Source organism: Quercus robur, chromosome 2 (genome assembly GCF_932294415.1).
Source record: "Quercus robur chromosome 2, dhQueRobu3.1, whole genome shotgun sequence".
NCBI classification, from domain to species: domain Eukaryota; kingdom Viridiplantae; phylum Streptophyta; class Magnoliopsida; order Fagales; family Fagaceae; genus Quercus; species Quercus robur.
In genome coordinates this window covers 74,226,633-74,298,721 of record NC_065535.1, presented here as the reverse complement: position 1 = coordinate 74,298,721, position 72,089 = coordinate 74,226,633, and the positions used below count along the sequence as shown (strand labels likewise).

The window sequence follows — 72,089 nt, the reverse complement described above, 5'->3', positions numbered from 1 at the left end:
TTGAGCTAAAAACCCATCACAAAACCACACTCAAAAGTGAATAATCCAGAGGGAAAACCATGACAGCAAGTAAAGTAGAGTGCAAGACAGAAAACCATACCTGTTAGTCGACGATTTTTAGCTGAGAAGAAGCAAACAATGGAGATTGACAATGGAGGCACGGTGTGAATGGGAAAGTGCAGATGAAAAAGACAATGAACAGTCACAAAAAGATCGAGGGAAAAACAAAAAATTTAAAAACTGCACCTGTATGTCCAAAACACACGATTTTCGCGACTGAAACAAGTCGCCACACAGTCGCCAGATCAAGCCGCCAAATTACTCACGAACAAAAATTTGAAAAAATTTTCTAAGTGTTTTTCGCGACTGGAGGGTCTACCCGCGAGTGAGTCGCGAGCTGAGTCGCGAAAATCTCTGAGTGAACCTCGCGACTGGACCTTCCACTCGCGAACAAGTCGCCAAAAATGACCAGCGAAGATGCGACTGAGGCTCGCGACTTGACACACCCGCGACTGAGCCGCCAAAACAGGGCAAAAACAGGATTTTTGAAATTTTCAGATTTTTCAAACAAAATACTCTCCAAAAACACCTAAAACACTCAAAAATCTTTTTGTGCTGGAATTAACAAAGATTGAGCATGTGAAAAACACATTTCATCAAGTACAATCACACAAATGAATATGGCATTTATTGAACATAAACTTGTGTGTAGTGTGTGGATATCAACAATGAGATAGTCCTTCGTCTAATGTGAAGTTTCAATGATCAATTCAACCAAGGCATACACAATTAGCACTAGATCATGTGACCCATCTCAATTATAGAAATATGTATATATGACCTCCCACACAACTTGATAGCATAACTTGGAGCCTATCATTTTACTCCACTTTCAAACATAACATTTGATCTTTTTGCTCTTTTGAGGCAATCATCTCTCATTGTGAGAGTGATATTTGACATTTCACTTTAATGAACAAGCCTTTGGCTTTTTGAATAAACATTCACTTTCACATAAGGTCGCTTACCCTTTTTCCTAGTCAAATACTAGAATGTGCGACAGGCTTTTGCAGCTCAATATCTCTTTTCATTTGGAGATTTACATTTGGTGAGCTCTTTTTATATAAACAAAAAATAAAGAGTGGGAAGATATATAGACACAAGTCTATGCATATCTCAAGATCAACATAACCATTCACTAATCATTCATGACAAGTTTGAAGATTTATTTACAACAATCACATAGATTTCAAGATTTTTCCCACAGAGATGTAGGTGCATGAAAAACAAGCAATGCTCGAAAATGCACAAAGCCATTAGCACAAAGGTACAAGGCAAAACAAGTTTTGAGACAAAACTCAACAAAGTCAACCAAGCTTTTTGATTTTCTAATTTTTATGTGATTTTTGGATTTTTGACACAAAAGAAAATGATTGAACAAACATAAAAAGAAGCAACATTATACACACATGTACAAACCAACAAGAAACATGTTGCACAAAAAGCTAATCAGAAAGGTGTGTGCCCCAACACAGACAAATTTATCATATTATAAATAAGTGAAGCACATAACACACAAGAGAGTCAAGGAATTGTACCAACACCAATGGTCTTACGGAGTGATTCAAACCGTGGACCATCGAGAGGCTTGGTGAAGATATCCGCCTTTTGATTGTCGGTGTGTATGAACTCAAGACACACAACTCTTTCCTCTACCAAATCCCGAATGAAATGGTAACGTATCTCTATGTGTTTGGATTTTGAATGCTGGACAGGATTCTTGGAAAGATTGATGGCACTGGTGTTGTCACAGAAGACACACATCGTTTCTTGAGGAATTCCATAGTCATGAAGTAATTTCTTCATCCAAAGAAGCTGAGTGCAGCAACTTCCAGCAGCGATGTATTCTGCTTCTGCAGTAGATAGAGACACTGAATTCTGCTTCTTGCTCATCCACAAAACAAGATTGTTACCAAGATAAAAACAGCCGCCTGAAGTGCTTTTCCGATCGTCTACACTGCCAGCCCAGTCAGCATCTGAATACCCAGCAAGACAAGCATTTGAGTCTTTTGAATACCACAGACCATAGTTTGCAGTACCATTCACATATCGAATGATTCGCTTAGCAACAGTCAGATGAGATTCCTTCGGATTAGCTTGGTACCTGGCACAAACGCCCACACTGAAAGCAATGTCCGGTCTACTGGCTGTAAGGTAGAGCAAACTTCCTATAATGCTCCTATACAATGTGGGACTTACTTCAACTCCCGACGAATCCACATTCAGTTTAGTGGAAGAGCTCATGGGAGTGGAGGCATGTTTTTTGGAGTCTAGTCCAAACTTCTTGACAATGTTTCTGGCATACTTCTCTTGAGATACAAATATACCCTCCTTCTGTTGTTTGACTTGAAGACCCAAGAAGAATGTGAGCTCCCCCACCATGCTCATCTCAAACTCCTTCTTCATCTCCTCAGAAAATTCAGTAGCACGATCTTCGATAGTTGCCCAAAACACTATGTCATCAACATAGACTTGTGCCACAAGGAGATAATCTTCATCATTTTTGACAAACAGAGTTCGGTCGGCGTACCCTCTCTTGAAACCTCTATCTAGAAGATAATGTGTAAGACGATCGTACCAGGCTCTAGGCGCTTGTTTTAAACCATAAAGTGCTTTCTTCAATCTTAATACATGTTCCGGGAAATGAGGATCCTCAAATCCTTTTGGTTGCTCAACAAATACTTCTTCATTTAAATACCCATTCAGAAAAGCGCACTTAACATCCATTTGATAAAGCTTGAAATTCAAAGTACACGCAATGGACATGAGGATTCGAATGGATTCGAGTCTTGCCACTGGAGCAAATGATTCATCAAAATCCACTCCTTCTACTTGTGTGTATCCTTGAGCCACTAACCGAGACTTGTTTCGAATTATCTCTCCATCTTCATCAGTTTTGTTTTTAAAAATCCACTTTGTGCCTATAACATGAACGTTCTCAGGCCGTGGAGCAAGTTCCCACACATCATTCCTCACAAACTGATTCAGCTCTTCATGCATTGACTCAACCCAATTCTCATCTTGAAGAGCCTCTTCAACCCTTTTTGGTTCAAACTGTGCAAGATAACAGTGATATGTTACATGATTGGCTAGCAGAATATTTCCTTTCCTGAGGCGAAGACCGTCATCAAGTGATCCTATGATATTACTTTCCGGATGATTCTTGACAACTCTTGAAGATGGCCTTTTTGAAGTGGAAACTTCATCACTACGAGAGATAGGAGGATGAACTTCTGGAGGAGTAAGAGGACTTGAAGTTCTAGACATCGATCTCGTTTCCATTCTTGGGTTGATGGGAGTCGATTCTACTTCTGGTATAGGTTCTTCACCTTCTATATTCAAAGCTTCTACCTCGACATCAGGCTCTTCGGTGCTCGGCCCTTCTACATCATCAATCATTTCCACCTTAGGTAAGGCATCATCAATCTTGACATTTATGGATTCCATCACAGCCTTTGTTCTCTTGTTAAACACTCTATACGCTCGACTTGTAGTAGAGTAGCCAAGAAAAATACCCTCATCACTTCTTGCATCAAACTTCCCAAGATTTTCTCGATCATTTAAGATATAGCATTTACTTCCAAAAACCCGGAAATACTTCACTTTAGGCTTCTTCCCATTCCATATCTCATATGCAATCTTCTTTGTACCAACTCTAAAGAAAATCCTATTTCCAATGTGACACGAGGTGTTGACAGCTTCTCCCCAAAATTTTTGAGGTATTTGCTTGTTAAGCAACATGATTCTCGCCATCTCCTAAATAACACGATTTTTTCTCTCTACCACTCCATTTTGTTGTGGAGTTTTGGGAGCTGAAAACTCTCTTTTAATTCCATTCTTCTCACAGAAGGACTCGAATCTTGCATTCTCAAATTCCCTTCCATGATCACTTCTAACTTTGGCTATCGGTATCCCCTTTTCGTTTTGTAGTTTCTTGCACAGAATCTCCAACCTCTCACAAGCTTCTGATTTTTCTCTAAGGAATTCAACCCAAGTGTATCTTGAGTAGTCATCCACAATGACCATAATGTATTTCTTCCCCCCTAGGCTTTCAGTTCTGGTGGGCCCCATCAAATCAACATGAAGTAACTCTAAGCACCGAGAGGTGGCTATCACATTTACCTTGTGATGACTTGCCTTAGTTTGCTTCCCCATTTGACATGCACCACAAACGGTCTTCTTCACTCTTCCAAACTTAGGAAGTCCCTCGACTGCTTCAAGTTTGGAGACTTATGCTACTTGTTTGAAGTTGGCATGCCCAAATATGTGATGCCACAGCTCCAACATATCCACCCGAGCACTTCTACACAATATTGGTGCCGTGGGAACTATTCCATAACAATTATCTGTAGTCCGATTTCCTTCCAAAACCTGAATCCCCTCTTCATTGATGATCAAACATCCTTTCTTAGAGAATTGTACCAGGAAATCGTCATCACAAATTTGAGTGATGCTCAGCAAATTCGCCTTCAGCCCTTTTATGAACAGCACATCTTTCAACAGAGGCAAACCGAGTATCTCAATGTTTCCTTTGCCTAGGACTTGAGCATGGCTTCCATCCCCAAAGGTCACATAGTCACCAACCTTTTCTTTGAGTGACTTAAACAGTGACTTATCCCCCGTCATATGGCGAGAACACCCACTGTCAAGATACCACAAACATGCATTAAACACCTTTAATGAGGTATGCACAAATAGGTTCACATGTGACAGACATTCTTGACCTTCAAACACAAACTCATCATCAGGTTTCATGCTTCTTTTAGATTGATTTTTCATTTTCAGATTCTCAATCATCTCACACAACATTCTATTCTTTCTTTTATATTTCTTAATCAATGATTTAGATTCAGATATGTTACTGTGTAAGACAAGATTCTGATTTTCAAGATATTCCAGCATGTGAACAAAAACTCTAGCATGTTTCTTAGTTTTTAATAACTCTACAAGATCATCAGTAAGACACCTTTCAGACATATGCATAGAGTCATTTTCACAAACACTTAAGCTACAATTCAGCATGGTATAAACGAAAACAACAACCACAACTCAGGGGTCTAGGATCACACTTAGGTAATAAAACCACAACAAGTGTACCCGCTCTGATACCAATTGAAAGTTCAAAAACGTGTACAAAACACCTTTGAACGTTTAGACCCCCAAAATACAACTTAACCAAATCAAGCAATATGTCAAACAACAAGTGTGCGGAAACTTAACACATGCTATAATATGAAATTGGTTAAACAACTATCTAAGCTGATGAGTCCATAAAAACTATTAAGGTCGTCCATCTTAATGGATGGTCATTGCGTCATTAGTAGGCCATCAAAGATTTATGAGTAACCGTCCAACACATTCAGTACCGATCATCAAAGGCTTTAAACCCTCTCATCAAGACAAAAAACGTTACAATTAGGGTAATAATCATCCTCATTTATATCCAACAGCTACCTAAGTCACCTATAAAGGGGACAATTTGTCCATTTGCTAAGGTACATCAAAAACTACTACAAAACACTATCTATATATGAAATATATGGGTTGGTACTAATTGAGGCATCGGAGGCTCCCCCACCGGGCACAACCCGATGGTCTTTTCGATCTATCTCTCCTTTATCTTGCAGGTTCTATAAGGTCATCTAATGTTCCGGATTGAACGAGGGACCCAACTGACGATTTTGGCATCATCAGTTTGGCGCCGCCTGTGGGAAAAGACAAGTCATTGTTCTCTTCCCATGACAAAGGGTCACTTAGTTCATTCGAAAGATATGAACACCATGATACCGTAGTCAGTCTCGATCAGCTAGATGGAAGGTGGTGTAAAGATCCTCTGATAGAAGCAGATCTACCCATGACAAAGCAGTCTTGCAGTCTTCCAACCCAAAGGGTCGAGCGCACAAAATTTGGAGGCCAAATCAAATCCCTTCAATGTGATTTTGCAAAAAATGTCATCGTGTTACTGTGGGTCGATGATCCTAGGCACAAACGAGATGGTTCACGTCAAGAACCCAAGGTAACTCTTATGCCTTTATTCAAAAAAAGAAAAAGAAAAGAAAAGCAAGAGCAAAGATAAAATTGCCCCAGAGATACATAGCCTACCCCACTAAGCCATTCAATGAGTATCATTGCTCAGGTATGTCTATGGGTTTATTTTTCCGAAAGTTATTTTTCTACATGATACTGTTACGTTTTGCATAAGATCTTAAATTCCTAGATTACTCAAAATAAGTCAACCATAATAATGGTAGTCCCAAATGCAGCTTTGTCCTTCTATATTTATTTTAGATCTCAATTTAATCATACCGAATTTGCTATATATGGTGATATATAAATGGAAGGAATGGGAATCATAGCTTCGGCTAAAGGCTTTATAAAATAACAATAAAAAAAAAAAAAAAAGGTGGTATATAATTTAACATCTACGTGAGATTTGGAAATACAATGAATATGCATTTGTGAAATTCCTAATCTAGTGTTAAAAAAATATGGGAAGTAATTGGTCAACTATATACTTGCAATTTCCATTACAGTTTGCTATGTGGTTTAATGGAAAATTTTAAACCTTTTGTAATGTCCGAATTTCCCATTAAAAACTTTTGTTTTAATGTCAGTAGTTTCTTACCAATTTCAGTTCGTAGTGTTGGCTAAATTTGGAATTTTCTTTAATGCCTAGTATTTGGTTGAATATAAACATAAGATTAATGGAATCTTAAAAAATATTAATCAATTGCTGCATTATGATGCTTGCTGTAAAAAAATGTTTTACTTACTGACTCTTATTGACAAATGTGTTGATATACATGTATAAATAGTTATATGTTTCTAGTTTCTACAACTATGTCTTGAATTCCATGTGAAATTTGGAATAATCGAAAATGCTCATGTTTCATACAAGAAAAAAATTTGATGGGATTTATGAGTATTTAAAAAAAATATATCATGAATTTTTATGAACCCCATAAATTATGGTGTTTCTATTTTGAAGAACCTTATATTGAGAAGAGTCCATGTGCTTTTAAATAATTGAGAATTTTATGTGCCATGTTTTTCGTTTGAATTTTGTCAAATAGTGGGGGTATTGAAATTGAGGAACAAGAAAAAAAAATTAAGCTACAATTGATGAGACTTATTGTGCATATATATATATATATATATGAATATATACATCAATACATGCTTTTTAAGACAAATACAGTCAACCCAATGTGTAGCAAATCTCATTTTGATCATTTACAATTTCACATGTACTGTTCAGTTGCATTTTTGATGTTAGACATACTTGTTTGGCACATAATTCACCAATGTTGGTATTGGCACGTATGGTACCACTTACGAGTTTATCACCCCTTTTCTTTCCTAAATGTATCTAGCTTAAATAGGAAAGATGGAGTAAACATGTTATTGCCATGCACTAGGTAATAAAACTCAATGCTTGAATATTAGAAAATATTTATTATCTTACCAAAATTATAATTTTGGACATTAAATGGCAAGGTCAAATTTTATTGTCATTTCCAATTATAAAAATAAAAACCCATTTCAAGCATTAAAACCGGAATTCATTCTATTGTCTTTTTAGAATTTAGAATTATTTTTAAGGACTTCAAAGATGTTTTTAAAAAAATAAAAGACAATAAGTATGTACATCTTTTTACACCTCTAGTTTCTCAAGGGAAATTAATGATGGACCATGTTTAAAGCAGTCAGTACTCAAACGTATGACTTGAAAGGTATACACTTATTAAAGTCATTATTTGAGAGCAATCAAGATTATTAATTTGTTAATATTTTTTGGAGCAAAATGAAGCTAGTAAAGCCCCCCCAAAAAAAAAAAAAAAAAGGCTTGACATGAAATAAATCATCCAGCAGAAAAAGGTCATGGACATGGACTTGCAATAATTGTTGAGAATATTGCAGATGTTTTCCTAGCAGATAATTTCTATGTTAAGGGCCAAATACAAGAGGAGGCAAAAGAGATCAACTTTCGTGGTTATATCTGTTTAAGCTGGAGAGCCCTTATTTCAGGGAAGGTAACTAAGAAACAATTTGTTTTCTATGAAAGATGGGAATTTTCTATTCGAAGATCAAACCAACATGATGCCTGGTATGTTATCTGATAATTTCAACTCAATATATTGTTTATGATTAACAAGTCTAGGCCATCCATCTGCTAGAAGATAAGGAACCCTGAAGTCATGAGGCTAGATGGGTAATAATATGGGATAGGTGTAAACCACCTTTTATTCAGCTTAACTGTCTACCCACGAGGCCAAGCCTTTTGTTATCCACTAGCAGCATGTGTCGTCATGTGCCTTTCATGTTTATCATATTCACCAATTTCATGTTATTGTTTCTTATGTCATTTGAAATGAATCATTAAACAAGCCTTTGAATAACTAATTATAGGCTGAAACCAAACAAAGAAATAATTAGGGGATATTATTTCGGTTATGAATTAAAACCCCTGGATTATCTTCCTTACACGGTGAATACGTTTATGGTGCTTAAGTTTTGCAATTAAGGACCACTTAAGGTAAAGGCTCTACCAAGTTTAAGTAAACTAATTTTGAATATTAAAGAAAAATGAAGCCAAAAATATACCATCTTACCAAAATTATATATCGTAATTTTAGACATTAAATATGTGAAGTCAAACCTTAATGTCTTTCAAGATTTAGAAAGCATTAAAACCAGAAGTTATCGGGTTGCCATTTTAGAATTTTGAAATTAAGTTTAAGAATTTCAAAGAATTTTTGGATAAAGAAAGTTAGTTTCTACTTTCTACAATTACTTTCCTAATGAAAGTTAATTCTATAAATGTTCCTTAGAGCAATCAGTCAACTATGTTAGTTATTCTCAAGAGTACTACAGTAGATATCAGACAAAGTCAACACCTTCATATTGGGTAGTAAAGAAAAATACAGAGATGCTCTATCACCGCTCTTCTTTCCTAATATGTCATGCTAAAATAGGAAAGGTGAAACCTAGTATTACTGCCTTGCCAAAGTGTTTTTGTCTTTCCAAAATTATATCATGATTTTAGAGTTTAGACACTAAAGAGATCAGTAGAATTATACATTTATGTAAAAAAGCAAAATTTACATCACGATGTATTAGAAACAAAAAATTGTGATATTTGGGCAATATCAAATCTGAATCTTAATAGGAAATTGCGATTTCTCTTTTTCTAAGAGATATTTTTACTGCTTAGATGACTCCATTTGAAAAGTCATAATGCCTCTAGGCTCAAGCCACAACAAATTTTATGCATATGTCTTAATGTTATTTATGATTTCTTGCTTGGCAATGTTGCTCCAAGCCTAATGTTTTACGCAGCAAGAATATAGATAGTACAACCACCAAGCTAGTCTAACTAGACTATCTCGACTGTACATATACTCTCAAGTCCACTGGATCAAGAATGAGAATCTATCAAGAAGAGCCTGCTAAGAAGGAGATCAAAGGTATGTGACATGATAGCATCATATCACCCCTTATCTCTGTCTATATATAATTGATTGACACTGCTATAAGGTAATTTTGTACCAAGGCCAAAAATCATGGAAAAGCCTAGAGTCTTTCCATAGCATCATGAATATTTCTTTCTTTAAAAAAAAAAAAAAAAAATGCTATATCAGTACACTATATGTCTAATACATAATGGCTCACACAATGATATGTAAGAGACATGGTGTTAAAACCTTAGCTTGAATATATATCGAATGTGAAAGTATGATGATAGGTCATGTATCAAGTATAAGTACTCTTTTTTTTGTATTATATGCGTAACCAATTAGGCATGTGTTCGGAAGAATCTTATCCTATGCACATGCCAATCTTGACCTTAATGGGATCACTCCTTAAAACAAACTGGAACAAAGGCTAAACGTCCTATAAAATCTTACCAGTATTCATATAACATGTGTTTAATGAAACACTTTGCAAGTACATGTATAAATTGCAGAATGACAGGACTTTAGAAAATCGATCATAATAGTCAAGTGAATAGCCCAAGAAGAATTTGGCCAACTAGGCCACTGTCTCAACAAAGAGACAAAAAGCAAAGGGTCATTTCATTGGTCGTGATCAAACGATAAATGAAGTAATAATAGAAGCCCGTGGGATTGTTTTCGTCCCTAAAGGAAGGAAATATAACCTTGAATGGTCAACATGCCCTAGTCCATGCACCTTCAAAAGAATGAAGCAAAAGAGATCTAAGCCTTAAACATGGAATATCATGTTAAGCTTAACAAAAGAGATCTTAAAGGCAGGGGAACTTGTCAAGAAGAATACAACTGTGATTTAGGGTCTCTTGTTAAGGTAACTCATTTATTTATTTTTTTCTAATTAACCATGCTAGATATGATCTTGTTAGAACTAAGTGCATATCAAGCTTGCATGATTATTACAAATGTGTATGTGGAACATGTTGAAAATATTGCTATGAAATTGTTACAATTATCACAATTAGTATGACTATATTATTTGTAGCATATGCTTCATCGTCACGAATCTGAGAAGATCTATTAAGTCTCCTAGACTTAAAATGATAAGATGATCGTTTTCACAATATAGTCATGAGTTTAAGTCTCAATAAATTTCCAATATCTTCATCAACTCACCAAAATCTTTTTAAATTGCTTTTAAAATTATTTACTGTGCAAGCACCTAACAAGGATCAGTTTAAAGAAGCATATAGTCAAGAAGCTTTATTTTTTATATATCATAGAATGCTTCTCTATGATTCATATAGAATGCACTTCATCAAATGACATCCATAATTGTATAGCATGTAGTTGCATATTTGTACATTGTCATTCCTAACAAAATGCAGCTAGCACTATTGAAGTGACTTAAGCGTACAACTAAAGAAGAAGGAAGAGGGAATTGCTATTACGAATAGCAATGACCATAGTCGTCAAAGCATGCCAAAAAAAAAAAAAATCTAATCATGATAGAGCATTCCTCTAGTCGTCAATAAATGAGAATTACATTCTTCATGTTTGAATGGAGGCAACAACATGCCTAGTTTTTACGCCTTCGAAAAAGAGATCTAGGCCTTAGACATGAAGTATCACGTTAAGCTTAAAAAATCTTGAAAAGAGAGGAGCTCGTCATCTTAAAAAGAGAAGAGTTTGTCAAGAAGATCCCAACAATAAAAAGATCGAGGTATGTGACAAAATAATTGCGTCATTTAAGGTAACACATTTATTTCTGTCTCTTTTATATTCGTCTATAAAAATTTACACCTAGTAAGGTTTCACGCAAAAGTGTATGCATTACTAGATAGATCACAAAATAGGTAAAATGCTAGGATTACAAGGAAATAAGAAAAAGGTCCACCTAGGCTATTGGTAACTTATTATTTATATATGAATTGTTCTAAAATTCTTGTCCAACCAAGTCTTGGCAAGTGCATGTGCAACTTAATGCAGATATCAACATGGCCTCAAGAAGGTCCAAAACAACATAGTGTCAAGGAATCTTTCTAGCAACAAATGACAAGATTCCTTAAATGGATGTAAGTCACCAAAAAATGGCTAAGTGATAAGATTCCGCCAAGACGGATGTAAATCACTGATGAAGCCTAAGTGACAAGATTCCTTAAATGGATGTAAGTCACCAAAAATGGCTAAGTGATAAGATTCCGCCAAGACGGATGTAAATCACTGACGAAGCCTAAGTGACAAGATTCCTTAAATGGATGTAAGTCACCAAAAAAAGGGTTAAGTGATAAGATTCTGCCAAGACGGATGTAAATCACTGACGAAGCCTAAGTGACAAGATTCCTTAAATGGACATAAGTCACCCAAAAATGGCTAAGTGATAAGATTCCGCCAAGACGGATGTAAATCACTAACAAAGCCTAAGTGATAAGATTCCTTAAATGGATGTAAGTCACCCAAAAAAAAAAAAATATATATATATATATATAAGGACAAGATTCTGCTAGACTGATGTAAATCACTGACGAAGTCTAAATGACGAAGCTCTATAACTGGATATAAGTCACCTAAAAGTGGCTAAGTGACTAAATACCCTTAGACGAGTGTAAGCAGACAAGGATTCTCACACAAACAAAAGTCACACAAATCAAGAATATCAAACATGACAACCAGAAAATGAAGGAAAGAAGAAGTATCGAAGTGATAAAAAATGGTCGTCCAAAGAAATCATCTCGCTCCTCAGTAGTGATAAAAAATGGTCGTCCAAAGAAATTACCTTACTCTTCAGCAGATATAAAAAATGATCGTCCAAAGAAATTAGCTCATTTTCAAGATCAAGCTATGATCCCTTGAACACCAAAAAAGACTTTCAAAAGGCAGATACTAAGAAGTCTTCACAAAAATACTACCATTCTTGAAGAAAAAAGTAGTTGAAGATAAAGAAGTTTGAATCTAAACAAGTCAAGAATATTCCCAAAGCCTGATTAGCACAAAGCAAAATCAGACCTGGGAATAGGGGGCAACTGATGAGTCCATAAAAACTATTAAGGTCGTCCATCTTAATGGATGGTCATTGCGTCATTAGTAGGCCATCAAAGATTTATGAGTAACCGTCCAACACATTCAGTACCGATCATCAAAGGCTTTAAACCCTCTCATCAAGACAAAAAACGTTACAATTAGGGTAATAATCATCCTCATTTATATCCAACAGCTACCTAAGTCACCTATAAAGGGGACAATTTGTCCATTTGCTAAGGTACATCAAAAACTACTACAAAACACTATCTATATATGAAATATATGGGTTGGTACTAATTGAGGCATCGGAGGCTCCCCCACCGGGCACAACCCGATGGTCTTTTCGATCTATCTCTCCTTTATCTTGCAGGTTCTATAAGGTCATCTAATGTTCCGGATTGAACGAGGGACCCAACTGACAATTTTGGCATCATCATAAGCCATAACAAAATAAAACCACAGCAGATAAAATAAAGGCAAAGATAGAGAGGAAGGAAGATGCAAACACAAAGATAACACCCGATGTGTTATCGAAGAGGAAACCGAAGACCTCGGCGAAAAACCTCTCCGCCGCCCTCCAAGCGGTAATCAATCCACTAGAAAATAGAGTTGGGATACAAGGACAGCAATAGACCCTCCAAGCCTAATCTACCCAGTGCACCTAAGCCCTCCAAGCTTCTTGCTCCAACGAGGTTGCGCCGAACCTTTTTCTTTTCTAGTTTCCCGGATTCCGCTACTAGACCGTAGCATCAACCAATGAAGATTGGCTCCTTCCTAACTGCTTCCCAGAACTCCAAACAACTGTCTCACAGAGATGATAATGGTGAGAACCAGGTTTGGTATAATGCCTCTCAAGGTTTTAACAATGGAGAGGAAGAGAGTAAGGGAATTTGAAGAGACTCTAAGGTATAGATTGTGGATGAAGCAATCTGGTTTTTCTTTAGGGTTTCTCTCTCAAAATTCTCTCTGGAAGCTCTCTTTCAATCGTGGGTTAAAGGGGTATTTATACTGGAGTGGGAGAGGAATGTGAAACGTCAGGTTTTAGCAAAACAGGGGTGGCTCGCGGCTTAACCTCGCGGCTTGACCAAGTCGCGAGATCCAGTCACGAGTTAACCGTATGGCCAGTTGTCTTGTTTTGTCCTGTAGTGCTCCAGCTAGCATGACTGTTCATCTTCCAGCATGCTTGGCACGTGTGCTGCTTCTGGCGGCTTGCAGCCGCGAGTCCACCCACGAGTCCCAGCCGCGAGTCTCTGTTTTCTTGCACACTCTTAAGCAAACTTCACTCTATCTCACTCACTACCCTTACAACAAACCCACCTAAGTACAGGGTTACTAAATGCTGAATTACAAGCAAATTTGGCACGGAATAAAGCCAATTAGATGGTTGAATAAATTCAACCTTGCAGGTTTATACAAAGAAAATTATTTCTGAAAATAGAATCAATAATTTTCAAATGCTTTTCATTGGTTGAATAATATATCTAGCTTTACCAAAAAAAAAAAAAAAAAAAAGAATAATATATCTAGCCTTTGTATCATGGTCTAAGGTTAGGGCAAGTAGTGCATTCTTAAGAATAAAAGATAAATTTGTTTATTTAGCCTTCCACCTCACTAAAAATTTGAATTTATGTCAAAGTATTAATTGATTACTGTAGAGACTAGAATTGCGGCTTAAGCCCACCTAGAACAGTATGACCCAGCCCAATAAGCCCAAAACAATAGATTTATAAGAGAGTGAATCTTATGAGCAAACTACAAAGTTAAGTAAATTCAAACTTAAGAATGACTAGGCTTAGGTTATAAGAGTAAGAGACACAAATTCAACATAAAATCCTTCCACGGGCAAGTCCGACTGTCTGAGGATGAGTTGTTCATATAATTGATCATGAATATTCTCTTTACAATGAGTTTGTGTATTTTCTTTTCTCTCTCTCTCTCTCTCTTTTCCCTTTAGGTTCGCATCCCCATTTTTGTAGAGGTCTTTTCCTTATATAGTCCCTTCCATTACATCTCAGCCATCCATCTGTACAATTTTAGGAAACCCTTTGGATGCTTGTCCCATCAAGACCATTCTAGAGATGGTAGAAGGGGTTGTGAACCGTGAAAACATTATTCAAGTGTCATTTCTTCATAAATACGGCTAATTCAGTTGATGCAGTGCATTAAATATGGAGGTGGCAGTCACCTTCCCAAATATTTCTTCTTTCTATTGCTTACACGGCTTTGTTGCCTTCCCACAATTACCATGTGTTAATGGAATAGATACATTTATTCCACGTATTAATTATCTATAGATTATGCATTAAGTATTTATAGAAAAGAATAAATTTAGGTGGTTATTTTATAAAACTTATATAAGAACTACCTTATTTGGATAGTTATTACTGTGGGGCCCAATAAATCCGTGGGCCAGGCCCATTTATTTGTTGGGATCCAAAGGCCCAAGCCGAGGAAGGTGATGGCCCAGGCTCGGCAATACAAATACGAAATAGCCTTGGGACGCAGCCGAGGACGATTCAGTCCTCGGCATGTCCGAGATCTCACAAGAAGAAATGGCAAAAATGGTATAGAAACAACTTTGGAAAAAATCTAAAATATCGGTGCCAATAGAAAGGGGTATGCTGGAAAGTGTAATGATCAGGGAAAGCTGCCCTTACTGCCATTCAATACTCTGCACCTGACAAAGCCATATTCTCCAGCTTTTACAACCACCCCCAACCACTCTGAGTATGGGCTGATGGGACAAGTATTAGTCTTGGAATGACGATCCTACACGTGGACGAAGGATAAAAAATAGAGGCTAGTATAAAAGGAAAAGTAAGCAATTCATAGCAGGGGCTGGGAAAAATGGCCAAAAACCAGAGCCTCCCAGCCCGCCTCCAGGAGAAAGACTCCAGGGGCGAAGACAACTTAACCATGTATGGATAACACGAAAAACCCACCACCTGGTGACCAAGGCCTAGCCTTTCAAATCCACGCTCTACAAATGATATTGTTTGAGCCTTTTTACAAGCGAGCCCAACACTGTTATGGTTCGTTACGAATCGTGTCCTTACAATCGGCGCCGTCTGTGGGAAAGGCTTGTGTGTTGGCATAGGCGGTAGGTCGAGAGAGTTTCCTTATCATTTCTAACAGCTGGTTATAGAGTTCTAGTGTAAAGTTCCGCTAGGGGCTATGATTCTTGACTAGGGGCTAAGCTTGGTAGCGTCAATCGCATAAATGGTTCTAGGGGCTTGGCCGAGGGGCTAATTCCCCTAGAGCCAAGGTCCCACGCCAAAAACTGAGTTTTGGACAGAACCAAGGTATCGTATGGTCCTCAGACTCAAACCTATGGGGAAACCAACTACTTAGATGAGAAAACTAAGTTTTGGATAGAACCAAGGTATCGTATGGTCCTCGGACTCAAACCTATGGGGAAACCAACTACTTAGATGAGAAAACTGAGTTTTGGACAGAACCAAGGTATCGTATGGTCCTTGGACTCAAACCTATGGGGAAACCAACTACTTAGATGAGAAAACTGAGTTTTGGACAGAACCTTGAGAAAACTAAGTTTTGGACAGAACCAAGGTATCGTATGGTCCTCGGACTCAAACCTATGGGGAAACCAACTACTTAGGTGAGAAAACTGAGTTTTGGACAGAACTAAGGTATTGTATGGGGAAACCAACTACTTAGGTGAGAAAACTGAGTTTTGGACAGAACTAAGGTATTGTATGGTCCTCGGACTCAAACCTATGGGAAAACCAACTACTTAGATGAGAAAACTAAGTTTTGGACAGAACCAAGGTATTGTATGGTCCTCGGACTCAAACCTATGGGGAAACCAACTACTTAGATGAGAAAACTGAGTTTTGGACAAAACCAAGGTATTGTATGGTCCTCGGACTCAAACCTATGGGGAAACCAACTACTTAGATGAGAAAACTGAGTTATGGACAGAACCAAGGTATTGTATGGTCCTCGGACTCAAACCTATGGGGAAACCAACTACTTAGATGAGAAAACTGAGTTTTGGACAGAACCAAAGTATTGTATGGTCCTCGGACTCAAACCTATGGGAAAACCAACTACTTAGATGAGAAAACTGAGTTTTGGACAGAACCAAAGTATTGTATGGTCCTCGGACTCAAACCTGTGGGGAAACCAACTACTTAGATGAGAAAACTGAGTTTTGGACAGAACCAAGGTATCGTATGGTCCTCGGACTCAAACCTGTGGGGAAACCAACTACTTAGATGAGAAAACTGAGTTTTGGACAGAACCAAAGTATTGTATGGTCCTCGGACTCAAACCTGTGGGGAAACCAACTACTTAGATGAGAAAACTGAGTTTTGGACAGAACCAAGGTATCGTATGGTCCTCGGACTCAAACCTGTGGGGAAACCAACTACTTAGATGAGAAAACTGAGTTTTGGATAGAACCAAGGTATCGTATGGTCCTCGGACTCAAACCTATGGGGAAACCAACTACTTAGATGAGAAAACTGAGTTTTGGACAGAACCAAGGTATTGTATGGTCCTCGGACTCAAATCTATGGGGAAACCAACTACTTAGATGAGAAAACTGAATTTTGGACAGAACCAAGGTATTGTATGGTCCTCGGACTCAAACCTATGGGGAAACCAACTACTTAGATGAGAAAACTGAGTTTTGGACAGAACCAAAGTATTGTATGGTCCTCGGACTCAAACCTGTGGGGAAACCAACTACTTAGATGAGAAAACTGAGTTTTGGACAGAACCAAGGTATTGTATGGTCCTCGGACTCAAACCTGTGGGGAAACCAACTACTTAGATGAGAAAACTGAGTTTTGGACAGAACCAAGGTATCGTATGGTCCTCGGACTCAAACCTGTGGGGAAACAAACTACTTAGATGAGAAAACTGAGTTTTGGACAGAACCAAGGTATCGTATGGTCCTCGAACTCAAATCTATCGGGAAACCAACTACTTAGATGAGGAAACTGAGTTTTGGACAGAACCAAGGTATCGTATGGTCCTCGGACTCAAACCTATGGGGAAACCAACTACTTAGATGAGAAAACTGAGTTTTGGACAGAACGAAGGTATTGTATGGTCCTCGGACTCAAACCTATGGGAAAACCAACTACTTAGATGAGAAAACTGAGTTTTGGACAGAACCAAGGTATTGTATGGTCCTCGGACTCAAACCTATGGGGAAACCAACTACTTAGATGAGAAAACTGAGTTTTGGACAGAACCAAGGTATTGTATGGCCCTCGGACTCAAACTTAGATGAGAAAACTGAGTTTTGGACAGAACCAAGGTATGGTATGGTCCTCAGACTCAAACTTTGGGGAAACCAACTACTTAGATGAGAAAACTGAGTTTTGGACAGAACCAAGGTATCGTATGGTCCTCGGACTCAAACCTATGAGGAAACCAACTACTTAGATGAGAAAATTGAGTTTTGGACAGAACCAAGGTATTGTATGGTCCTCGGACTCAAACCTATGGGGGAAACCAACTACTTAGATGAGAAAACTGAGTTTTGGACAGAATCAAGGTATTGTATGGTCCTCGGACTCAAACCTATGGGGAAACCAACTACTTAGATGAGAAAACTAAGTTTTGGACAGAACCAAGGTATCGTATGGTCCTCGGACTCAAACCTATGGGGAAACCAACTACTTAGATGAGAAAACTGAGTTTTGGACAGAACCAAGGTATTGTATGGTCCTCGGACTCAAACCTATAGGGAAACCAACTACTTAGATGAGAAAACTGAGTTTTGGACAGAACCAAGTTATCGTATGGTCCTCGAACTCAAACCTATGGGGAAAACCGAGTTTTGGAAGAAAAACTGAGTTTCGTAAGGTCGGCTACTTGATAAAAATTCTAAGTTACTCAATCCTCGGCTTAAATACCATAAAAGGTTAAAGCTATTAAAAGTGTTAAGAAGATGGTGAAATGCCCTACTACTCAACAACCTGGAGGGGCTGTTCATTTTGCGGGTTGTATATCTTCGGATAGTTACTTCCTACACTGCATCGAGCATTCAATTGTCATCTCGGCTATTTTTGGGGTAAGTGTTGTTGTTGCAGGTCGGCATTGTTGTGCCAAACAACTCTATTAAAATCATGATAATATCTTTTCCTTAGCAAGAATTTTGACCCTAAGTGTCATTAGCTCAAGTCTGTATTATTGTGCCGAACAACACTCGTAAGTTCATAATAGCGTCTTTTTCTTTGATAAGGGATTTCGGCCCTAAGTATTGTGCTCTAAGGTCGGCGGTATTGTGCCAGGCCACCTCAATAAGCTCATCATAATGTTCCTTTCTTTTTCTTCTTAATAGGGGTTTCAACCCTAAGTATCACTTATTCGATTCAGTAGTATTAAGTCGAATAATGTCTATAAACACAGAGTAAGATCTTTTTATTAACTAGGATTTTGGTCTTAGACATCGGTCATAGTGTAAAAGTAAAAAGAATTCACAAAATAGTATGTCTATTCACGACGTAACCATTTCGGAAATGAAGAGATTGAATGTATGAAATAAAATAGTAACAACTTTTATTAATATAAAGAGGTATTACAATGTACAAAGAAGGGCTTAAACAAGCCTATACAGAAGGTGGATTACAAAAATAATAAAAGAAAAACAACAACAATATAACAAATAAACAGTCCGATGTCTTTTTAAAACTCGTCTTCGAAGTCTTTCCAAACTCTGCCCCGATAGCGCCCATATTGAGAGGAGGACCTTCTTCAGAAGAAAAGGGAGGAGATGAAGGGAAAGAAGGAGGAGAAGAAGAGGAAGAAGGAAAAGCGCCAGGATGGATCTGGCGGTGGAAAGATAAAGAAAGAGAGGAAAAAGGAGGCACCAGTGAACGAAGAGAGGAAGAAGCAGGGGCACTTAGTCTCTGCGTCAGTCCTGACTCCTAACACACTGGTGCCCTGTTAGCTATGCTCGTAAGAGAGCAGCTGGTACTGATAATGGGTGACCCCAGCTCAGTCGCGCCAAAAGTCTGACGCGACGAGTCCCTACTTCGGATTTTGGCTGAAGGGAGGGTGAGAAGTATCTTGAGTCTCTGCCATCCTTGCCCCGACTGAGCCATCTTTAGCTTCATAAGAACATGGAATTTCAGAGAGGGGAATGGCTCCTTCATTACTTGCTCCTGTTTTGAACGAATTACAGCTTAAAGTATAACCAGCGGGTAAAAGTAAACTCTGGAAAGAGTCTAAGGGTTTCAGATTTCAGGGGGATTAAAAGGGTTCATGTACGGGAGAAAATAATCTCTCTCTTTTTCTTTTTATATGAGGGGCGAAGTGGAAGGTATTTAATATGATCAGATCTCCAAGAAAATCTGCAAACGAGAATATGCCCGCTCCACTTCCCCACACCATCAATAACCATTAAATTTGAATGGTCTCGTAAAGGGAAACTATTAAAGGCACGTTTTGGATAGCCAAACGGCATGAACGCGTCGTGAATAAATTCAGAGGAATGTCTAGTAGACCGGTACATTTCCTGGGCAGATGAAGAGGCGCCAACATTAATAAAGGGCTGAGTTGAACGAGCTATAATAAAGGCTTGGTATTATCAAAACCCTCCTCTCCAACCAAGAGGTTGGACAGCAGGGTTTTGAGGGGCTATTGTGAGGCCTAATAAATCCGTGGGCCAGGCCCATTTATTTGTTGGGGTCCAAAGGCCCAAACCGAGGAAGGTGATGGCCCAGGCTCGGCAACACAAATACGAAATAGCCTTGGGACGCAGCCGAGGACGATTCAATCCTCGGCATGTCCGAGATCTCACAAGAAGAAAGGACAAAAATGATATAGAAAAAACTTTGGAAAAAATCTAAAATATCGGTGCCAATAGAAAGGGGTATACTGGAAAGTGTAATGACCAGGGAAAGCTGCCCTTACTGCCATTCAATACTCTGCACCTGACAGAGCCATACTCTCCAGCTTTTACAACCACTCCCAACCACTCTAAGTATGGGCTGATGGGACAAGTATTAGTCTTGGAATGTCGATCCTACACTTGGACGAAGGATAAAAAATAGAGGCTAGTATAAAAGGAAAAGTAAGCAATTCATAGCAGGGGCTGGGAAAAATGGCCAAAAACCAGAGCCTCCCAGCCCGCCTCCAGGAGAAAGACTCCAGGGGCGAAGACGACTTAACCATGTATGGATAACACGAAAAACCCACCGCCTGGTGACCAAGGCCTAGCCTTTCAAACCCACGCTTTACAAATGATATTGTTTGGGCCTTTTTACGAGCGAGCCCAACACTGTTATGGTTCGTTACGAATCGTGTCCTTACAATTACTATATAAAAAAAATGATTTGGAATATGAAATTCTTTTTTGTATTTAGTTGTTTTAGCAAAAATTGAAACAAAAATCATTACAAGACAAAATCGATTTTAATAACACATGCAGATGCAATCAAGAATATAAAAAATATATATGAGTGTACAAGTTAGTCCAAATAATTAAATATTTTTAATTAAATTAATCTTACCAATTTACATTTTCTAACTTAGTTTTTTAATAGATATTATAATTGTTGAAATCTATAGTGTTCATTTCTTGATGATTGCTCCTTACAATTAAACCAAAGCACTAATAAGATTTTTCATTTTTAGTAGTCAGAATTCAAACGCAAGTCTCTTATGTGACAACAAAAGGCTTAACCAATTGAGCTAAGTGATACTTATTTCATAACTCCTTTCAAATGGCATTTAATAACTTATTTTGTGCTATATAACTAAGAAGAGTATTAATAGCGGTAAATGTAGTTATTTTTATGTATTCATTATTTATTTATATATGATTTTTTTTATTAAAAAAAAGAGCTATTTAAAAATTTTGCACAATTTATGTAAAAGAAATTGTTATCGCGTAATTTAAAAAAAAAATTACATAAGAAAATATTCATTCAAAATATGGAATTGGAGCTCAAAATTTAGTTGTTTCAATAACAATTGAAATAGAGTCCAACACAAAATAAAAAGCAAAGTTAATAACACAATTAAAAATATGAAAATAAAAAATTCTACACTAAAGTAAAGAAAATAATTAAATAGCGTTAATTCAATCAAGCAATAGATTCACATTTTTAATTACATGCATTAATTTTAACAATTCGCTTTTCTTTATTCCTTTCTAGTGATCGAGGTGATAATTGAAATTATTTTCCCCAAACATTATAACTTACAATAAGTATTATATTTTGGTTGTAAAATATTTCTTACGAATATTTCAAAATACACCATGCCTTCTGCGCAGCTAGTATTGCATGCATATAGGAAGGAGTAGTTCTAGAGAAAAGAGTAATGCTAGAGGTACTATAATATACATTGATTCTAGACATGGTAAAATTGGTAAGAATTTTCTGACCCGAAAAATAACTGACCCGAACCCGATTTTTTTTACCTGAAGCAAAAATAGGTTGACCTGTGACCCGACTTGTGTTTTTTGCAGGTCTATCCGACCCAACCCGCGACCCGACCCAAACCCGAACAATTTTTTAAAACTTTTTTTTTTGGGTAAAAAATAAAAAAAATAAAATTTAAACAATATTGATTTAATTGTTTGTTGTGAGTTTTAAAAAAACAATTGAGACATTTACATAACTGCATGCAAATTAATTGAAAGATGAATGGTTAAATATTCTGTAATGAGTAAATATTTTTATATATCAAATAGCAAAGTACATGCTAAGATAACCTGGTTACAGTAGAGTTAAAAATATAGATTTAAAATTGTAGACATGTGCGAGAAGCATTCACAAGTGTGAAAATAGTGAAGTCAAAGTATCAAATTAGCATAAATTATGAATGCTTATACCTATTTTTTAACAATTTATGTCTAAAATAAACAGCTTTTCAAAATAAATTATGATATTTCCTAGAGTATATGTTACTTAATAATAATATGATATTCATAAAAGTGACCATGTGTAAATAAGTAAACAATCAAACTTTAATGTATATCTCAAATTGAAAAAGAGTGTCAACCACAATTGATAATTGATTATAAAATTAATTTTCAAGATTGTAAATTTCTTATATGTTTTTATTCTTTGTCAAATGAGTTATCCAATAAGTCATTTGTAATTTTGTTTTATATTTTGGGATGTTGATATTGTGTAGAAATAAAACTTGTGTATTTGTTTTACTTATCTTTGTGTTATTTTGTTTTAGATAGCAATGTTAGAATTTGTATAATTTTAAAATTATTGAATAAGTATTAATAAGTTTAACTGAGTTCATTCTTGATATAAGTGGTGAATTCAAAGTAATGCATTTTACATCAAGTAATTTGTTGCATGACTTTCCAAATAGTAAATACATATTGTTTTCTTTATAATTAAAAAAAAAAAAAAAAAAAAAAAAAAAAAAAAAAAAAGAATATTCATGTGAAATATACAGGTCAACCCACCCAACCTGCAACCCGATTGACCCGACTTGAATCCGACCCACCCCGCCAGTTTTGCTATGTCCAATTGATTCAGCAATTTTGAGCTAATCACGGGAATGGACATTCCAAAATGGGTAAGGACTTCTGTTGGCGAGCTGCTGCTTGTGGACTAAAGTTGATTTTGTAGACGAACCGGAAGCTTCTGATGTTTGTGGACTGAAGTTGATTTTGTAGGTCAAACATTCAACCATTCAACCATTCAACTATCAAAAAAAGGGCAACCATTCAACCAATGAAGGATCTATGAAATTACGTTAATTATTGTCGTCAAGTCGTCCTAGAAGTTAATTATTAACATTTTTTTGACCAAAAGTATTCTAAACTATGCTAGCTAGTCATATTTCCATCCCCCTTTTCCTTGTCCAGAGTCCGCTTTGCCTTTCTTTCTTCTAGCACTGTATACGTGTTGTTATAGACAATGGGTTGGCCTTTCTTTCTTCTTTACCTAACTATCGTCCCTAACACGCAAAGTGGCTAACATATAACACGTGTACAATGTTCTAAACAAATCACCATCCCAACATAATCAATTTCAATCTACAAGAGTATATAGGAAAGACTCCTCCAATTTCCCTTAACCTTTTAATGTATTTAAGGCAAAAATAACTATTGTCAGTTGCTTAAAACCTTACATGATAAAAGCAAGTTTATTAACACGAATCAAGAATACAAAAATATTTGAGTGCTCAAATTAGTCAAAATAATTAAATATTTTCAATTATATTAATCTTAACTATTTATATTTTCTAACTCAGCTTTAAAAAAAAAGGAAGATGTGATATTAGTTGATATCTATGTTGTTCCTTGTAATAATTTCTCCCTACAATTAGGCCAAACCACCATTGCGTTACTCAAAATGATTTCGAGTAGGCATAATTGGACAAGAGAGCGAACCTCCAAAATCGGTGCGGATACGCTGCTTGTGGACAAGTTGATTTTATAGGTCAAGAAGTCAACCAAGTTGATAATGATAGTCATATTTCCATCCCCCTATTTCCTTGCCCAATGCTACTTTGCCTTTCTTTCTTCTACCACCGTAAAAGTGTTACAGACAATGGCTAGCATAAGCTGGGTTTGCTGCGCTGTTCTTCTCTATCTTGCTCTTTTTATAGCACCTATTTCCATCTTAGTGCCAGCTGATGGTTATCTGACTGTAAACTCTTCTACTACTTCATGGACCAACAGAGAGCCTGTTGGCGATTTACTGAAAGCCGATGCGGTAACAATTGAAATAGAGTCCAACAAAAAATAAAAAGCAAATTTAATAACACAATTAAAAATATGAAAATAAAAAATTCTACACTAAAGTAAAGAAAATAATTAAATAGCGTTAATTCAATCAAGCAATAGATTCACATTTTTAATTACATGCATTAATTTTAACAATTCGCTTTTCTTTATTCCTTTCTAGTGATCGAGGTGATAATTGAAATTATTTTCCCCAAACATTATAACTTACAATAAGTATTATATTTTGGTTGTAAAATATTTCTTACGAACATTTCAAAATAAACCATGCCTTCTGCGCAGCTAGTATTGCATGCATATAGGAAGGAGTAGTTCTAGAGAAAAGAGTAATGCTAGAGGTACTATAATATACATTGATTCTAGACATGGTAAAATTGGTAAGAATTTTCTGACCTGACCTGACCCGAAAAATAACTAACCCGAACCCGATTTTTTTTACCCGAAACAAAAACAAGTTGACCTGTGACCCGACTTGTGTTTTTTGCGGGTCTATCCGACCCAACCTGCGACCCGACCCAAATCCGAACAATTTTAAAATTTTTTTTTTTTTTTTTTTTTTTGTAAAAAATAAAAAAATAAAATTTAGACAATATTGGTTTAATTGTTTGTTGTGAGTTTTAAGAAAACAATTTAGACATTTACATAACTGCATGCAAATTAATTGAAAGATGAATGGTTAAACATTCTGTAATGAGTAAATATTTTTATATATCAAATAGCAAAGTACATGTCAAAATAACCTGGTTACAGTAGAGTTAAAAATATAGATTTAAAATTGTAGACATGTGCGAGAAGCATTCACAAGTGTGAAAATAGTGAAGTCAAAGTATCAAATTAGTATAAATTATAAATGTTTAGACCTATTTTTTAACAATTTATGTCCAAAATAAACAGCTTTTCAAAATAAATTATGATATTTCCTAAAGTATATGTTACTTAATAATAATATGATATTCATAAAAGTGACCATGTGTAAATAAGTAAACAATCAAACTTTAATGTATATCTCAAATTGAAAAAGAGTGCCAACCACAATTGATAATAGATTATAAAATTAATTTTCAAGATTGTAAATTTCTTATATGTTTTTATTCTTTGTCAAATGAGTTATCCAATAAGTCATTTGTAATTTTGTTTTATATTTTGAGATGTTGATATTGTGTAGAAATAAAACTTGTGTATTTGTTTTACTTATCTTTGTGTTATTTTGTTTTAGATAGCAATGTTAGAATTTGTATAATTTTAAAATTATTGAATAAGTATTGTAAGGACGCGATTCGTAACGAACCGTAACAGTGTTGGGTTCGCACATAAAAAGGCCCAAACAATATCATTTGTAGAGCGTGGGTTTGAAAGGCTATGCCTCAGTCACCAGACGGTGGGTTTCTAGTGGTGTTCATACATGATTAAGTCGTTTTCGCCTTAGGAGTCTTTCTCCTGGAGGCGGGCTGGGAGACTCTGGATTTCGGCCATTTTTCCCAGCCTCTTCTCTGGATTGCTTACTTTTCCTTTTATACTAGCCTGTGTTCTTTATCCTTCTTCCACGTGTAGGATCGGCATTCCAAGACTGATACTTGTCCCATCAGCCCATACCTAGAGTGGTTGGAGGTGGTTGTAAAAGCTAGAGAGTATGGCTCTGTCAGGTGCAGAGTATTGAATGGCAGTAAGGGCAGCTTTCCCTGGTCGTTATACTTTCCCGCATACCCTTTTCTATTGACACAGATATTTTAGATTTTTTCCCAAGCTGTTTCTATACCGTTTTTGCCTCTCCTTCCTATGAGATCTCGGACATGCCGAGGACTGAATCGTCCTCGGCTGTGTCCCAAGGTTATTTTGTACTTGTATTACCGATCCTGGGCTATGACTTTCCTCGGCCTGGGCCTTTGGGCCCCAACGAGTAAATGGGCCTGGCCCACGAATTATTGGGCCCCACAATAGCCCCTCAAAATCCTGCTGTCCGACCTCTTAGTTGGAGAGGAGGGTTTTGATAATGCTAAGCCTTTATTAGGGCTCGTTTAATTCTGTCCTTCATTAATGTTGGTGTCTCTTCATCTACCCAGGAAACATTCCGGGCTACGAGACATTCCTCTGATTTCATTCATGACGCGTTCTTGCCATTTGATTATCCAAAACGCGCCTTTAATGATTTCCCTTTACGAGACCATTCAAATTCGACAGCATTTGACGGTGTGGGGAAGTGAAACGGGTATGTTCTAGTTTACAGATTTTCTTGGAAATCTGGACAGATTAAATACCTCTCGTTTTGCCCTTCATATAAGAAGAAAGGCATGAGGTTATTTCTTTCATATAGAGACCCTTTCAATCCTTCTGAAACCAGAAACCCTTAGCCACCTCCAGAGTTTTCTTTATCTGCTAGTTACATCTTAACGTGTGATACGTTCGTGATAGGAGTGAGTAATGAAGGAACCATACCCTTCTCAGAAGTACCATGTTCTTATGAAGCTAGAAATGGCTCGGTCAGGGCAGGGATGGCAGAGACTCAAGATCCTTCTTACCCTCCTTTCAGCCAAAATCCGAAGCAGGGGCTCATCGGGTTAAACTTTTGGCGCGACTGAGCTGGGATTACCCATTATCAGTACTAGCCGCTCTCTTACGAGCATAGCTAACATGGCACCAACGTGTTAAGAGTCAGGACTGACGCAGGGACAAAGTGTCCCTGCTTCTTCCTCTCTCCCTTCACTGATGCCTCCTTTTGCCTCTCTTTCTTCTTCTTTCCACCGCCAGATCCATCCTGGCGCTTTTCCTTCTTCCTCTTCTTCTCCTCCTTCTTTCTCTTCATCTCCTCCTTCTTCTTCTGAAGAAGGTCCTCCTCTCAATATGGGTGCTACTGGGGCAGAGTTTGGAAGGACTTCGGAGACGAGTTTAAAAAGACATCTGACTGTTTATTTGTAATATTGTTGTTTTTTTTTTTTTTTTTTTTTTTTTTTGTAATCCACCTTCTGTATAAGCTTGTTTAAGCCCTTCTTTGTACATTGTAATACCTCTTTATATTAATAAAAGTCGTTATTGCTTTATTTCACATGCTCTATCTCTTTATTTCTGAAATGGTTACTCCGTGAATAGACATACTATCTTGTGAATTCTTTTCATTTTTGCACTTTGACCGATGTCTAGGACCGAAATCCTAGTTAATAAAAAGATCTTACTCTGTGTTTATAGACACTATCCGACTTAATAATACTGAATCGAACAAATGATACTTAGGGCTGAAACCCATATTAAGAAGAAAAAGAAAAGATATTATGATGAGCTTATTGGGGCGGTCTGGCACAATACCCCCGACCTTAGAGCACAATACTTAGGGCTGAAATCCCTTATCAAGGAAAAAGGCGCTATTATGAGCTTACGAGTGCTGTTCGGCACAATAATACTGACTTGAACAAATGACACTTAGGGTCAAAACTCTTGCTAAGGGAAAGATATTATCATGAATTTAATAGAGTTGTTTGGCACAATAATGCCGACCTAAGAAAACAACACTTACCCCAAAATAGCCGAGATGATAACTGAATGCTCAGTGCGGTGTAGGAGGTAATCATCCGAAGATATATAACCCAAAAATGAACAGCCCCTCCAAGTTGCTGAGTAATAGGGTGTTCCACCATCTTCCTAACAACCTTCAGAGCTTTAACCTTTTTCTAGTATTTGAGCCGAGGACTGAGCAACTTAGAACTTTTATTAAGTAGCCGACTTGTCCATGGGTTTGAGTCCCAGGACCATGCAGTACCTTGGTTCTGTCCAAAATTGAGTGTTTTTTTTTTTTTTTTTTTTTCTGTAAGTAGTTGGTTTCCCCATAGGTTTGAATCCGAGGACCATGCAATACCTTGCTTCCGTCCAAAACTCAGTTTTTCATCCAAGTAGTTGGTTTCCCCATAGGTTTGAGTTCGAGGACCATGCAGTACCTTGGTTCTGTCCAAAACTCAGTTTTCTCATCTAAGTAGTTGGTTTCCCCATAGGTTTGAGTCTGAGGACCATGCAATACCTTGGTTCTGTCCAAAACTCAGTTTTCTCATCTAAGTAGTTGGTTTCCCCATAGGTTTGAGTCCGAGAACCATGCAATACCTTGATTCTGTCCAAAACTCAGTTTTCTCATCTAAGTAGTTGGTTTCCCCATAGGTTTGAGTCCGAGGACCATGCAATACCTTGGTTCTGTCCAAAACTCAGTTTTCTCATCTAAGTCGTTGGTTTCCCCATAGGTTTGAGTCCGAGGACCATACAATACCTTGGTTCTGTCCAAAACTCAGTTTTCTCATCTAAGTAGTTGGTTTCCCCATACGTTTGAGTCTGAGGACCATGCAGTACCTTGGTTCTGTCCAAAACTAAATTTTCTCATCTATGTAGTTGGTTTCCCCATAGGTTTGAGTCCGAGGACCATGCAATACCTTGGTTCTGTCCAAAACTCAGTTTTCTCATCTAAGTAGTTGGTTTCCCCATAGGTTTGAGTCCGAGGACCATGCAATACCTTGGTTCTGTCAAAAACTCAGTTTTCTCATCTAAGTTGTTGGTTTCCCCATAGGTTTGAGTCCGAGGACCATGCAATACCTTGGTTCTGTCCAAAACTCAGTTTTCTCATCTAAGTAGTTGGTTTCCCCATTGGTTTGAGTCCGAGGACCGTGCAATACCTTGCTTCCGTCCAAAACTCAGTTTTTCTTCCAAGTAGTTGGTTTCCCCATAGGTTTGAGTCCGAGGACCATGCAGTACCTTGGTTCTGTCCAAAACTCAGTTTTCTCATCTAAGTAGTTGGTTTCCTCATAGGTTTGAGTCCGAGGACCATGCAATACCTTGGTTCTGTCCAAAACTCAGTTTTCTCATCTAAGTCGTTGGTTTCCCCATAGGTTTGAATCCGAGGACCATACAATACCTTGGTTCTGTCCAAAACTCAGTTTTCTCATCTAAGTAGTTGGTTTCCCCATACGTTTGAGTCTGAGGACCATGCAGTACCTTGGTTCTGTCCAAAACTAAATTTTCTCATCTAAGTAGTTGGTTTCCCCATAGGTTTGAGTCCGAGGACCATGCAATACCTTGGTTCTGTCCAAAACTCAGTTTTCTCATCTAAGTAGTTGGTTTCCCCATAGGTTTGAGTCCGAGGACTATGCAATACCTTGGTTCTGTCAAAAATTCAGTTTTCTCATCTAAGTTGTTGGTTTCCCCATAGGTTTGAGTCCGAGGACCATGCAATACCTTGGTTCTGTCCAAAATTCAGTTTTCTCATCTAAGTTGTTGGTTTCCCCATAGGTTTGAGTCCGAGGACCATGCAATATCTTGGTTCTGTCCAAAATTCAGTTTTCTCATCTAAGCAGTTGGTTTCCCCATAGGTTTGAGTCCGAGGACCATGCAATACGTTGGTTCTGTCCAAAACTCAATTTTCTCATCTAAATAGTTGGTTTCCCCATAGGTTTGAGTCCAAGGACCATGCAATACCTTGGTTCTGTCCAAAACTCAGTTTTCTCATCTAAGTAGTTGGTTTCCCCATAGGTTTGAGTCCGAGGACCATGCAATACCTTGGTTCTGGCCAAAACTCAGTTTTCTCATCTAAGTAGTTGGTTTCCCCATAGGTTTGAGTCCGTGGACCATGCAATACCTTAGTTCTGTCAAAAACTCAGTTTTCTCATCTAAGTTTTTGGTTTCCCCATAGGTTTGAGTCCGAGGACCATGCAATACCTTGGTTCTATTCAAAACTCAGTTTTCTCATCTAAGTAGTTGGTTTCCCCATAGGTGTGAGTCTGAGGACCATGCAATACCTTGGTTCTGTCCAAAACTCAGTTTTCTCATCTAAGTTGTTGGTTTCCCCATAGGTTTGATTCCGGGGACCATACAATATCTTGGTTCTTTCCAAAACTCAGTTTTTGGCATGGGGCCTTGGCTTTAGGGGGATTGGCTTCTCGTCCAAGCCCCTAGAACCATCCATTCGACTGACGCTACAAATCATAGCCCCTAGTCAAGAATCATAGCCCCTAGTGGAATTCTACGCTAGAACACTATAACCGGCTGTTAGAAAGGACAAGGGAACTGCTTCGAACTACCGTCTATGCCAACACACAAGCCTTCCCCACAGACGGCGCCAATTGTAAGGACGCGATTCGTAACGAACCGTAACAGTGTTGGGTTCGCACGTAAAAAGGCCCAAACAATATCATTTGTAGAGCGTGGGTTTGAAAGGCTAGGCTTCAATCACCAGACGGTGGGTTTCTAGTGGTGTTCATACATGATTAAGTCGTTTTCGCCTTAGGAGTATTTCTCCTGGAGGCGGGCTGGGAGGTTCTGGTTTTTGGCCATTTTTCCCAGCCTCTTCTCTGGATTGCTTACTTTTCCTTTTATACTAGCTTGTGTTCCTTATCCTTCGTCCACGTGTAGGATCGGCATTCCAAGACTGATACTTGTCCCATCAGCCCATATCCAGAGTGGTTGGGGGGTGGTTGTAAAAGCTGGAGAGTATGGCTCTATCAGGTGCAGAGTATTGAATGGCAGTAAGGGCAGCTTTCCCTGGTCGTTATACTTTCCCGCATACCCTTTTCTATTGACACAGATATTTTAGATTTTTTTCCAAACTGTTTCTATACCGTTTTTACCCCTCCTTCCTGTGAGATCTCGGACATGCCGAGGACTTAATCGTCCTTGGCTGTGTCCCAAGGCTATTTTGTACTTGTATTACCGATCCTGGGCTATGACTTTCCTCGGCCTGGGCCTTTGGGCCCCAACGAGTAAATGGGCCTGGCCCACGAATTATTGGGCCCCACAAGTATTAATAAGTTTAACTGAGTTCATTCTTCATATAAGTGGTGAATTCAAAGTAATGCATTTTACATCAAGTAATTTGTTGCATGACTTTCCAAATAGCAAATACATGTTGTTTTCTTTATAATTAAAAAAAATAAAAAAGAAGATTCATGTGAAATATACAGGTCAACCCACCGAACCTGCAACCCAATTGACCCAACTTGAATCCGACCTGCCCCGCCAGTTTTGCTATGTCCAATTGATTCAGCAATTTTGAGCTAATCACGGAAATGGACATTCCAAAATGGGTAAGGACTTCTGTTGGCGAGCTGCTGCTTGTGGACTAAAGTTGATTTTGTAGACGAACCGGAAGCTTCTGATGTTTGTGGACTGAAGTTGATTTTGTAGGTCAAACATTCAACCATTCAACCATTCAACTATCAAAAAAAGGGCAACCATTCAACCAATGAAGGATCTATGAAATTACGTTAATTATTGTCGTCAAGTCGTCCTAGAAGTTAATTATTAACATTTTTTTGACCGAAAGTATTCTAAACTATGCTAGCTAGTCGTATTTCCATCCCCCTTTTCCTTGTCCAGAGTCCGCTTTGCCTGTCTTTCTTCTAGCACTGTATACGTGTTGTTATAGACAATGGGTTGGGCTTGCTGTACTGTTCTTCTTTATCTTGTTCTTTTTCCCATCATAGTTCTCGCTGAAAGTTATCTGACTGTAAACTCTTCTACTACTTCTTGGACCAACAGAGAGCCTGTTGGCGATTTACTGAAAGCCGATGCGGTAATTATATTTGCCAGTAGATCCTCCGTTGATCCAGACTATGGAAATGCTTGTTTTTGGGGCTTCTTCTGTGATCAAACGTGCAACAGTTCTCGCTTTGCCACTTTCTTTCTTAATGATGATCCACGAGTACTATGGTCTGCCAACCCAAAGAATCCTGTTAGCATTGATGCGACTTTGAAGCTCAATTCGGAAAGAGGTTTGGTGTTACAAGATGCTGATGGAACTATTGCTTGGTCCACAAACATCAGCACCAAATCTGTGGCTGCCCTAAACTTAACCGACAACTGCAACCTCATGCTATTGGATGAAAATAATGCTACAATTTGGCAGTCTTTTGATCTCCAATATGGGCCATTCGACGTTCTATTTTATGGGCAAAAGTTGGTGCCAGGGCAGCAACTCACTAGTGAAGGAGGTTTGTTTTCGCTCTCTCTCACCAGTGAAGGGTTGTTTGCTAGTATAAATTCTAATCCTCCTCTAAGGTATTGGAATTATCAACCTGCAGATACTATCAGTTATGTTCAATTTCTGAATCAAGGCTTAAGTTTTTACGGTGTTAATAACGATTTGTTTGCTAACTCACTTGATAAATTATCCATTCCTTCAACATCGTTATCATTGCGGTACATGAGATTTGGGCCTGATGGACACTTGAGAGTGTATGATCAGGCTTGGAAAGAAGTGGCTGATCTTTTAAAATTTACAGATTTATGTTCTTACCCTACGGTTTGTGGCAATTATGGCATTTGTACAAACGGCCAGTGTGGTTGTCTTCGACCCATAAATGGGATAAGCTACTTTCAGCAAATCGAAGGCAGGCAACCTGACCGTGGATGCTTCCCCATTACTCCCTTGTCTTGTGAAGCATCCAAAACTCACATTCTTTTAGAGCTCCAAAACATCACATACATTCCCTTTAAAGATATTATCCCATTTATATCAGAATTAAAGCCTATAAGTTTAGGGAATTGTAAACAGGCATGCTTAAAAAATTGTTCGTGCAAAGCTGCTATATATTATTCAACTGGGTATTGCTATTTACTATCTGAAATTTTTTCACTTAATTCCACTACCATAGAAAATACCTACCATAAAGTATACATTAAGGTGCAGAATTATGTCCCAAGTGTAGTTCCTCCTCTACAGCCGACAAACCATGAAAAGAAGAAACGCTCTCTTAGAATAATAATGGGATCTAGCCTTGGATCATTGCTTTTTTTGTTTCTAATTGGAATCTTTGTTTTTCGAATTCGGAATAAGGAAAATGCTGATGAAGCTGAGGAGTATTATTTGGATCATGTACCAGGAATGCCCACAAGATATTCTTATGATGATTTGAGAACCATAACAAAAAATTTCAGTAAAGAGCTCGGTGGTGGAGGATTTGGTACAGTTTTTGAAGGGACTCTGATTGACAGCACTAAGGTTGCAGTGAAACGTCTTGATGGTTTTAGTCAAATCAAAAAATCATTTTTAGCTGAAGTTGAGACAATTGGCAACACTCATCATTTCAACTTGGTAAGACTAATTGGATTTTGTGCTGAGAAATTTCAAAGGCTTCTTGTTTATGAATACATGTCCAATGGATCTTTAGATAGATGGATATTTAACAAGAATTCTGAGATGCTGCTTGATTGGAAACTTAGAAAGAAGATCATGATTGACATAGCACGGGGACTAACTTATTTACATGAAGAATGTAGGCAAAAAATAGTTCACATGGATATAAAACCCCATAACATCCTCTTAGATGAGAACTTTAATGCAAAAGTCTCTGATTTTGGATTGTCTAGACTAGTTGATCGTGACCAGAGCCAAGTTGTAACAACTATGAGAGGGACTCCTGGCTATATGGCTCCAGAATGGTTGAGTTCAGTAATTACAGAAAAAGTAGATGTATATAGCTTCGGAATAGTACTCTTGGAGATATTGTGTGGAAGGAGAAACTTTGACCGCTCTCAACCGGAGGAAGCAATGCATCTAGTTGATCTATTTAAGAACAAGATTGAGGGGGACCGATTGGTGGATTTGGTTGATAAGCACAGTGAAGATATGCAATTGCATGGAGAAGAAGTTGTGAATATGATGAGGGTTGCAACATGGTGTTTGCAAAATGATTTCACAAAGAGGCCTTCTATGTCCATGGTGGTTAAGGTTTTCGAGGGTGTCGTGAACGTTGAATCAGACCTAGATTATTTCTTCTCAAATCCACATTTACTAAACCCAAGAACTGGAGTTGATAACCAGGAAGTGCAGGTTGTTGCTACTACTCCATTGTTTCCTTCAGTTCTATCAGGACCACGATGATTGTTCACTACACAATCTGTTGTTGTTTGAAAAATGAGGTAATTTCCATACTTCTATTAAATCTCACATCCAATGACTAATATTAGTTGTTTAAATTTTGAGGGAATTAAGCTTTCAGCACGATATTTCATGTGGTCATTTATTGGCAATAGCATGGCTTCTCTGGTAACATTTATTTGACATTGTTGCAGTTGATTTATAAGTGTTTATTCTGTCACAAACACTTAAAAATTTAAGTTTGAGCTGTAGACTTTTTTTTTTTTTAAGAGAGGCAGAGTAGTAGACTTTGTTGTTTAGTTGTGTTTCGATCATATGCATAATATATGGTAGTAATTTTTATCTAAGTTTAAACTGAAGTAGCAGAACTGAGATTTTTCTGTGGCTGTGTGTGCTGGATAGTGTCCCAGTAAGAGGGGTCCTTGCCAAGAGAGGCATTAATTGTATTACTACTTGTTCTGTTTGCGACTTGGGTAGTGAACCCTTATTCGTATTCTCAAAGACTGTAGATTTGCTAAATCCTTTTGAAATAGGATGGGTATTCCCGAAATTTGTGCTGTAAATTTAACAGACCTTAAAGGTTAGGTGGCAGAGACCTAGAGTTGTATGCTAAATCGATCTGTTGTGGAATTAGTCAATTCCAATTCTTCTTCTAATAGATCTCTCTCCTCTCTTTATTGCAGGTGGTTGCTGATCATCGAGCTTGAGCAATACAGTCTGAAGCCTGTCTTGCCAACCGCTGTGCTGATGTGTAACCAAGAAGAGGACAGACTTTTTAGTTTGTTCTGTTCCTTCTGAAATCGTTTTGTACCTTATATATATATATATATATATATATATATAATCTAGTTCAAACTTTCCTGGTTTAAATCATAAGAGAATGGTTGCATATTGAAGTTCGTATTACTTGGAAAAAGGATCAGATCAAGAGGTTTCTAATCAACTATATGCAATTCCTCATATAGATTCTAGTCTCCCGAAGCAACTAACAAACTTTTTTTTAGGCAAGTTAATTTGTGGCAAACAAATCTTGGTGTGTTGTTATTACATCCATTTCCTGGATGCTACTCGTTCTTATAGCCTTCTTGAGCACAAGGACATTCGTTTAGTTGTTGTCTTTCTTGATATGTGTAATGCATAGATGTCCAATTACAAAAAATCCTTGTTTAAAAAGTCTTTTCATGCAATGTTGCTGAAAAATCTTATTTATCATGTAGCAAAATAATGAACTAATTAATGCGTAATTCTATGTACACAACAGTTTACGTAGAAATACAATTTATTATGTAATTCTACATATACAATAGTTTTTACAACAAATTTTACACTTATTGAATTGACGAGTTATTAGTTTTCAATTTTTCATATAAGTCTATCACAGACATTACTTTATGAGAAAATCTAATACCACAACTTATCTCACAGCTTCTTTACCATATATGTGATCTGACAAGGTGTAAGTGGTAGAGAAAAAATTGTAGGACCATGATTAAGTGATAGGCAAACCACTCATAATTTCCCACATATTACAATTGTGGTAAAAAGTTGTGAAATAGTATGTAGACCTAAAACTACTCTTACATTATTAACATCTTTCCATCTCAAACAGGCATGAAATCTTTTGTTAATTTCAGTGTGCCGCTAAACTTACTATTAACTAAGATTTTCAATGATGTACAAACCTTATTTTTTAATTAAAAAAGAAAAACAAAACCAATTAAGTTCAAAGTTAACAATTTGATATATGTTGAACAAACACAATAATTATCACTAAAATTGCAACCCCAACTAACGAATTATCAATAAATAAATAAAATAAATATCACCAAAATTCAAAAGCAATAAAGGCAATAAATAACAATAAAGTCATACAAATTTGTAATGAAGGGGAATTCTTTAAAAACTTTTCAAAATTGTTAGCTTTGCTATAATTTTGGTTGAGCAAGCATACAGTGAAGATTGAAGATTGAGCAAAGCTTCAGACACAATATAGTTGTGTCAACCTTTTTTTTTTTTTTGAGAAGAAACAATAGTAGACTTTATTAATACAAAATTATGTTATACAATGGGGAAAAGAAAGAGAGACATTCTTTTAACCAAATGATGATCTCCTCATTCTCTTTTGCAACACTAGCCAAAACTAGAGCAACACGATTGCATAGTAAAGAAATACTAAAAAAAGAAATAAATCAAAACTATCACACAGAAATATAATGTCTTCAAAAAACCAAACTAATGCCAGAGAACAAATCCACTCTTCAAAGTTTTCGAATGCCCATAAAACCAGTATGGCGCCAAACAACACCCTCTTGATTTACTAAGGAATCAGTGTGATGTGGATTTTTTTCTTTTTTTCTTTTTTTGTTTTTTGTTTTTTGTTTTTTGTTTTTTTTTTTGTTTTTTTGTTTTTTTTTTTTTTTTTTGTTTTTTGGGAAACTTGGGGACCTTCTTCTATGGCTAAACAACAAAATCTATCACTGCTTCTAGGATCCCAAGCCCATGGCATTTAATGTCTAAGAATCTTCATGGTGGCGAATGGGATGAGGAATTACCCCCAACAACTTATTGGGAGACACTAAAACTATCTATGCAGATAGCTTGCTTTTTAGTATGTGAAGGATCCAGGGATAGTGAGGAAGATGAAGAATGTTTGCCTAAAGGTTGAATCTTAGACAAATTCTCAAGAGAAGTCTGAGACTTGGAACTACATAGAATACACTTCCATGATCTCAAAGACAATTCTTTTTCCCCAATATATCCTCATCAAAATTGGAAATACACTTCATCTCCATATCTGATTTTAAGCTTTCCTCATTTGAATTTTCATTAGCCACATTTGCCAACGTACTCCCCTGCTGATTGCTTGGAGATTTTGATTTTGACAAAGAAGGAAGTTCCTTATTTTCTGGAGTTACAAATTCGGGTACACCACCATTACATTCAAAACTTGAAAATTGAATAGGATCAAGAAATTTCGGCTTACTTAGATCTCTTAGCTGTCTTAGCTTCTCTGGTAGTTGCTTAGCTGTATCTGTATCAGCTTCACTAGTCATCAATAGCGGTGGGGGCTGAAGGTTGATGATGGGTTGCCCAATTCCTTCCTCTTCTCCATCTACAGATAGAACTTGAGGATTGAGATCACGTTCAGTTGGAAGGGATTGAGAAATATCCTCCTTTGAATTTGGATCTTCAAAATTCGAAATTTCGTGGCAAGATATCTGATTGGAGGGTCATGTGTTAGTTAAGGATGGTTGAGTAGCACCGAAGTTGGGAGGTGGATCGGCCCCCGTTTTTTCAAAAGGGGCATCCTCCCTAAACACATTACCGAAGCCTTCGACTGCCATGAACGTTTTCCTACCTAAGGAAGAAGGTGATGCTTTAAGCCAAGCTCCATATTCTTGCTAATCCAAAGATAATGACCCCTTACTTGCTAACCACAGACTACATTCTTTGTCATCGTGAGAAACCATGCCACATCAATAACAGAAGTTTGGTATCTTTTCGTACTTGAAAGACACCCAATCCTCGTGGTCACCATTAAGCAATATCTTTTGACCTCGACACAGAGGTTTAGAGACATCAACTTCCACTCTTACTCGTAAAAAATTACCCCCTATCATCTCCCCCTTCCTCTATGAATAAGATACCTCCCCCACCGATCTGCCAATTTCAATGGTAGTTTTCCAGTTTAGCTTATCCATTGGAAGACCGTGCAGTTGAATCCAAAACTTAGCCATCGAAAACTTTAAGTTTAGAATTGGACATGAACCATCGTACTTCTGCAAGAGGACCAGATGCTTATCAAAAGTCTACGACTCCATGGCTAGTACCCGCTCAGCATCACTCTCCACTTTGAATACAAAAAGGATTGTATGACTACCAACAACTCGTATCTGGAAACCATTGTGAGCTTTCCATAAAGGTTTGAACGTGCGACCTATAGCCTCAACATCCAAAACTCTACGGGTTAGGAACTTAGTTGCAAGAATATAATCTTTATTGACCTCCTCCTGGTTATCATCCAGATTGACCCTAGCCCCTTCGTCCTTAGTGAGCGACGTACGATTCCAATCTTTTAAAACCTCATCCATGTTTGAAAACGAACGAAAAAAAATGAGAAAAAAAGGAAACAAGAAAACCTATAAACTAAAGCTATTTCCCCATCCCTGAAAGGAAAAGAGAACCCAACAAGCCCCACTAGTAACAGTGTTACTAAAGGGAAAAGATATCACTCCAAAGGTTTCAAATATAGTTTAGCTTTAATCTTTCTGTGATATAGTGAATATTAAGCAGGACTTTATGAAAATTGATTTTGAGAAAAATTCTTATTTCAAAAGCAACTTTGGAACCGTAAATGTAATTAAATAATTTGGAAATTGTAAAAGTAGAAAAAATCAGCTTTTCCCTCGCAGAAAGAGAAAAGGCTTACCCTCTCCTCAGGCCAAAATGGCCAAATAACCATAAAATCCTAAGTATATAGTTAGTAGTTTTAGTTTCCAAACTGTATTATTTACTAGCATATCGAGTTTAAAAGACTCGATTTTGGGCTATAAATCAAGTCTCAAAGACTCGATTTTCATATTCTGATGTGGCAGTATTTTCCTACTTGGAAATCGAGTCTCTAAGACTTGATTTATATACTAAAAAAATTTTTAAAAAAAATTCTAACTCTCGAGTCTCTCTCGTTCAAGCCAAAATACACAATTTTTTTTTTTTTTAAGAAATCCAGAAACACAACAATCAGATCAAAAAAGAAAGAATCAGAGCAGATGAGAGAGCGACCTGCCCAGAACATATCAAGAACCCAGAGGAAAAAAAAAAAAAAAAAAAAAACCAGAAAGAGAAAGAGAGAAGAACCTGGATCGATCGGAGAAGAACCCAGGCCGCACGACGAACCGCGTCGCCTGGCCTGGGTTCTTCTCCATCTATTTCTGTTTTTTTTTTTTTTTTTTCTCTCTCTCTCTCTCTCTCTCTCTCTCTCTCTGGGTTCTTCTGGGTGTTCTTCTGTGTCTGGGTTCACCTTTTTTTATAAGGTTTGCAAATCGAGACTTAGAGACTCGATTTTCATGTGACCACGTGGAAAAATATGCCACATAGGAAATTATTAGACTATGAAAATCAAGTCCCTAAGACTCGATTTATAGGCCAAAATCGAGTCTTTTAGACTCAAAATGCTAGTAAATAATATAGTTGGGAAACTAAAACTACTAACTAGAATTTTTTTTCTAAATAACAATAAATATTAAAAAATTTAGTTAATTGTCACATTTCAAAACAATATTGAAAACTAGCATCTCTAGTGTCTAAAACTCGAGTTCCAAGATAAAAATCGAGTTTTTAAGTCTCGATTTGTATGTGGATTGGTTTAAAGTGGAAAAAAATTAAGCTGAAAATCGAGTTTTAAAGACTCGATTTCCATTAATTGAATAAAAACATTGCTATAGGTCTATAAAACGTCACTATAGGACTCTATAAATCTGTACTTAAGAAAAAAAAATTCCAGTAAAACGCCGCTATAGGGCTTTAAAACGTCACTGAAAGGCTTAAAAACGCCACTATAAGTGAAATTTTTTTCGCATAAAACTCGAGTCTTAAAGACTCGAGATCTATGGGGTGTTTTTGTAATATAGATCTCGAGTTTCTAAAACTCGAGATGCTACTTTCCTTTATTGTTTCAAACATTGCCTAACTAACTATATACAATTTTTTGGATTTTTTTAGAAAATAACTATAAAATCTAAACAATATCATTAGTTAGCAAACGTTTTAAACTATTTTGGTTTCTAACAATTCGAGTTTATTGGAGTCGATTTGTGGGTTGTAAAATCGAGTTTAGTATACTCGATTTTCCTTTTTTGCAGTGAACGACGTGGGAAATGGGCGTACAGAAATCGAGTTAAATAAACTCGATTTCTATGCATACAAACCGAGTCCAATACACTTGGTTTTTACACATAGAAATCGAGTTAAATAAACTCGATTTCCATGCATACAAACCGAGTCCAATACACTCGGTTTTTACACATAGAAATCGAGTCCATTAGACTCGATTTCTGTGTGTAGAAAACGAGTCTATTAGACTCGGTTTGTATGTATAAAAACCGACTAGCGGTTTTTCTACACAGAAATCAAGTCCGTTGGACTTGATTTCTATTTTCTTTTGCCACACGTGTCTCTCAACAAAACTCTCAAAAAAACTCTCATTCAAAACAGTCTCAAAAAAACTCAGTCCTCCCACACTTTACAGTACTCTCTCAAAAAAAACTCTTTAGTTCAAAAAACTCTCATTCCCTCCCACACTCACAGTGCATCACTCAAAAAACTCAGTCTCTCTCTCTCACTCTCAGTCCTCTTCAGCTCCGTCGCCGTTCCGTCGCACTCGATCTCTCTTCAGCTCCGTCGCCGTTCCGTCGCATTCATTCCCTCTCTTCAGCTCCGTCCTTGTCCGTCGCCGTCGGCCCTCCATCTCGCTTCGGTCTCTCACTTTCCGTCGCCGTCGCCGTCATAGAAACGTTGCCTTCGCCGTCAGCGTCTCCGTCTCCGTCGCCGTCGCCGTCGCCGTCGCCGTCCCAACAAACCGCAGGGTATCATTCTCATTTGATCTCTTCTTTTTGGGTTTTTATATCATTGTATGATTTTTGCTTATATGTTCTTTTATTTTTTTTATTTTTTGGGTGTAATGTGAATTGAGTTATTAATGGGTTTTTGGATTTTTATTTTTATAAAATGTTTATTATTTCTGTGATTTGAATGCACAAGTTATGCTTACCAGTAAATAGGTAGCATTGATTGCTGGGATGACATGATTTCTTATTTATTGAATTGCTGTTTGAACCTAGGGTTTTTATCATGTGGCCTTTTCAATGAACTTTTAACTCTTCACCATCTTGTGTGAAGTTGCCATAATCACGATATATGTTCCTTCCTAGCAAATAAATTGCTCTGATAGTTTTTTCTTGTCATGACTAGCATCTAACTGGGTCTAACGTATTTGTAGAAATATAGGAGGCATTGAAAAGGCCTGAATAAAAACATCTCTTTAATCTTGGTTTTCTGTTAGGCATTGAACGAGAGGGCAGGGATTTTCTTTATACATATGTACATATGTAAAGAATCTATTGATAGATTTCTCATCATTTGGAAATTAAAAAATTACGTTATTAACTGCTCATACAAGTGTAAATGGACTTTGCCATTAATGCTCCTCTTTCCAATTAATCGTTTTAGTTCTCAAATCAGCATATTTCTTCATTTTTGGCAGTTCCACATATATCATGATGCTTTAACTTTCATTAAATGTCTTATTCCTTTTTTTATATTGTTTTATGGTCTTTTGGTTTTATGGTCTTTGTTTCACAACTAGTGACGCCATTCCTGCATTTATAGTCTCTTTCTTATTGAACATAATTTTTTTTTTTTTTCGTGTAATTGTTTTGGCTGCTTTGTGCTTTTTGTATGTAGTCTTTTTTTCAATAAAATTATTCTTATAAAAAAAAGGCTCTCCTAAATATTACAATATGAAATTCATCATATATATTAAAATGTCTGTCTAGAAATTTATTTTCCTTTCTTCCTTCTTTATATAAGCATAGAAATGATGTTCATCCATATATATACGTATTTGAGGTGCTAATTGCATTTTATACCTTGCAGGAATAGGCTTGAAAAGGCTTCACAACATAAGCTTTTAGAGAAGGTAGTTGCATAGTGATATTGCAGGTAATGATTCTACTATGTTGCTGCATTTCAAATCTTGGCTGCCATGTTTGCTTTGTTACCTTTGTTCATCTGCTTTACTATACATTGCTGTTATTGAAGATTTTTTATTTATTTTTTTTTTTTTTTTTTGTCCTGGTATTTAAATTTTGCATTATATTGTCTTATTTTTAACATCTGGTTCTTCACTTCTTCTGCATAGTTTTCACATGAATCTACACAGGCAATGCTGCAATGTTGAAATGATTTTATGATTTCTTACATTATGTTTGGTAGGATGAAGTGTAGAAATGAGATTTTTCGTACCTAGTTGTGTTGGGGTGGTAGGGTAAAGGCTTTGTTCACCATTGTACCCTGGTTTGGATGTTTTGTTGTGAGTTCAGACAATCAATTTTAGAAAGTCTTTTAAGAACCCACCCCACAAACTCCTCCCCCCTTTTTAATTTTTTCAGATCTTTTATGTAGCACGTAACTGTAGGGTCCATTTGGTAGGAGGGAAAATAGTAAGGCCAACTATGTGGGTAGCCCAAATTAATCAACGCGGATATGATTTTCCTTCATTCTTTTTGTCACCTTTTGTAAAACTTCATTGTAGCCCAAATTAATTTTATGAGTAAAGAGGACCATCTGCTTGTTGTCAAAATAAACTGAATCATTTTCTTGTTCATCACTTTCCTTGCCAATTTAACATGTGATTATATTACTCTTGACTCCCTAAACTTCGTGCAGTATGGCTGCTGTTCCTGCTCAGCTCCCTGATGAGTTTGGTCCTGAGCCCACTGACGATTCAGTGTTAAGGTTTATAAAAACACATCGAGCGTGCGCTGTTTGGGAAGGCAAGGTAAAAATGAAAACCGACCACCTGCTGAATATTCTCTTCTTATCCTTTTACATTATGTTGATTTTTTTTTCTTCCCATTTCTGAAATTCTAAGTGTCAATGGTATTACTAGCTTTCAATGCATGGTCATGCGCATTAGTTGGGTTAAGTTAGATTGGTTGACTGTTAGTGTGGGTGTACATGAACAAAGCAATCCTAGGTTCATAAGAGTTATTTTTGTTTGAAGCAATGTGACCTGTGATAATTTTATTGTTGCTTGGCAAGAAGTTGTTCAGGTTGTGGTTGTTGCAGTAATTTTTATTGTTATTATTGAGAACGCTAGCCTTTGCCTCTAGTTTCTTTTACTTTCCTCTATTTAGGTTGTTTATTTTCCATATCATGTCAAACAGAGCTAAATTTTTTTAAAAAAAATGTGCTTGAGATTGGAAGCAATGGTACATGCATAAAATATGATCCTTAGGTTCCAAAAGCAAAACATAGAAGTTTATTGGGGCTTTGAAACACAGGGCGTCATTCCTGATATATTTACTATGGCAAAGGTCATTACCCATAATCTATTTTAGGAAGACATGTAAATCATGTTAGTGTTGCAAGTGTCAATAGCTTTTTTCTTTAAATAACTTACAATTTCAGTTAATCAGTTTTTGTTTTATAATCTTATGCAACCATTCCATTGAATCTCACAATTAATATCTATCAGGGTATTGGCAATGGTTTACCATTGGGAGCAGTTGTGACAACCCCAGAGATTGCGAGTGTATTGGCCCAGAAAATTCAATTTAATACTTTTGGAGGAAACCCTGTATGTTCGGCTGGGGGGCTAGCAATGCTGAGAGTTATTGACCAGGAGAAGCGTCAAGCTCATTGCGCTGATGTTGGTTCTCACTTGCTCAAGCGTTTGAGAGCTCTTCAGCAAACACATGAAAGTAATTACTCTTGAATTTAACATTTGTAAAAAAATCATCACACTTTTGTCTGTATACGGGTATCTATTGTAATTTAATAGATAATATTGGCCTTGCCCTTTTAGAGCACTTCCTCTAAGTCTCCAAATTACATTGAAATGTGAATCCTATGAACCAATTGTTAGGTTTCTATGCACTAGTGGAATTTCTTTCCTTAGTATTAAAAACCCATATACGTAATATAGTATTCCCATTAATCACTAATTCCCATTAATCAATGAATGCAAACCTTAAGAAGGTCACTGTTAATTTAATATTTGCCTTCATGCATCATGCTAATGAAAATTGTATGAGGATTTTAGTCTTCAGGCAGGAGCTTGCATTTAAACTTAAACAGAGTTTTATCAAGTTTTACTTGATGTCATGGCCCTCAGTCGGTACTTCCCTGTATCTGTTAGAATCAGTTTTTCGCAGTAGCCAATGTGTTATCTATATGGGTTTCCTCTCCAATTCAATATCGTTAAACTTGTTTTTTATGTGTTATTTGTACACTTATTTCCTCTCCAACTTTGTATTTCCTACAATAAACTTGTTGTGATATTGTGAATGTTTCATCAATACCAGAACAAATTTAAAATAAAGATATGGAATAGAACACTCATAGCTAATTGTCCATTGTTCAATTTAAAATAAAAGTCATCTATTTCACCTTTTCTGTTCCATTGATGCTTCTATCAATCACAAATTGTTAGAATTTATTTTTTCCTTATAAAATAACCAATGTTTAAAATGGGGAAAAAAAATCAGACAAATGGGAGGTTGTAATTGATATATTTGATAGACGATAATCTGTTCACTAGATAAATGCATAGTCGGGTTTGCATGGATGTTGAGGTGGGAAATTTCCTACGAGTGTCGTTAGAAATAAGTGTTTCCTTGGGGTGTTTATTGTTTCTCTCTTTTTGGTTGTTTTTTGATGAATGAGCATGATTGCACTGATGGTACTGACCAAGCTTCAATTGGAAGTTGTAGCATCAATGCTCAAAGCACGAATAATTAAAGGGCTGATGGTGGATTGACAATATATATTACTGCTTGAAGGGGAAGGGAAGGATGTGCATGTGTCTATAGCATTCAGGAAAAATCATAGTTAAGAATTGTGAACATTGGGTTCAATAAAGGCTTTTTATGTTTTTTTTTTTGGGAACAAAAGAACCCTTACAAGTAATATTCTCCCCTAAAAAATAAAATAAATTTTTATTTTTATTTTTTTACCTAAATAATGAGGCTATTGCATTTACGTGGAGCTCTCTTGCCATTTCTCTTTTTGGTCTTCTATAATTAACTATAATAGGAGGAAAAAAACAACCTTAAAAACAACCTTAACCGTCCAAGTCACACATCACTCTGACAAAATTTGTTCCTGGCCTGGATATATATGTACTGTTTAAAGTTCATTTCAGTAAGTTAATTCAATCATCACAATTAAACTAGTGAGTAGTAAGCAATATAAACTACAAAATTGTGGGGATTTAAAATTGAAAGACAAAATTAAACAGTCATAATATCACAATCTAGAAACAGGTACATTAGATATAAAATACTTCGATTACAAGTTCATTCAGTGACAAACAAAATAATAATTGTGTGGATACAACCCAGTAGTAAGTTCAAATACATAATAAAGAGAACCCCAATTGACATCTACAATGCCATTCCAAACTCGAGTATTTGCATGCCTAGCAAAAATTCAAATATTGTTGTTAGATACCAAAACCCAAAACATACGTACTAATCTATGCAACTTGGCTAATTGATACAATCATGGCATTTTATATAAAAGCATCACTTACCTAGTTTGGATTATTACTGCTTGTCGAAGCCCCACGGGAAAGCGGACATCTTCTACGGTTATGCCCATGTTGATGACACAGTCCACAGCTCTGCTTTTGCTGAATCTCCCTCAAGTCAGAATCTGGCCTCCGGCTTCCCGGTTCTCGCCGGACCCCATCCATCTCATTTCGTATCCTAGACGCCACAGGTCGACCTTTGCCCCGCAACAGTTTTGGGTCAGGCACCCACTTTGGACCATCCACATCCCTCCACAATGAATCTGACTTTGGCACCACAAATGCATGTGAGTAGGTGTGAATGGCGTTCACCAAACTATAACATGGGTCAATATATGCAGTCGCATCTTGCCCCAAGTACTGAAGAGCTTTAATTGCATGTGAACAAGGGATCTTTCTAATTTGCCACTTTCCACAACCACATGTTCTGGCCTTTACATTTACTTCATAACTATGGTGTCCCCCTCCAGAGCTATAGATGTTGTATGAAGTAATTACTTGATATATACCATTCTGATTATTAAACGGATTTATTTGGTGTGAAATTGATTTTTGTAGGTTGTGTCCATAGATTTTTAAGGCATATTTAGTCCATACCTTGTCCTTTGAGAGCTCATGAGTAATTTCTTTGTGTCGATCATGGAAATACGCAACAAGTTTGCAATGAGTGAATTCAACCATTGCAGCAATGGGTAGGCCACGGGCACCTTTGAGTACTCCATTGAAGCACTCCGAGACATTGGTTGTCATAGCCCCATAACGGTATCCACCATCATGTAGTTGGGTCCACTTGTCTAGATCCTCATTCATTAGATATGTGTATGGCATGATGGATGAGTCGGGTTCACTTTCCTGCCGCTCGGTTCTCCGTTTCTTCCTAAGGGCCTCGATCTCAGCTTCCTTGATAGGTTGCATGTACAGCTCAAATTTTGATTCCTTAGTAGCATACCCCGCTTTCAAGGCTAATGACTTTAAAGTGGCGTCCTGAAAATGCGTGTTGAAGTTGCTAGCAACATGTCGAAGGCAATATCTGTGAACTACTCGTTGTCGTCCATCATCATGTCTAGGCCAGTTTGCAATTGCACTTTGAATACCCTTATGTCGGTCAGAAATTATACAGATGTCCTTATCTGCTATCACATCCCCCAGTGCATTCCTGAGGCGTTCTAAAAACCACCCCCAACTAGACCCTGACTCTTTGTCCACAACAGCAAAGGCAAGAGGCAAAACCTTGTTGTTGGCATCGGTGGCCATTGCAATCAACAACACCCCTCGATATTTACCATACAAATGGGTCCCATCAATACTGATCACTGGCTTACAATGTCTGAATCCTGCAATGCATGGAGCGAAAGCCCAAAATATATAGCGCAATATTGTATCACCGAACTCGTCCCTGGGTATGGTGTGAAACCAGAAACGGGTGCCAGGTTCTTGATCCCAGTATGCAAACAATAACTTTTTCAACCTTTCGTAAGACTCTTCCCAATCCCCAAATATCTTTGCAATACCTCGTTGTTTCGCATCCCATATCTTATAGTAAGAAAGAATATGCCCATAATACTTCCCTTTAATGAAATGTCTGAGGTGATAAATTGTTGCCGTGTGTTTCTCTTTCAACAATGGAACAAATTCTTCTGCTAGAAAATTACAATCCATCATTCTACCATCAAGGGCCGTGGCAAGGGGCATACAACTATGAGGACCCCTATAAGATGTGACCATCCATAGTCCGAGTTCAGGCTTCACAACTGCCCCAACGTACCACATGCATGATTCATCGCTGCATTTCACAGACAGTCTACTTGTGGTCGACCTACTAGTCACAAAGTTTCTGTTATGCTTTGCGGCGTAAATTGTTAATGCACGTCTCACCGCATCTTTATTAGCAAAAATCAACCCTTTCGCAAAATTCATGTCTGCATTCCAAGAACCAAATGATTGCTGAACAACTTCAGGATCAACCATATTTTCCCAAGTATTTTCATAAAATGATGAGGCAGAAGGTTCATAAACGAGGGCCGTATTTGTAACATGCTGAACTCTAGCATTAGCGTCCTCATCATCTTCATCACATTCAGCCATATCATCAACATGAGGAATGTGAGTAATTTCATGGTCATCAAGACCCCTGTCAAAGTCACCATCGTCAATCCTCTCTTCATACTCATCTCTATCCTCACAATCTTCCCTAGAACAGTCTTCGTCTTCATCTTCATCTTCAACTACTGGAACTGTAGAGGATTCACCTCGATGTGTACAAAATTGATCTTCATATCTATTTCCAGGTTCACTCTCAATTGTTACTGGTGTCTCTTGAAAAGGGGGTGTATAGCCTCCCAATGTGGTGCATTGATCATCTAGGACTGCAAACTGTAGAGATGTAGTTGTTTGTACAATTTCGTCTTCTACGCCGACTTCTGCACGAGGCTCCAAAGTGACATATAACTCAAAATCTGCTGCTTGTTTCCATTTGTCCATCTTACTAAACATGAATTTCACATGTTTGTCCTCTGTTATCGCCATATATCTGTAATTAATGCATTGATTGAAGACTTCATATGGAGAACGGAAAGTAATATGTATGTCATGCAAAGCAGGGTTCACTTGCAACTCTTCCATAATTTTTACTTTCAGCTCATTCAGGGTCTTTAGCTTACGGCGTATCATCATATAGTAGCACTGGATACCCGGACCTTGAAATGAGGCTCCATCATAAGGGTTGGCATTGCTAAGGGGTCCACCGTAGTATATATTTATATAGATCATTGTCAACCTATAGATCATCAAGTGCAATTGTGTTAGTGACAAATTTATAACGCTCAATCAACATCAATCACAAAACTTTGCGTATGAAATGCCAACAATACTAACCTCAACCAAATTTGCATATACTCACCTTTAGTAATCTTACAAAAATAGTCATTACCAATTTCATATTCTTTAAAAATTCTAAATCATTCTAGGGGCATGACTTTCAAAACCCATTCAAATAAGTTATGATGAACAAAAATATTATATACCAACCAGTTATCCATTGAAATCTCTGTTACAAATCTTAAGCAAATATATCTTGAAATAATTTATGGTAAAAAGACTACTATCTTAGGTATCAAACTCATAATGTTATGATATATCCATGAGAAAGACCTAAAAGTACTAAATATTCCTAACAATTGATCACAATATTTAGTACTAAATATTCCCAATAATTAATCACAATATTAATTTTTTTTTTAACTTAGCATATTATCACAATATTTACACTAACAAACAAAACAAATATTCCCATATGTTGTAATAACATAATAATCACAATATTTGGTACTAAATATTCCCAATAATCACAATATTTGTAGTTATTTTCTAAAAAAACCCTAATGACTCCATTCTTTTTGCCAATATCTAATCCCCTAAAATCCTAAAGGGCTATGGAAATGGACAGCGTTTGCTCTCTTTCTATTTTTAAAGTCTGCTCCTTTTTTCCTAACTTGGAATGTTACAAATGGTAATAACACCAAATATTTGTAAATTTTTCACAAACTATACGTGCTCGTGCTGCACCATCCTTACACATTCATTCATGGTCATGGTCATGACCATTTCATGTTACAATTTTACTGTTGCAACTTCCTTAAAAAAAATAAAAAATAATTGGATTTATAAGATTTTGAGCTTCGAACCTTTAGCCAAAAAAGTTTTATATATTCTCTTAAATGAAAAAATAAAAATAAAAAGGAAAAAATTGCATATCTAGAGTACTCAAATTTTCACATAATAATCACAATATTTGGTACTAAATATTCCCAATAATCACAATATTAACTTTCTTAAAAAAAAACTTAGCAAATAATTTAATCACAATATTCACACTAACAAAAAAAAAAAAAAAAAAAAAAAATTCCCCAATATGTTGTAATTTAATCACAATTATTTACTAAATATTCCCAACAATTAATCATTAAATTACTACTCATTATAGATATTTTTTCTTAAGTAGATTTATGATCTTATATAAATGTGTTATAACATTAATTTAAAAAAAAATAGCAAATAATCACAATATACTAACAAATAAATTAATCACACTATTTACACTAACAAATAAGAAAAACAAAACATTTCCTAATATGTTCTAAATTTTTCTTTAAAAAAAACCTAGCAAATAATCACAATATACTAACAAATAAATTGATCACAATATTTACACTAACAAATAAGAAAAAACAAAACTTTTCCTAATATGTTCTAAATTTTTCTTTAAAAAAAATCTAGCAAAATAATCACAACATTGTAAAAATATTACCTGAGAATGTTGTGTGATGAGTGTTCTGTGAGTGAGTTGAATATAGAGACTGTGAGTTGAAAGAGTGTTCAAGAGAACTTATATTCACAATACAGAGAGAGCATATAGAGACTGAGTTGAAAGAGTTGAAAGAGAACTTATATTCACAATACAGAGAGAGCATATAGAGACTAAGTTGAAAGAGTTGAAAGAGTGTTTAAGATAACTTATATTCACAATACAGAGAGAGCATATAGAGACTGAGTTGAAACAGTTGAGAGAGCATATAGAGACTGAGTTTCTGATATTCACAATACAACTTATTCCCACGGCAAGAGAGAACTTATTGGAGCTGGGACCCACAGACACATGGAGGGCTGGGGACTGAAGCTGCTGTGGGGGAACTGTGATGCCCACGTGAAAGCTGCTGTGGGATGGGAGTGTTGCTGTTTGATGGAACTGATGTTGGTTTATAAAAGGAAATCGAGTCCAAAGGACTCGGTTCCTAAGCCTGAAAAACGAGTTCGTTAAACTCGACTTCTAAGGCTGGAAATCGAGTCCAATGGACTCGGTTTCCAGGCTTTGAAACCGAGTGCAAGGGACTCGGTTTCCATGCTTTAAAACCGAGTCCTTTGGACTCGTTTTCCAGCCTTAGAAGTCGAGTTCTTTTAACTCGATTTCTAGCAATAATAAACTAATAAACCCAGGAAATCGTGGATACTGAACTCGAGTTGCTATATTCCAAATTAGTTTCAAACGTTTCCTAACTAATGAAATAGTTTCGGTTTCAAGGTTATTTTCTAAAAAATCCCCAATTTTTTTGCATTGTTGTTTTGGACATTACCTCCTACTAACTATATACTTAGGATTTATGGTTATTTTGCCATTTTGGCCCTCCTCATCTTCATCCTCTACACTACTCCCTCTCTCTCTCTCTCTCTCTCTCTCTCTCTCTGATTCTAATTATCATATCTATCCGTATTCTTCATGTTGCTTCCTTTAACACACATTCACATTCACCCTTCCTCACTCCCTTCAAACCCCCTCACTGTCACTGACCAATCACCCTTCCCCTTCACCTTCTTCCCCTCACAGCCACCACTCCCCAAAACCCGTTTCCTCATTCGGACCTCCACCTCAGATACCCATACCCTCCCAAATTCCGCTATCCAACGCATTGCCCACAAGCTCCGCTCTCTCGGATTCGCCGAAGACCCCCAAAACCCGAACCCGAAGCCGAGCCCAAATGCCGGAGAAATCTTCATCCCTCTGCCCCACCAATTACCCAAACACCGGGTCGGGCACACTCTCGATTCGAGCTGGTCCACTCCCGAGAACCCGGTTCCGGTTCCGGGCACGGGTTCCGCCATAACCAAATACCACCAGCTGAGGCGCGAGGTGATTAAGCAGAAGGTGATGCATAAGAAGGAGAAGATAGAGGAGAAGAAAGCTCCGACATTGGCGGAGCTGAGCTTGAGCGAGGCGGAGCTGAGGAGGCTGAGGAGGCTTGGGATTGAGACGAGGAAGAAGCTAAAAGTAGGGAAGGCGGGGATTACTGAAGGGATTGTTAATGGTATTCATGAGCGGTGGAGGCGCTATGAGGTCGTGAAAATCGAGTGCGAGGATCTGTGTAGGATGAACATGAAGAGGACTCATGAATTATTGGAGGTTAGCTTAAAGCTTTCCCAATTCTGTTGCTTTTCAATTGTAAATTGAGCAATGTGCTGTATTGGATAGTTTATGTGTAGTTATTAATGTTTGTGTTGTTATAATGCTTGAATTACAATCGAATTCGTGAAGTAGTGTGTTAGTGGAAATTGGAGATTGTAAGTGGAAAGGAAATGAGAGTGGGGTAGAGTTGTATTATGTATAGGTACTTCTCTTAAGAATTTAAAGATTAAACCTTGGTTGCAATGGTAAGTGTTTTCTGACCATTTGATGTGTTCTGAATTTGATTTGAGAATCAGTTTCTTCCAAACGTCGTATTATGCAGGAGCCTTGTGCACCTGTGGCGGGAGTACCTTTGTGAGTAATTATAATGGCACTCTCATTGTATTGGATGTTAAGGTTGTTTGGTATTCAGGAACGTGAGCATGACAAGGACAAACCTAAAAGCCAAGGAATGATCTTTATATTCCTTCATCCCTGCTAAGTTCTATAACTTTGCTTCAAAAACTTACCTGTGATTGGCAATCATGATAAATTTAATCTTATATTCCTTACGTGCACAACCCACAAGCTTTTCAAGCACTTGACTATTTCCCCTGGTGTATGTTGCCCCTGTTCTGCACACACCTGGTAATTATGAAGAGGATCATTTGGGGTCGGCCCCAAGATGCTTGTTAGGAGTTTTCAACTCAAGACCTCATGGATTTCATGAGTCATTGGAAACCACTAGACCGACCCTTTGGAGTTATGTTGCTAGATATTTTTCTTCCCAGAAAGCCTTGGGCTTTCCTGTTAATTTTGCTTGATTTTATTTGTCATTAAACAGATTCTGTGAAACCCAGTCAATAAATTTTTTCAAATTTTTACAAACATGCCTAACCTTGACCACACTTTTAGCACTATCTCAAATTGCAAACCTTAGGTAATGCTTTGGTTTACCTATTTGAATGTCTTTTCTCTGATAGTGGTTGAGGTTTTGTTTTGGTCATTAAAAAATTTTATAGTGTGCCTTACTGAGCTTGATTTGTGATAATCACTTAACTTAGATTCCTGATATCCACAATTAGTCGTTAGAGGATGAGGTTCGGAATTTATGTATAATTATCCATCTTGTATAGCTTTCTAATTTTAATTTTGTTCAAACATTTTCAGAGGAAAACTGGAGGTCTGGTTGTTTGGAGGTCTGGAAGTAAGATTGTCTTGTATAGGGGGGCCAATTATAAGTACCCTTACTTTTTGTCTGATAAAATTTTGACAAATGACACCATGATTGATGATATACTGGATCCACACATTGATGATGGTGAACAAAATGAAACGGAGAGCTGCTCATCCAGCATAATTGGTGTAAAAGCTGCTGCAACAAGTCCAAGCAAAGAAATATCTCAACCAAAATTAATCCAAGGTGTTGGTATGCCAAACAGAGTACGATTTCAATTGCCAGGCGAGGCAGAGCTTGCAGAAGAAGCAGATCGCTTATTAGAGGGGTTGGGCCCACGATTTACTGATTGGTGGGGTTATGACCCTCTCCCTGTTGATGCTGATCTTCTGCCTGCCATTGTTCCTGGATACCGGAAGCCTTTCCGCCTTCTTCCCTATGGTGTGAAGTCTGTATTAACAAATGATGAAATGACTACATTAAAAAGACTTGGTCGACCCTTGCCATGCCATTTTGCATTAGGTGAGTATGGCTTTTGATACACAACTGTTACAATCTGGTCAACCCAAATTTACTTGCTTTATACCTTTAAACAGGCAGAAATAGGAATCTTCAAGGATTGGCTTCTTCCATTGTCAAGCTCTGGGAGAAATGTGAGATTGCCAAAATTGCTGTTAAGAGAGGGGTACAGAACACTAATAGTGAAATGATGGCTGAAGAGCTGAAGGTTAGTAATAATGTGACAATAATTTAGAACATTTATGTATTTTTAAGTTCCTACCACCTCAATTATGTTTGATGCATGATCTTTTTCCCTCTAAACTGAAATATATTCATGATGCATAGATTCATAGTTCTTTCATGTGAAGGGATAAGGGGATGTAATTCCCTACTTTTAAGACTGCAAGAAAACTGTTGGTAGATGAGTAATGTGAGCATGTTTTATCTGGCCACTCTAAAAGATAAAATTTGTCATAAATTTTCTGTGTTTCTACATATATTTAAATGGGTGAAGCACTTTACATAAATCCCCCCTACCTTTGTGTCCTTGATCACTAAGGTTAACAGGTGAAAGTACAATAGATTTGCAGTTTACGGTCGAGGTGGATTTTTTTTTGGTGGTAATTATAAGTAGGGCTTTACTTCCTCAGCCCCAAAAAAGGGATAGGTGAGTTAAATGAAAAACTTGATCAAGATTTCTATTAGACTAGCCATGCTCTAAGGTGATGAATGTTGGGATGTTAAGAGGACATGTTTGTAAAATGAATATAGTTGAAATGAGAATGTTAAGATGGATAAGTGGAAATACAAGAGAAGATAGGATTTGAAATGAGGAAATCCCCTTAAAGATAGGGGTGACCTTTATTGAGGAAAAGATGGGGAAGAGTCTCTTAAGATGGTTTGGTCATGTACAAAGGAGTGAGATTAATGAAACTTGATAAAGAATCAATTTATTCAACTCGAGGGAATGAAAAAATGAAGAGGAAGACAAAAGAAAGAAAAAATATTAGTAAAGGTAATAAAACAGAATGGTGGAAAAGAGTTCATGTGACCAACTTTGACTAGTCCATTTGAGGATCCATAGTTGGCCCCAAAATGTTGGGACTAAGGCTTGGTTGTTTTGTTGATTGTACTTTGCGGATGTAGAAGGTTCTATGTTTTGCAATTCCTAGATTTCTGACTCTTCTCAATGCCTGTGCACCCAAATAATCTTAACAAAGCACAAATAATTGAACAACTATGTTTCTAATATCTGCTAACTTCTCTCTCTCTCTCTCTCTTATATTATCTGTTCCTAACTGATGAAGAATTAAATGGTGGGGAATTTGACTTTTATTTATTATTTAAAAATAATAAAACAGATATGTATTTCCATTTTTATGTAAAGATGATATTTAAGCTAGTCATTTGAAATTTTTTTAGGGAACTTTTATTCTTTGCAACAACTTTATCTGGAGGTATATTGAACTCTGAAAGGCAATCCCTCATTGGCTCACGTGGTTCATTTGGAGAGAGAGAAATGTCAAGTGCTTTGAAGGGTGTGAAAAATCAGTTGTGGACCTGAAACTTTCATTCCTCAAATCCTCATTTGAGAGGATGACAGCTTTAGGCCTAAATTCATTTTCAAATTTCATTGAGATGCTCTATCGTTGTAATTTTTGTGCATAATTGATGGTGTACCTATTCCTATTGTATACTTTCCATGTACTTGGGTTGCACCTTTTTATGCTTTTAATAAATTCCTTACTTATAAAAAAATTCAGACATCTTTTAAATAATAATTAAAAAATGTTGCAGCGGCTGACTGGAGGAATATTACTTTCCCGGGATTCAGAATTTTTTGCCCTATATCGAGGGAAAGATTTTCTGCCACCTGCAGTTTCTTCTGCAATAGAAGAGCGGAGGAAATATGGAATTCATGGAGAGAAAGAAAGGACAAGATGTAGTACATCAGTGACAACTGTACAGGAGCCTAAACTTGATACTGCAGAGTGTAGTTCTGAAAGTGAACCTGATGGGGGCAATAATGTGGAAAGGGGTCTCCTTTTCAAACAAAGAAAGCTAAGGTCCACTGAGGCAGCTGTCAAAAGAACTAGCATCAAATTGTCGATGGTATGATTTACTAAGGTGCTGTGGCTAATTTCTTGTCAAATTGTTTTTTATCTTGCACTCAGCATCTTTCTCATGAATAGGCACTAGAAAAGAAAGCAAGGGCTGAGAAACTTCTAGCAGAGCTTGAGAAAGAAGAGATCCCCCAACAACCTGAAATAGATAAAGAAGGTATAACTAAAGAAGAAAGATATATGCTAAGGAAGGTTGCCTTGAGAATGAAGCCTTTCCTACTAATGGGTGAGTTTTTCCATCTAGCATACATTTTTTGAACTCTGAACCTGGCACAGTGGGCATGCATTTTTTTCCTCTCTTAAGAGTAAACAGAATGGCAGTTGAAGACTGATAAAAATGTCACACAGAAGTGGGCACTAATGAGCATATTGTCTTTCCATATTCAGGTAGGCGAGGGGTTTTTGATGGAACAGTTGAAAACATGCATCTTCACTGGAAGTACAGGGAACTTGTGAAGATAATATCTAAAACCAGAAGCATTGAAGCTGTTCACGAAGAAGCACGGACATTAGAGGCAGAAAGTGGTGGAATATTAGTGGCGGTTGAGAGAGTGAGCAAGGGTTATGCAATCGTTGTGTATCGTGGGAAGAATTATACACGGCCTGCTAGCCTAAGGCCTCAGACACTCCTAAATAAAAGAGAAGCATTGAAACGCTCTTTAGAGGCACAACGCCGCAAGGTAAATTAGCTTGTCTATCTGTGCACACACATACATGTCAACTAGTTTTAATTATCACTCTCTTCTTTTGATAATAGTTAGTAATCCTACACTACTACTTGAACCCCTTCCCCCACCCCCCCCCCCCCCCCCCCCCCAACAACACACACACACACACACACATGTCAACTAGTTTTAATTCTCACTCTCTTCTTTTGATAATAGTTAGTAATCCTACTCTACTGCTAGAACCCATTCCCCCCCTGGGGAACTCCCAATCTCTAAGGTTTGGGGAGGTACCATCCCACCTAACAAGCGGGTGGTTAATTCTCACTCTCTTCTTGAACTTAAAATAATAATAGAAAAAGCACCTTCCATACTTGCACGCAAAAAAAAAAAAGGAGATTGAATTGATGACCAAGTGATCTATCCCCGTTAAAGCATCAAAGGTACAAGGCAAGCCCTATAAAGATATGGTTAGAATTGATTGATTTGGTTGGAATTGTGTTCCACATGGAACCTGTTAAGTTAAGGGACTTAGTTGCAGGCATAAATACATTATGATATGGACCTTGAACCTGTCCAGGATGGTTTATCAATGGGGAGACTGCTGGCTTTTTTAATTTATATCAGCTAATATTTTACCTTGATATTTACTTCAGCGTTCTTTTTTCCTGCTTTGTCATGCAGTCTCTGAAACTCCATGTTTTGAGCCTTACCAAAAACATAGATGACTTGAAACTTCAGTTGGTAAGTTATCTTTTGCCTGTGTTTCATTGTATTATTTTTTTCACCGATAATTTTTGCTTTGTTATTTTATGCTGATTTACCCAATCATATTGAGGAAAATTATGTGTTATTTTCTTGATTCAGGATAAAGACAAGGAGGCAAACAATGTTCTGCCAGCTGATGCATTGAATTATAAATTGGTGAGCCATCTTATATATCTGTTCATTCTATGTTCTTTCACCCAAGTAAAGCTATAAATTTGTGGTGAAGTTTACAGTTTGAGTTAAATTAGGTGAAAGAGGATATGAACAATATGCAGGCAACTGAATGCTTGAGATCACATGTGGAACATAATTCCAGTCCTCTCTCTCACTCGGTAATTCCTGCTTGCTATGAAGAGAATAATGTAGAGGTAAGGTATTGATCTTGGATTCAGAAGCTATGTGCTAAAACAATGTGGTTTATATATTTTGTTTGTATTTCTAGGTCTATATGCATATATGGGGTTCTCATTTTCAAAATAAAAATCCAACATGTGTGTTTACCATTCGAATTGATATAGTTGCATTCAAAACCTTTTGAGGCATCTTTTTTTGATGAGCAAGTGAGAACTTTCAATAAAACCACATTTCAACTAGGAAATACACCAAGTATCAATACCACTTGATCTTATAGAGAAGACTCGATTCAGAAACCCCCCAAGAACAGCAAAGGGCCTTGTTCAAGATAGAATTCTTAAAATGAGCTCCGCCAGCAACACGAAGTCTAACTTCCAATTCAATGCCCTGTAATAAACTTTCCTCTGTTTTGAGATGGCCTCCCTGAATATAGTTGTTTCTTTGGACCCATAGATGGTAAAGAGCAGCTCCCCAAGCTAATTTACACAAAACTGCCCTCAAACTCTTACCCTTCCAGTTTTTCAAACCCCAATCTACTATCTCATTCCAACTGGTTACAGGATTAAAAATCAAACATAATCTCATGATGTGAGCCCAAATTCTATCAGTGAAAGGGCAACTGAAGAACAGATGATAACGGCTTCCAAGACAATTTCGACAAAGGACACATGTTGTATCACCCGGATAACCCCATTTTAGCATATCCCTTGTGGCCAACCTGTTTTTGGAGGCTAACCACAAAAAGAAAGCATGTCTGGGGACTGCCATTAAGATCCATACAAGTTTAGTCCATGCTGCATCTGGGAGTTTGTCTAATAACATTTTAAGCTCTAGCATTAGTAAACGTACCAGAGTTGGAAGGGAGCCAGACAGGTTTGTCATAGTCACCAAATTCAATTAAAGGCAACTTACTTTGGATGGCAACCAGAGCATCAAATGTACAAGGATTTTCCAACACCAAATCCCTTCCCCTTCTCTCTCTCACCACCACCCCCCCCCCCCCCCCCCCCTTTTCTCTCCAGCACACTAGAAACCTTTGCATCTAACTTACTAGCTGCATCATATATCACCCTAGAACTATACTGGGTATGGAGGACCCCATCTGGATGCTAATGGTCTAGCCATAAAAAGATAGACCTTCCTTCACCAATTATAAATTTCAGAAGAGGCTTAACCACCTCTCTAAACTTGAGCATTTTCCTCCATCTCCATGAAGATACCTATGAGACTTTGATCAACCAGAAGCTTCTTTCTCTTAGGAGATTTTCCTTGACCCAAGCTACCCAAATTGATCCTGCCCTTGCAAACAAATTCCAGATGTGCTTCAATATATAGCTAAAAAGTTGTACCCAGTGCACAAAGCTCCACTTTTGTGGGGCCTGGGAGATGTCATGTTAGGCAGCTTTGCTCCTAATTTATTGGAGAGGTTAATTCTTAAACTTGAACCCGCCACCTGTCACTTTTGTTGGAAGGAACTTGCCATCGAACCAAGGCTGACCTTTATATGCTTGGTTATAGCTGCACGATTCTAATCATCAATTCTGTTAAACCCAAGTTCCCCTCATTCTTTGGACCACATACTTGCTCCCAGCTTCCTTGGCCCCTTTGGATGGTTATCTCCACCACTCCGCAAGAAGCTACAAAATTTCTGCTTTGTAGTTTTAATCTCTTTTTTGGGCAAGATGAAAATGCTAGCCCAATACACCTTAATGCTAAACAAAACAGAGAATTTAAATTGTATTCTGCCTGCAAATGATGATTTCTTAGAGGCCCAAGAGTTGGCCTGAGCAGAGATTTTCTCCACCAGTGTGGCACAATCGCTCACAGTCAATTTGGAAGGGGAAATGAGGAACACCAGGATACCTCACTGAACTTTAATGCAGGAGAGACATTAGCACAAAATTAAGCCCTCCCCCTACCCCCCGCGCACACGCGCATACACATATGCATTAACTATTGATATATTGTAACTTGAGATGCTCTTTCAAATGAGAAAGTATTTTATGTATTATATGCATGTAGTAGTATCTCCCTCAGAATGTGTGGGCCCCATGTACGTGTGGGACCCATACACTATGACAGGGATGCTACGTGTCTAATACATATGGTACCACCTCCTTCCCAAACAAGGTGGTATTATGTGTTAACAGTGTGGAGTCCACCCCATGTGAGAGGATGTTTCATGCAACATGTTATACAAAATAATAAATCTTTTCAAACTGATATCTGAAATAGTGCTTTGTGTGAATACTTAAGGCTGAGGACAAACATGGAGCTCAATTAACTCTCATGAACTTAAATGATGGCATGGATGCTTCAATAGACAATCCACAAGCCACTCAACAAGATAAAGTGCTTGGCCTCTCATCAACATTTAAGGGGGATGGGACTGGTAAAATTGAAGCTGGATTTTCATCTGAATTAGTTAGTAAAGAACCCCATGCAAAATTGTGCAAGGATATGAATGGTGAAGTTGAAACTGCTTTCTCTACACCTTGCCCTGATAATTTTATGGTAATGTAAAGAATCCTTTCTGTGTTTATTTATATTCATGTTTTTCTTCTAATGGCTAATGCCGTATGGTTTGTGTACTTTCAGTCAGAAGAAACAGGCTCTTCTGCAGTAGTTCAGCATTGTGTTTATGATAACAATGCAATAGAACCAGCTAAGTCGGCAAAAATTGATTTGAAACCGGTTCCAATAGCAGTGGAAAATGGATCAGAGATGCCTCACAGAGCTGTACTTCTTTCCAATAAAGAGAGGCTTCTTTTACGAAAGCAAGCCCTGAAGATGAAAACTCGCCCCGTACTGGCAGTAGGTAATTTTTTAATCCTCTCTTTCACAGCTTTCAGTTTTCCCTCATTGTTATTAAGATTGATAGTAATTACAACATTTTCCTTTTCTAACTTCATACGGGTCTTGGTTGGTCATAATTATCATCTTAGCTGTATTCTCCTTCAGTTTTTTGTTCATCCGGAATTGTTTCTTTATGGCATAAACTGCTGGATTTTTATTTGAAATGTGTTCAACAGAATGGAGCTGCATTCAGAATTTATAAGTTTACTTGCTTAATAAGACAAAAAATAAGTGATAAAAAATTCGGAAACTTTTTTCAACTGTTTTAAAGTTCGTATAGATTTTGCAGTAATTGGAAACTTTTGACTTATGTTCAATATCCTAATATACCTTATGGTGAAGAAATTATACATTTTCTTCTTAAGACCTTTGCATATTTGCTTCTTCCCCCTCCCCTACCCCCAAAGGCGCCCTCCACGCCCCCCACGCCCCCAACTTTTTTGGTTATGTTTCCTATCTATTTGCTAGCAACTGATGTATTTTGAACAACTTGATCATTTTTGGGTACTGATACTAGGGAGAAACAACATTGTCTCTGGTGTTGCAAAAGCAATCATGGTTCATTTCAAGAAGCATCCTCTTGCTATCGTGAATGTCAAAGGTAGAGCAAAAGGAACGTCAGTCCAGGAGGTGGTTTTTAAGCTGGAGGTATCCACACCTGAGGCCCTCTTCTTTGTTTTTAAATAAAGATTAACCAGATTGGCTGATGGTTTCTCTCTCTCTCTCTCTCTCTCATACCCTCACAGCAAGCAACAGGTGCAGTTCTTGTCTCTCAAGAGCCTAGCAAAGTCATACTTTACAGGGGTTGGGGGGTGAGAGATATACCTGGGCATGCTGAAAAGAAGAATATCATTGATGGTGGGAAAGAGGGTGGAACTCGGCCAAATGTCTCTCCTGAACTCTTGGCAGCAATCAGAATGGAGTGTGGGTTGCAGGGTAACGTAAAGGAAGAGACAACTCTATAACTTGGAATTGAAGCTTGTATCCATGGTAGCGCTGCCATCCGCTGTCCCATGATTCTTGTCCATATTATTTAATTTTGGGTAAGTAATTATTGTCAGCACTGTGAATTAATTTCTGTTTCTGAGCTATAATTGTGGTAAAAGTTCCTCCTACTCTGGTGTTGGATGAAGTGCTTAAATCAACATTTTCAGGATCATACCAACTCATCATATATTCAATTGTCAGCACATTTTAACTAGGAGGGACATACACAGAGATACTTTCCATATCTCTGAACAGCAGTTACAATCCTAAGGTATGTTGGCCTGATTTCCACTGTATGCTTCTGTCTGCTTTCCTCTTTTGGTACAGTAAATCTAGAAACAAGATGGAGAGGTGACATCTTCGAAATCAAGGTCTTTATTCGTTATTTGCTGTATTTGAGTGTGCCCTCCGTATGTATACTGGTCTTCTGCTGCAAGGAGGGAAATACTCTAGTGACATCTCAGTCGATATTGTAATATAAGAAATTCTTCAGCAATAGCCAATGACCTCTGGCTTTAATGGCTCTTTTCTTGCAAAAGCAACATCATGATGGATTCAAGGCCCATAGGATCCGTATGTATTTACTAGTTTTAAATAACAATAATAAATTCTTGGGGCATACCTAGAATTGGTTCCACTTGAGTCTCAAAATCAAATTATTATGTGGTTTCAATAAAACTAACATCCAATTGTTTGTATTAGAATAAAAATTGAGTTGGATGAATGTTATTTTGCTCCACCATAAACTAACCCTAAACTTGTATGAAGGAGAGATCCTTTGCTAAAGATGGCGAATACTTTAGCTTTTAATTATTCTGAATGTTACAAGAATCACAAAATTCAGGATCTCACGGTGAGATTCTCACCCCACCTGTGATGCTTGTATTGTACTGGGCTGGAGTTATAGGCAACCTTTAGAGTCTGCAAGTGTGTCCTGACTCATGAGTCATGATTCTCATGAAATGAGCTCTTTCCAATTGGTCCCACATTAGCTGAGCCTTCGTTGCCGACATGTTTTGTAGACATGCTCAGATATTAATTTGTTCATGTCTAGGAATTGATACCAAGGAAAAAAAAAAAAAAAAAAAAAAACCCTCTTTTTAATCTAGTAAGAACAATAATAAAATGTGTAAAAGACAGCTTAAAACATTGATTTTTTTTACTTTCGGGTACAATTCATGAAAATCTTTAAATTTATTTTCCCATTATATCCTATTTTGTCTTAGCAAAAGAAAGTGCCATCATGAGTGATGAGAGTGAGACACATCACAATGACTAAAAGCTCTCTCTTTTAAAATATACCCGGGTCAATATGGAAGTAAACTTTTCTTCTTTCACACTTTAGTTTACTCTTCAAATTACAGTGCTAGCTTTTTGTTGGCCTAAAAGATAACATATTATGGTACCACACAGAAAAGCTAATCGAACTGGTGACTTTAACTGGGACCAAGTCTAAATTTGTTTCAATCTAAAAGTCGAGATTCCAGACCCACTATCTGTCGAAAGGCTAATCTCTCTTGTAGGGTGAAATAACCTAAAAAGCTCCATCACTATGCTAGGATAACTACTCGAACCACACGCCTTGAATCTCGATGGATCCTATTTAATGGATATTTCTGAAATATAAAAAGAAAAAGGTTATTTAATAATAGATCCAGTGTAATTGTATCATAATAAGAGGCTGTGTGTGAATAGATATGAGAAATTATTTAGTTGAGAGAGAGAGAGAGAAAATATGGAGACTTGAGAAACTCTTACTTATATGTAAATCATTAAGCATATGTGAAAAATAAAATAACATCACATTAGAATTTTTTGTTACGCTAAAATATCTCAAGACCATTACATGTTATACAATTAACATTTTATGCATAAATCGTCTCCCAAAAAAAAAAAAAAAAATTATGCATAAAATAATATATCTCGCGAGGTGATTAAGTGTTTCATTCGAAGATGCAATTTTTGTTCAATCCTCCTAAACAAGATCTTGAGTGACATGTGGCCTTTATAGGACAAGTTTTGTTTCTAGTGCATAGAGCATTGGATGCAAACCAAACCCTACTTTCAATACTTTAGAGAGGGTTTCACATTTTAGAAAAAACCACAAGAGAGTTTTGTATACTTCTACCAAAATTGTTTATTGAATTTATTGTTATATAAAACATGGGTTGAATTTGAGTCATGTTATTTTATTAAAATGACCACATAATTATTACAGTATATTTAAAAAAAAAAAATTTCTTTGATTATTTTAAGTTGTACATCTTTGATCCTCTTTTAAGTAAGTAATTTGTTATGGGAGGTTAATTAATTGTTAGCTCTCTCTCTCTCTCTCTCTCTCAAAATTACCTTCAAAAGTTAATCCCCTTCAGGATATTTGCTTCACTCTCTATTTGAATTTTGAACAACATTATTGATGCATTTCATCTGACTTATAAAAATATTGTGACTCTAGATTATTACTTTAAGAATTTTTTATATATTTGCTAAAATAATACACTAGAAACGGAGGGTTTTTTTTTTTTTTTTTTTTTTTTTTTCGTCAGTAAGTTTGCTTCAAGGGAAAAAATAATAGAGGCGAAGAGGTTTGTAGCTTAATAACATTGTCTAATGTTTCTAACAGAAACATCCCCACTAAAAAATGTATAGAGGGGGGGGGGGGGGGGGGGGGGGGAAGAAGTATGGACTATGGAGAAAAGGAAGATTTTTAAATTAATGATCATAAGACTCTAGTGTCTAATGAGAAAAAAAAATAAAAAATCTTATCCCATTTTGTATGTTACACTTTATGTTCTATCAATTACAAATTGTCATATATTCTCTCTCTATCTTTTTTCCCCCTTTTTTCTCCTGCGAAACAACCAAAGTAAAAAAAAAAAAAAAAAAAAAAAAAAAAAAAAAAAAAAAAACCAAACTCATGACAAGTTATTTATTTATGATCTCCAAGTTGTATTATATTTGGTAGAATTAAAATTAAAAAGAACACTGGGAAGAAGATTTCTAATCATCTCGATTGGAATATATGCTACCCCTAAATTTAAGATGCTCGAAATCTAATTAAACACTTTCTTATGTAGTAAAAAACTTTCCACGGATTTTCACAAGTCTCAAGAGAAAAACATAACATACTATATCATTCCTTAGTCAATTGCTTGAGAGGGCGTGTCCTCTTTAGACTCACTCCTCAAGTGTGGACTGTGGACCACTTAATTAGTTTCTATCAGCAATTTCTTGGGTGAAAGAGAATGATTATTATCTTTGAGGTCTAGAATGTTGCTCTACTTTTTTTCTTTTACGTTTTAATCAAAGGGTTCTAGCGTTGAAAGGAGAATGAGAAATTTGAAGAAGCTGCCACCAACAACCTATCATCTCCATATGTCAAATAAAAATAAGAGAAAATTACGGGAAGGTAATGGCTTATCGGATAAGATTCTCTCCCATTGAAATCCTTAAATTTAGGGATGGTAATAAGGAGGGGCGAGGTCAAAGGAGGAGATTTTTTCCTTGTTCTATATGTTTTTGTCTTGACACATTTCCGTCCCACGTCATATGAATTATGATGGGGAAAATTCTTTGCCCCATTCCCATGGGGTCTTGTCCCATCCTGTAAAATTTTACTTTATGTTAATTTACTCCACAACTATTATAATTTAAAAAAAAACATATTTCATTAATATAAATATATTTGAAATTACAACTAATCAAACTAATTTTTAGTAAAAACTTAATAATATTATTCAATTGTTTAACAAGACAATATCACAATAAAAACAAAAATTTTAATATTTGTACATTTAAATAAGCTAGTATGGATTTGTTAATTTGTTTAAAATTGAAGAAAATTTAAGGATTTAAGTGAGAGAGAATCCTTTCTCAATACGCCTCCTCATACGAATTAAGTTAAGAGTATTTTGCACAAAAGTCAAACATGTGATCCCTTAATTTGAAACATGCAAGTCTCGCTCATCAGCTTATATACATTCATTATTTACTTTCACAATCTTTTCGTGAAGAATCACCATGCCACTCCTTTTTCGAAATTACCATTTATAATAATAACATATTGGACTAAAATACATTTTACTCTTTAACTGTTATTAATTCATTTTGATCTCTTAAGTTTCAGAACTTACATTTGCTTTCTAACATTTAAAACTTTCAATTAACAATTTAAAATCCTAATGTTTAAGTTGATCTTGATATGGTCCTTCTGTTATATTTTGATGAATGTTGGTCGTTAATTACCCCTCTATAACTTCATTTTTTTATTTAATTTTTTCCCCTATTTGGCTCTTCTATATAAAACTCAATTACCTCACAAATCCTAACAATCTTATATCTCTCTTTGTCGCCTCCCACTCCCAGTCTCCCACTCTACTCCTATTTGTTTATAACTAAACTGGGATACTAGTTCATGTACATTTTTTTTACTAACTCAGTTGGATATATTTTGTTTATAATTGAGTTGGAATACTAGTTTATGTATATTTTGTTTAGCAATTCAGATGGCAAATGGGATATATTTTTTTCTACTCAATTTAATAATAATAGTAATAAATAAAAAACTGTCTAACCCATGAGTTCAACCTGACCCAACCGAATCCATGTGGGTTGGGTTGAACTCCTATGATGGGTTGGATTAGATTAATTTTTTTTTTTTAATCCACCACGGTGGGTTGGGTCGAAAAAATCCCCTCAACCCGACCATGCAAACCACTAATTCTATAGATTTAGCTCTTCAACACTAAAAGGCAAGGTTTTCAGACTCGGACCAGACCGGGAGGTCGAACCGTGAAAATCGTTTTTTTAAGCATAAAGAACCGAATTTTTTGTTAATTTCGTGAACCCCTAAAATCGGGGTTGGATCGCATGAACCGGTGGCAAGAACCGTGAACCCCTTAGCATTTTTTTTTTTTTAATTTATAAAAACAATTTAACACAATTTTATTCTACTTAATTAAATTATCCATCTCTTACAAGGAATAAAAAAAAAAATTATAATTAAAATCCTTCAAAGATATTCAACTTTACTTCAAAAATTAATCATAAATTTTAATGTTTTCATGGTTATTATTTTTATTAACTTTCTTATTTAATTATTAAATATATGCTTGAAAATCATTAAATTTCCCTCACATATATAGATATATTGTCAATTTTGCTAGTTTCATAAATTAAATATCTATATTTAGCCTTTAATTAATTATTAAATTAATTGTGACGTCATCATGGTTCGACCCTAGTTCAACTTCGGTTCGATCTCAAAAACCTTGAATTTTTCTCTTTTACGGTTCAATGAACGGTCCGGGTTTGAAAACTTTGCTAAAAGGTAGCAACTCCTTTTTGAATACCAACTTCTAAACTCACGCGTTAATCAATTTAAGTTTATATTTTCTCTTGACGTAGTACTTGGTAGTAGTCTTTTTAAAACTTTTGTGAAGTGGTGTTCATGAGATGTCTTTTATATATGTTTGCATGTAGGCTACAAAAACCTAAGCAATAGTTGACTTTAATCAAACACGTTAGATCTCAATTTCACGATTTTTGATAGATCAAGTCGTTGTAACAACAATCAAAACGCTGTCAAAATTTCATGGTCTAATTGACATCCATTCAAAAGTTTAGGCGACTAATTGATTACAGTTTTAGAAGTTAGGCCAAAGTGATAGTAACATCAAAATTGGAGGAAGAAAGCCGTATTTAACCTTAAAAAAAAAAAAATGTAAAAACCAACCATTTGGATATCAAACATATTGTGCTTAATTAGCCATATTTTTATGCAAATGAAAATGAACATCGGACTAAATTACTTTGTCACAACTTTTCTCTTCCCTATTTCATATATTACCAAAAGTAAAAAACAAGACTTTCATCATTTCATTCATTCGTATCACATAGTATTATTTCTGATGAATTTCATAACACAGTTATCGTATAACCAGCTTTAGTACTGAACTTCATTTCACGCGCGCACTGATCATGTAGGTTGGGGCTAGCTTTCCACCAATTGTATATATAAGTACTATTAATATAGTGTTGGGTTTCATGATTATCATCACTGTCTCTCTCTCTCTCTCTCTCTCTCTCTCTCTCTCTCTCTCTGACACAGAGAGAAGGAAAGAATGAGAGAGAGAGAGAGAGAGAGAGAGAGAGAGAGGGCACAAAATACCTTGACTATCTCCTGCCTTTCTTTCAACGCCCAGACCCAACAGCAATCATCATGTCCTCTGCCTATCTTCTCTATCGCCATCATTGTTCCCACACCATCCTCTCTTTTGCTCTCAACCACCCCCACCACAAACCTCAAAGCATCATCATTATCATCATTTCCAGGTGCAAGAAAGAGAAGGAACAAAAAGGAGAGAGAAAAAGATCACAAACATGCTGTACATGTGTTTGCAAAAGAAGAGGTATTAGCAGAAGATTTAGCTTTCTTCAGCTGCTTGCTTACTTGCTTCTTGGTTTTGAGTGAAGGGTGGTCTCCTCCTTTTTAAGACTTTCGCTGAAACTTGAAAGTCTATTGCTTTTGGGGAATCAAGCATCCTGGTCCGATTATTTGCTTGTTTCAAGCAAATTAATTACTCAAGCTCTTACTTATATGTGTTCTTCACTTTTGCTTAGGTGAACTTCTTAGATCTTGTAACTCAGTTAGGGTTTGTGGTTTTCAACTTTTTTTGGTTGATTTTAGGTTATTGAAGACAACTAAGAAGTTATAATAAGGGTATTTTTGTTCTCTCTTTTTCTAGATCTCCTTCATGTTTTGAGTTTTGACCTACTTTGTGTGGTTTTAGTTTTTATACTTGTTTGTGTGGAACTGTTTTGGTGCAAACTTGATTTTTGGAGATATAAATCTATGTTTTGTGCTTAAGGAATGAAACATAGTTTACCTTCAAGAATATTCTGATTCTAATAGAAACTGTCTTTGGTCTTTGTTTGATGAGAGATTTTAGCTATAATTTTTTCAAGCAGATCTACCTTATAACGTATTATGGTTTGATGTTTAATTATTCAGCTTTAACCTTTTTTCCTCTTCAATGCTATAAAGCTTGCTGCCATGCAAACTACCCGTGTTTAATGAGCCATCCTCTTCTAATATTACTGTGTTCTGAACCTATTGTTATATGCATATAAGCATATAGTCGTATATATACGCAGATAGGAATACATAAGAAACGTACTTTGGAAAGAAATATGATTACTTAAAGAAGTTTTTGATTTTATTTCTATGATTTAATTCAAGATAAGCTTTTTCCATGGGGCCATCTTAGTTGGTTGAGGAATTTTTTGCAGTAAGAAAAATGAGCCATTTGATAATACAAAGGGGAATATATAACCCTATTATATGCAATTTAAGGTGTAAATGCTGTGTAATATACAATTTGATTTTTTGCTCCGGTTTGAATGGTCTGCATTCATATATTCCTGAAAGACATTTTATATATATAATCAATCTTGTTGATTAATGGGAAAGGCATATCATATTTTAGTTTTAGGAGAAGGGATTGCATAGAAACTAGAGCTCAGTTTGTATACGTTGAAAGTATTAATGATTCCTTTTCTCTCCTTTGTTCTGTTGCCATATGAATTATGGTTGCTTTTTTGTTTTTTTTTTTAAAATTTATATATCTTCTTGGAGCATAAAGTGTCTTTTCAAGTACTAAATTTATCTTTTTTAAGATGTCAAATTGAGCGGTGATTTTTTGAGGTAAGAGCTAAATTTTGGGCTTTCATTTTTAGGGTAAATTAATTAAGGATATCATCCAAGTGGTATACCCCTACAACATGTGGTTATCCTGTGGTACATTTTGTAATGTTTACCTTTCTTGTGATTAGTTTTATTAGGCATTTTTGTTAGCTTTAATAGAATTTGGTGGTGTGGCATTTGTTAACTCAACTACTCACATGTGAATATTTTAACAAATTTTATTTTAACAAATTTATGTTGTCTTGTGCAAGCTTTATACCAAATTACTTTTGACACTTTGGTTAGTTTCCCCCTCAAACGAAAGCCTTTTTTCTTCACAATCCAAGTGGCATGCATTACCATCATGAAAATAGCACCCTTTACTCAATCATGAGTGAATCGACACATGAGTCTTGCTAGTTCTACTTAGTTGGATCCAATAACAAACACTTGCTCTCGGACTATCAACTCTTGATATTACTTGTTGGGAAGATAAAACCTTGAGGAGACTCTAATAAAAAGACTAATACAATATATAGAGATACTACTTGAAGCTTTAGTATAAGAGTATAAGCCAAATTATGTTTTATTTAACCACTCATTTTTCTCATTAGTATCCAATATGAAAATTCACTACTCAATTAACTACACTATTCACACGTGAATATTTCAACAACACATGACAATAACATTTATTGGAAAAGAATTGAAAAAGAGGATTGTTCTACCAACCTCACATCTCTGGTTCTCACTCTAATTTTCTCTTTCAATCATTATTTTGATTTGTATCTATCTATAAGATGTAAGCTTTAAGGTATAACAATATTTCTCTTTAATTCTCTCATTGTGTGTTGTTGGCACTTGCCACATCATTAAATTTCATTAAATTTAGCATAAATGCCTCATAAAGTAAATCACTCATGATAAGTGTCAAACCACATGGTAATCCTATATTTTAAGGCCATACACATGAATGTTATCTGTTATTTTGCCCATATTTTATGAACAATGACAGGACCAGATTTTGTTAACTGATACATATTCGTTGGGTATTAGAATTGTACAGTGTCATGGAGATTTTACAAGTACCCATGCCTTTGCTAAAGAATAAAGTTATTGTAGGTGGATGAGAATTTGAGAGAGATTTTTTTCTTTTGGGTAGTAGTTTTGGCCACCCCAGTTATTATGAGAATGTAAGTTTTTGCACGCTTTTTGAGTATTTGAAGTATAGACTTTTTTAACTTGATTATGAGATTGATCTCAAAGGGCCAAATATATATATATATATATATATATATATGGATAATTCAAAGTTAAAATGGAGGGAATTAGTTAGATTTTTTCGTTGGAAATACCAAATGGCTAATGGTGTGTGGCTAAAACATACATTACCTTTAGAATTAATGGATCCATTTTGCTTGTCAATGTTAATAATTATTGTTTTTACCTCTGTGAAGTTTCTCACTAATGATGGTTTTATGTTTGGAAACTTTTAACTTACCAGTTTGCCCGAATATCCTCCAAGGTGCATGTTTTGTCTCTAAATTATTAGGGAAATTTACAGAATTTATAAACTGAGTTGATTAGTTTATCTGCATATATTACATATCTATATCTTTTTCTTTTTTGGCCAGTCAACATTGGGATCTTCGTCTGAATTTTAAAATCTTACTAGTTGATGCACATAGTCATGGAGAAAATGGCAAATGTTCTATATGATGATTGGATAAGGTGAAGGAATCAACAGAAAGTTCTCTACCGATTTGGAAGGGTGGCAACCTAATTGTTTTTAGAGAAAGTGATGGTTTGTTGTTAAAAACTTAATTAATATATTCACACTTATGGTTTGATTCCGAAATTCCAATTAACCCCAATGGGGAAAAAGGTTTAGCCCAATATGCTGATTCTTGATTAATTCCATAATACTAACAGTGTAATTCTTCCACAAACGAGAAGAAAGACCTCATTCAAATCTTCCTTTCCTACTTGTTTTAGTTAAAAACTAAAAATACTTGGTCAAATTCAAATTATTTTAATATCACTAAAATAGGTAATGTCAAACTCAGTAAGTATAAAATCCCCTATTATTTTGACTATTGTGAATGGGCTTTTGCTATATTCAAACTCTTTCATATCCCCTAGCTAGGACAGATTGATGAACTGTGAACATTTCCATTTGGTGAACCGTACATAATTCAATACTTTTTCTCGACCTATGGTGACACTGAAACATAATAAAATGGAAGACTTTGGGGCTTTTGGCACATGATTTTCTTCCATGTGAGTTGTTTAGCATTGGAGGGAAAGCTAAGCGGCGTGATTAACTAAGTACTATTTTATTTTTTATTTTTTTATGGATTTGAGAGCCTGGGACTTGTGCTCTTTTTCTTTTATTTTTATTTTTTTACAAAAAATAAAAGAAAAACCAAATACTTATATATATATTCCCATTTACCATTTCAATTAAATAACAGATTAACCTTAGGCTCTTTTGTTTTTGTTCCTAATTAAACTGTTGGTTGTGATCTCACGCTATTTTGATTGGTAGCGAATAGATTCACGGGTTGTTCTACTGGGCAGGTTTACCATAATTAGTTATTATTACCACTTACCAGGGTGTATCCATAGCACTTGTCAGCGAATCCATAGGCCACTCAATAATGTTAATATTTATTGGGCTTGACTAGCCTCAGAACAAGCATTAATTGTAAGCAGCAGAGGTATTGAACATGGTCTAGCTTCACCAAAAGCCCGAAGGCATTAAAGAGGTTCTGTTCAATGTTCTCACGTTTGTAAATGAGATATTTTAGAAAAAATTATAATACAAACTATTTTACAATATTTTTATAAATTGTTAATGTAGTAAATTTTTATTGAATTTTATTTGGGTCGATCATTGACATCATTTTTTTTACTTGTTAATAACTACTCACTATATCAATCACATCAACATTTTATAAAAAAAAATTTGTAAAATAATTTGTACTTTTACCATTTTTTAAAAGAAAACTTTTTATATTATTTTCATGAGAAATATAAAAATTGTTAAAAAATTAGTTTTTTTTTAAAATATTTTATAAATTAATGTTTTTAGGGTATCTATTAATTTTTGTTTACTTAAAGGAAATATATACTTTTTTTTTTTTCTAAAACAAACACACACAACAAGAGGAATGAAATTTTTACATAAAAAATACCATAAACTCTACCTAAAAGCGTTGGAGTTTAACTTCTAAGTTCTAACCAAAGAGAAAACTATATAACAAAAAAGAGAGGGAAATAGTGAGTTTTAATTGACTTATTGACCGACCCCCTAAACACCATTTTTTTGTGTGTGTGTTTGTAATGTGTGTGGGAAAGTAAAAAAACGAGAAGGTGTGGAGGAGTACTACATAAAGCAATTACAAAATTCAGAAAATGGTTGTGTCTTTTTAGTTTTACCTTATAAGCTCAGTTTTTAGTTTTTATGTACAATTTTTTAAAGTTTTATTTTATTTTATTTTTTTCACTTTTTTGAAATACAAGTATAATTTAGCACACTTTTAGAAAAAAGTTGAATAAGCTTTCCTAAACAAACACTAATTGGTTAAATTTTGTTTATTGAATAAAAGACTTGAGTTTGAATCTCGCCAACTAAAATCCTTATTGATATTTCG

The 72,089-nt window shown here is 36.4% G+C and overlaps 3 protein-coding genes and 1 long non-coding RNA gene across 9 annotated transcripts; 3 read left to right on the top strand and 1 right to left on the bottom strand.

The window, feature by feature from the left end:
• The first annotated feature begins 31,511 nt into the window (after positions 1-31,511).
• LOC126714993 (G-type lectin S-receptor-like serine/threonine-protein kinase SD2-5) lies at positions 31,512-35,430 on the top strand. Of its 2 annotated transcripts, XM_050415418.1 has the most exons (3): positions 31,515-32,183; positions 33,075-34,113; positions 34,756-35,430. In XM_050415418.1, the coding sequence occupies exons 1-2, from the start codon at positions 31,622-31,624 to the stop codon at positions 34,073-34,075; spliced, it is 1,563 nt and encodes a 520-aa protein (XP_050271375.1). In that variant the 5' UTR covers positions 31,515-31,621; the 3' UTR covers positions 34,076-34,113; positions 34,756-35,430. The 2 variants fall into 2 exon arrangements, with proteins under 2 accessions (XP_050271374.1, XP_050271375.1); XM_050415417.1 differs by having other exon boundaries at positions 31,512-34,113.
• A 7,685-nt stretch (positions 35,431-43,115) lies between these two features.
• LOC126707174 (uncharacterized) lies at positions 43,116-43,847 on the top strand. The gene is made up of 2 exons (XR_007648851.1): positions 43,116-43,167; positions 43,329-43,847. It is a non-coding gene; the product is annotated as an uncharacterized LOC126707174 (long non-coding RNA).
• A 1,251-nt stretch (positions 43,848-45,098) lies between these two features.
• On the bottom strand, positions 45,099-47,393 carry LOC126714991 (uncharacterized). Its single transcript, XM_050415416.1, has 2 exons — positions 45,387-47,393; positions 45,099-45,272 (listed from the first exon to the last, which is right to left on the bottom strand). The coding sequence occupies exon 1, from the start codon at positions 47,349-47,351 to the stop codon at positions 45,387-45,389; it is 1,965 nt and encodes a 654-aa protein (XP_050271373.1). The 5' UTR covers positions 47,352-47,393; the 3' UTR covers positions 45,099-45,272.
• A 3,172-nt stretch (positions 47,394-50,565) lies between these two features.
• Positions 50,566-61,386, top strand: LOC126714990 (CRM-domain containing factor CFM2, chloroplastic). 5 transcript variants are annotated; one of them, XR_007651728.1, is made up of 14 exons: positions 50,566-51,336; positions 52,489-53,017; positions 53,092-53,222; positions 54,794-55,108; positions 55,189-55,345; positions 55,507-55,799; positions 56,469-56,528; positions 56,652-56,708; positions 56,828-56,920; positions 59,163-59,420; positions 59,505-59,724; positions 60,280-60,410; positions 60,509-60,805; positions 60,917-61,386. XR_007651728.1 is itself a non-coding variant. In XM_050415415.1 (13 exons), the coding sequence occupies exons 1-13, from the start codon at positions 50,656-50,658 to the stop codon at positions 60,725-60,727; spliced, it is 3,171 nt and encodes a 1,056-aa protein (XP_050271372.1). In that variant the 5' UTR covers positions 50,566-50,655; the 3' UTR covers positions 60,728-60,806. The 5 variants fall into 5 exon arrangements, 1 of the variants encoding a protein (XP_050271372.1); XR_007651727.1 differs by having other exon boundaries at positions 56,801-56,920; positions 61,077-61,386; XR_007651726.1 differs by having other exon boundaries at positions 56,801-56,920; positions 60,951-61,386.
• The last annotated feature ends 10,703 nt before the right edge of the window (positions 61,387-72,089 follow it).

What these genes read in the sequence shown, in the direction of transcription:
- LOC126714993 (XM_050415417.1), top strand. Translation starts at nt 31,622, where the DNA reads ATGGGTTGGGCTTGCTGTACTGTTCTTCTTTATCTTGTTCTTTTTCCC.
- LOC126714991 (XM_050415416.1), bottom strand. Translation starts at nt 47,351, where the DNA reads ATGGTTGATCCTGAAGTTGTTCAGCAATCATTTGGTTCTTGGAATGCA.
- LOC126714990 (XM_050415415.1), top strand. Translation starts at nt 50,656, where the DNA reads ATGTTGCTTCCTTTAACACACATTCACATTCACCCTTCCTCACTCCCT. An exon ending in GAAGCCTTTCCTACTAATGG is followed by an intron (nt 55,346 to 55,506) that starts GTGAGTTTTTCC and finishes TTCCATATTCAG; the next exon opens with GTAGGCGAGGGGTTTTTGAT. An exon ending in TAGAGGCACAACGCCGCAAG is followed by an intron (nt 55,800 to 56,468) that starts GTAAATTAGCTT and finishes TTTGTCATGCAG; the next exon opens with TCTCTGAAACTCCATGTTTT.